Source organism: Phragmites australis, chromosome 10 (assembly GCF_958298935.1).
Source record: "Phragmites australis chromosome 10, lpPhrAust1.1, whole genome shotgun sequence".
NCBI lineage: Eukaryota > Viridiplantae > Streptophyta > Magnoliopsida > Poales > Poaceae > Phragmites > Phragmites australis.
The window spans coordinates 27,485,117-27,556,470 of record NC_084930.1 but is presented as its reverse complement, the minus strand read 5'-3'; the positions used below and the strand labels follow the sequence as shown (position 1 = coordinate 27,556,470).

The 71,354-nt window shown below is 43.7% G+C and overlaps 4 protein-coding genes and 1 long non-coding RNA gene across 6 annotated transcripts; 2 read left to right on the top strand and 3 right to left on the bottom strand.

Moving 5' to 3' along the window:
* The first annotated feature begins 37,206 nt into the window (after positions 1-37,206).
* LOC133930538 (TORTIFOLIA1-like protein 3) lies at positions 37,207-41,861 on the top strand. The gene is made up of 5 exons (XM_062377196.1): positions 37,207-38,575; positions 38,671-38,794; positions 39,153-39,700; positions 40,728-41,116; positions 41,481-41,861. Exons 1-5 carry the CDS (start codon positions 37,484-37,486, stop codon positions 41,488-41,490), a joined length of 2,163 nt encoding a protein of 720 aa, XP_062233180.1. The 5' UTR covers positions 37,207-37,483; the 3' UTR covers positions 41,491-41,861.
* A 1,953-nt stretch (positions 41,862-43,814) lies between these two features.
* On the bottom strand, positions 43,815-51,540 carry LOC133930537 (alpha-mannosidase 2-like). Its single transcript, XM_062377195.1, has 4 exons — positions 50,784-51,540; positions 50,556-50,705; positions 49,680-49,712; positions 43,815-46,990 (listed from the first exon to the last, which is right to left on the bottom strand). Exons 1-4 carry the CDS (start codon positions 51,384-51,386, stop codon positions 44,237-44,239), a joined length of 3,540 nt encoding a protein of 1,179 aa, XP_062233179.1. The 5' UTR covers positions 51,387-51,540; the 3' UTR covers positions 43,815-44,236.
* Positions 51,541-55,023: 3,483 nt separating this feature from the next.
* LOC133930535 (alanine--tRNA ligase, chloroplastic/mitochondrial) lies at positions 55,024-62,815 on the top strand. 2 transcript variants are annotated; one of them, XM_062377194.1, is made up of 13 exons: positions 55,024-55,235; positions 55,360-55,440; positions 55,559-55,758; positions 56,427-56,605; positions 57,034-57,112; positions 58,610-58,744; positions 58,862-59,011; positions 59,107-59,217; positions 59,305-60,225; positions 60,643-60,915; positions 61,275-61,484; positions 61,945-62,099; positions 62,238-62,815. In XM_062377194.1, the coding sequence occupies exons 1-13, from the start codon at positions 55,103-55,105 to the stop codon at positions 62,572-62,574; spliced, it is 2,964 nt and encodes a 987-aa protein (XP_062233178.1). In that variant the 5' UTR covers positions 55,024-55,102; the 3' UTR covers positions 62,575-62,815. The 2 variants fall into 2 exon arrangements, with proteins under 2 accessions (XP_062233178.1, XP_062233177.1); XM_062377193.1 differs by having other exon boundaries at positions 55,553-55,758.
* Positions 62,816-66,078: 3,263 nt separating this feature from the next.
* LOC133930533 (uncharacterized) lies at positions 66,079-67,841 on the bottom strand. The gene is made up of 3 exons (XM_062377192.1): positions 67,679-67,841; positions 67,486-67,574; positions 66,079-66,459 (listed from the first exon to the last, which is right to left on the bottom strand). The coding sequence occupies exons 1-3, from the start codon at positions 67,703-67,705 to the stop codon at positions 66,312-66,314; spliced, it is 264 nt and encodes an 87-aa protein (XP_062233176.1). The 5' UTR covers positions 67,706-67,841; the 3' UTR covers positions 66,079-66,311.
* On the bottom strand, positions 66,623-67,479 carry LOC133930534 (uncharacterized). Its single transcript, XR_009911771.1, has 2 exons — positions 67,198-67,479; positions 66,623-67,078 (listed from the first exon to the last, which is right to left on the bottom strand). It is a non-coding gene; the product is annotated as an uncharacterized LOC133930534 (long non-coding RNA).
* Positions 67,842-71,354: the final 3,513 nt, after the last annotated feature.

Here is a 71,354-nt window from a genome sequence, read left to right as displayed (position 1 = left end):
ATATTGTCGCAGGGCTCGAGGCATATCGCCTGCCGCTCTGCTATGTCAGGCTCGCTCTAACCAGGCGGGCACGGGGGGTTGCTCAGCGGCTGCCTGGTGGGCCCTCCCTGCTGCACCCGTAGAAAAGCGGGATGATGACGACAGGACTGGACGGGGGCACATTTTCAACCCCCCCCCCCCCCCCCCCCGTAACATCAAGCTGCAGCCCATGATGGTTGTTTTCCATTTATGGTGCCTTGAGACTCGCACCATCCTTTCTGGGCACACCAGGCCGCCCCGACGGGATATAAGAAGGGGAGGGTGCCCCGGAGAAGAAGGGGACGGACAAGCTTGGCAAGTCGGACACGTTCTGGAAGTCAACCAACTCTCACGAGTTGAAGAATACCGAGACAAGCTAACGAAGAACAAGACACACGAAGCTCTAGACTTAGATTGAAATCTTTGTAACGCAAGAGATCCTAAGAGAGGTATTTCCAGAGCATTTATAGCATACACACAGGAGTAGGATATTACGCTCCGTGCGGCCCGAACCTGTCTAAAATCCCCTGAGTATTTATTTCCACTAGCATCTGATCATCTATCCCACTTGCACCCCATTTACTCTCATTTAATTCACGTACGAGGTAGATTCAGAATCATCCCCCCGGCCGAATCTCAAAGGGGGTCCCTCTGGATCCCCGCTTGTGGAGTTCATCCTCCGACACCGACGGTCTCACGAATCCTCTGCTCAAGGCCACCTACCTCCTCGGATGCCACCAGAAACCACTCGACATGACCGGACATGGTGTTCCCAGGGGTCGGACGGACCTGGACGTCGGCGGACCGAAGCAACGAGTCAAAAGGGGTGAAGGCTCGGCTCAGTTGGTTGTAGAACAGCACTCGCTGCTCGTCGCTCTTCTTGGTTAGTCACTCGAGTTCCATTCGCACCGCATAGAAATCTTCCCGACAGCGGTGAAGGCGCTCGTAGAACTCCTCCCTCAGCTGGGCGCTTTCCCTGGTCTCCCTTTCCAGATCCCTCTTCGCCACGAGTAACTCCTCCCGGTAGGCTAGTAAAACAAACAGAGGGTAAGCCACACCGGCATCAGCCGGATGAACCCTACTGGTGTAACCTAGGACCATCACGCGGTTTGAGTGGTCGGTGAAACGCACCTTAAAAGGTCGCTCGAAGTATTCACCCGCTCGTCCACATGTCCTGCACATGTCTGGCCGCCACCTCCAAGGATTGTCGGTCGGAAGAGTGGTCGACGGATATGATCGAGGATTCAATGAGGGCTGGGGGGCCAATCGCGGATCGGTTCGGGCGGAAGGCTCGGACACAATCTTGTTAGGAAACCAAGGCGTGAGGGCTTCATTCAAAAAATGTTACATAACAAAGGTTACAATCGAGTTTTTTACCCCTCGGCGGCCTCCACCCAGAAGATGGACATCACGTAGTCCACCGCCCCCTAGCACTCCCGCTGAAGTCTCTCCTCTGCTTCTGGACCGGCAACCGCAGCCCCTTCTCGGACCAAGTCCAAGTTGAAGTTAGGGTCACGGTTGCGGTAGCACCAGAAGATGTACACTGCGGTTGACCTCACCGCCTGCGAAAGGTCCTCCACCCCCTCAATGCCAGGGTGGCAGGGAGCTCAGAGAAGTGCTCTGCAAGGACCCGGAGGGCATAGGCCCAGGCTTGGGCGATGCGGCCATCCTTCGGCTCGATCACCCCCGGCCCGAGGCTACCCAGTGGATCCGCTAGCGCTCCGAAGGATTCCCGGAGGATGTTGAGGGTAGTGCGCTCTTATTCCTTGAGCTGGGAGCACCCGGCGACCAGCGCGGCTTTCTCTTGAGAGAGCTCACCGCACCTCCTCCACATCTTGGTCAGCTGCTTCTCTAGCTCAGCGCATCTACTGGTCGTCGTCTCCTTCTCTTTGACTAGCTTGTGGATGGCGACCGGGAAATGCTCGACCCACGAGAGCAAGTTAGGAGTCGAAACAGACTCCTTGACCAAGCTCGTGGGACCTAGAGCCGCCGTCGATACGTCGAGGGGCAAAGCCAACGCTGGCAGGGGCGTCGGGGCATCAGGCCGGGCCACCGTCGGGGGGGGGGGGGGTTGGTCACAGTGGTCGCTGAGGGCCTACGACAAACCAGCAAAGTTGCCGAATCAAGAAGAAAAGAGCTGTTCAAAGTATCCACAACTGCCTAGAAAGGCTTACCTCTGCGACAGAGAACGAAGCACCAGCTTGGACCTCAGAAACCTACCAGATCGGTCGGTCGGAGAGGACAACCCCGCGAGTGGGCTGCCGGTGCTCGGGGTCTCGCAGGGATGTTTCGATGCCCCCGCATCAAACGATCCTTCCGTCGCCCTCTTCCCGTGCCGAGCAGACGCTAGGTCCCCAGCGCCAGGGTCAGACCACGCTTGGCCAGGACGGATCTGGTCGCAGGGCACCGGATCGGTCCCGGTCTGGTCGCTGTGCGCCGGGTCGGTTCTGGACCTATCGCGTGGCACCGGGTCAGACCCGGACTATCCGCAGGGCACCGGGTCGGTCCCGGTCGAGCCGCAGGATGTCGGGTCGGTCTTGGACCGGTAGAGAGGTGCCTGGTCGGCCTCCTGCTGACTAGCACCACTCACAGGGCCACCACCCTCGACCACCACCAAACCCTAGAGAGGTTGGCTGCCCCCCGGCCAAGTTGGGGTGCAAAGTGCAACCTGGACGAGGGACATCCGGGGCGGGGGTAGACGCTTTCCGGTCGATCTCTCGAAGGACCTCGTTGATTATTGACATCAGGGAAGCGACCTCGGAAAGATGCTGAAGATAGCGCAAAAAATAAAAATCAGGCCAAGAAGAAAAATTTGGAATAGTGAATTCAGGGAAAATATCAAACATACCAGCCTAAACCGCGCCCTATCCACCAGAGGGAGCTTGCATAGAGGGATGCACTGAGGGCCTCCTTTCCTGGCGGCGGCTGCCATCAACGATCTGACTCGCAGATCGATGACCTCGTTGGAAAGATCTGAAAACAATAATGGGAAAACACCACCCAATCGAACCTCCCAAGGCAAGGAGACGATTGTAACATTATCGGCGGAACTCTCCCCGATTTCATCGTTGCTCCTGGTATACAAGTAGGCCGGGTGCGCCCTTCGCTGTAAGGGGCAGAGCTGGCGCTTGATGAAATCGCGCATGACATCTGACCCCAACAGACCAGCTTTTGCTAGCCCCCTAACCCGATCGGCGAGGGATAGTAGCTCAGCGGTCGGTGTGAGAGAGCTAGCCCAACTCTCTGCAAGACGTGCTGACGCTTTGGGCACGCGAAGGTTGTCGAGGGAGTCGTCGGTCATAAGGTAGAACCACTCCTCCCTCCAGCCCGACCACGACGATTTTAGGTTCATCTCCAAGTAGGAGCTAGCGACACCGTCTCGGAGATGGAAACCGTAGCTCCCGGTGGCCGGCCCTGGCTAGAACCGGGCCACATAGAAAAATATGAAGAGATCGAGACATGGCTCGACACCTATGAAGTTCTCGCACATATGAGAAAAGATGCTCAACATGATGATGGAGTCAGGGTTTAGATGAAGATGGCAGATGTCGTAGAAGGAGATGACAGTGCAGAAGAACTCGGAGAAAGAGGGGACGAGACCGGCCAAGAAAAATGAAGCAAAAATTATGATCTCCCCCTGGCGGAGAGCAAGAACATCTCCCCCAGGGCGGTACCCAAAGAACAAACGGCGCGGAAGCAGACGATTCTCGTACATTTGCTTCACCTTCGCAGCGGTGCATTTGAACTTGGGAAAATCGGCCTCCTTTTCGGTGCACGGTGCCATGAGGACGCAGTGGTGGTTGTTTGAAAGACTCTGATGGGGGCTGGAGGCCAAGGTCTCTAGCACAAGAGCTCAGGTGGCGGAGAGATTTCTAGGGCCTTCCGTCCTCCCATTTATAGGACCGACTCGGTTCCCGCCCCGGCTCCCGAGGATCCATCTGGGGAACCAAAATTCCCTCGTAATCCAGCACCTATTATAATTTCTCTCTCCCACTATCCTTTTTCTATGGACGATTAACCTCCCCTCGGGATACGGTTTTCTGGGCTAACCACAAAAGTGGACCGTCTCGCTGACCACTCCCCAGGTGAACTCATGTTCACATTGGGTCTAAGTGGTTCGACTGGGTCCAGCCGTAACCATTTGACAAACTGCTCAGTCCACTGCATCCGCGAAGGAGCTTGGGGGCTACTGTTAGTGTAATTAATAGTGGGGTCCCCTCGCAAGCGGACCCGCGCCGTAATATATCAGCAGGTGCCGCATGCCATGTTTTGTCCAGAACCGTGGTCATCCCGCACGACCAATCAGCAACCGCGCCACCAGCCAGCGACCACGCAACCAAACTCTCCGATCGAGCTCTACGACCAGTCTCCAGGTCACAGGAGCAAACCCCGCGACCAGTCTCCTCTGGTCTTGGGGCAGGTATGTGTCCAAACAGTCTAATCATAATAAATGATTTTTCACTTGAGTAGTTCCCTTCCCCAGGTCCCCTTTTTCGGTCGTCCATGGCATGGTTGGCATAGAGCGATCGTGACCCGTCCCGTAGAATTAATCACTACGGGACGGTCTGACAGGCGTGACAGGAGTTCTTTTGCAGGTGCGCAGGCGGCGCGTCGGGACGGGACAGGACAGTCCGAGCAACTAGGATGACGCAGGCGGTGGAGCGATGGGATAGGCTCTGTGGTGCCGTAGAGCAAATGTGATACGTCTGCTCTTAGTAATGATGGGCCTAGATGAGAAGCTCTAGCTAGGCCTGAGTCTATGTCTTGACTCACGTGTAAGTCCTCTCTCCCTCTGATATATAAAGGGAGGAGTACCAGGCTTGTAGACGAGGGGTGTTTCGAGCCCAACAAGTAGAAGGCTGCGCAACAACATCATCTGTAACTGGCTTAGACCACAAGAAAAAGAATACACAGGATGTAGGACTATTACCCGGAGGGGGCCTAAACCTAGATAAACCCCGGTGTCTTGAGTTGCACATACACAGTCAGATCCAACATACGCATCCCGAGCAAAGATCACGCACCCACTGTCTAATATACACCAGAATCACTGTCAGGGATTACCCTCGAGAGCTATACCATGTTGCTATAAAATTTATTCCATCATATTTTATCATTGTTGCATAGGATCATTTTCAAGTTCGTGGAACAATTATCATGATTACCATCCCAAAGCAAGGCTAAGCATCATCTACCCTTCCACAACCCAAAACCATACTATGGCGACAAGGATGATAAGGGAAAACTAGGGTAAAACCTAATACTTGGGATTCCTAACATATTATTAGTATGCATGTTTGTAAAACAAACATTTGTAAAACTCGGATAAATATGTTCAAGAACACAACTTGCCTTCACTTGACTCAGTTGGGTCTTCAGCGAAGTATTGGTCTTGAAGTCCTTATAGCTCCTTTAGAATATTGGCGTCTACTCGCGAAAATAAGCGAAAAGACAACACATAAACACCAAGATCCAAAAAGAACCAATTATCACACAATAAACATCATCACAGACAAGATCATGCTTTTTCGGATAATCCGGCGAAAGAATGGGTCAAAATGGAGTTCCGGACAAGTTATGATTTTCTAAAGATCAAAACACGACTAAAAAGATTAACTACAGATGAAATTATGTTGTTAGAAATTTTCTAGTATTTTCCAAACCCATCTATAATTTTTTAGGAGTTTCTAGGGTTTATCTAAAATTCATTCGCATTTACTTTAATTATTAAGTTATACAAAAGCATTAAACATAAATAAATAACTTTATGAAAACATTATTAAACTTCACTAAAACTATTTCAGATTTTATCCTATTTATGAAATTATTTTTATTCTAGAATACATTATTTAAACCATAGAAAGAAAACATTAAGCAAAAACAAATATTTATTTGAATTATAAAACACTATAAACATCATGAAAACTATTTTACACAAGGTTATCCTAATTTTAGAATTATTTTTATTAAGGACAATATATGTTTGAATTATTCAACTAAGGAAACATTATATGTAGAATTATAAAACTATTAAACACAATTAATTAAACATATTAAACATTATTAGAAATTAATTTCCTAATTTATTATTATTTTAACACTGGAAAAACTATTTATTGCGCAATAAACATCAATTATGATGTCATCACAGTAAGAAAACAATTAAAAAGATAAACAACATTGACTGGGCTTGCTGACTAGGCATTCTTGCTGAGGTGGCATGACACATCAGCAGATTTGCTGATGTGGCAGAGTGAGGTGGCGTGATGACATGGCTTAGGTGCTAACTAGGATTATGTATGCCACGTGTCAATCTCTTATTGGTAGATGAAAGTGTATGATGGGTTTTAATCTAGGTCGTCGGCTACAGATCGGACGGATGGGGAAACTTTAGTGGCTAGCGGGGTTGTGCCCAGGGCGGAGCCGGGGTGGTGACGGTGGTGGACTCGTCGGAGCTCGACGAATACCTCATCGCCAGCATTGGTTCTCATCGGCAAGCAGCGGATTAGCATCAAGAGTAGATGGTGATCTCACCTCTGGCAACTACGGCGTCAGAGAGGTGGTGAGGCAGCCTGGCGACGGCGTACAACAGTGGCAACCTTCGAGTCTTTGTTGGCGATGGCGCTCCAGTGACCAAGAGGATAACGCGAGGGTGGAGGAAGCTTCACGGGGTCTTGGCGGCGCTCTAGGATGCTTCGGCGATGGCGATGCGTTAAGGGAACGGCGGGTCGGTGAGCTTGGCCAAGGAGCAATGGCGGCTCAACGTCGGCTAGGGTGCTACGGAGTTGCCCTCGTGTCAGCGAGTTAGGAAATGGTTTGTGGTGTTCTGGGGAGGGCATAGGGCTACCTATTTATACCTGGGATGCGGTGGAGTCCATGGTCGACACGGCTAGGGTTTCAAGGTGGCGGCGGCTAAATCCCGAGCTCAAACTCCATGTTTAAACTCGGATTGGATAGAGATAGGGTCAGCAAAGGTTCACGGGCTCATGGGAATTAGATTCGGCTACCTTCTAGAATGTCTCTCGTTCGGCTTAGGCGTGGGATTCCCGCGGCAGCGCTCGGCTCGATTCAGACTCTGATAGTGCAGAGGTCTCCAGGTTAGGGACGGATCCGACCAGCGGGGCCCGCACGTCAGCGGCTCGGGGAGAGCAGCAGCAAGGGTGCGGCAGCACTGGGCCAATGTGCGAGCGCGGTCCAGAGAGAGATAGCGTGATGGTCTGGCTCCGGCCATGACAGGGAGAGGATAAATAGAAGGCCGGCTCAGGCTGGCTTGATCGGGTGGGCCGGACAGTAGGGAGAGAAGAGAGAAAGAGATGGGCTTCGACCTCTTACTCTAAAAGCTTTTCTTTTTCCTTTTCTATTCTCTCATGTATATACACATGTATAGTGTATATATCACATATACTTATATTAGCTCACATAATCAATCAATCAAACAAATAATCAACCAATATATACGCGTATATATATAAATATTCTTTTATATGAAAATAGCCCTAAATGTATATATGTATTTATACATATCGCACACATACTCTCATATATGTGTAGATGCGCAAAGGTACACATACACACTTATGATTTTTATTTAGTTTTTGCAAACTATTTTATTCTCTTTGAGAAAATTTCTAATTTTTCGGGTTTTAAGAACTGGGCTGTTACATGAAGCGGTAGACCGGGTCAACCTAGTATCAAATCTAACATAAATATAACTCACTTGTACTAAGGTTTTGGATAAAGATGTAAAATGGTCGATTCCATCTCAAAGTACAAAAAATCTACCAAACCGTGACTCTTGTACCGACGAGGGTGTCCAGGCCTCGATCATGAACCGCGCTTCGTCGTACTGATCGGGCGAGGCACTGGTGGCTTCTAGTCTGACCGCTTCTCCGGCGAAGAGGGAGCCAAGGTCTTCAGAGAAGAAGTAGGATCCATGGATCTGAATTTCTTTTGGCAGTGGTGCGTGCTAGGGCGGAGAAAGCCAAGGGGCTTGCGCAAGAAGACCGGTGACAATGGTGAGGAATGGCTGCTACAAGTTCGGTTAATATGGGTAAATAATCAAAAATTTACTATCTCTTCAACCACTTCCATCTTTACAACGCTTCGAGCGGCATGAAAAGAGGTATATGACGACATGCGAATCTCTACACGCCCTTCTGCCCGCATTAAATACACATATACCTGTCGTTTTAAATTTTGAATGGTTTTTTTAACTCTACTCGGAGTCGGGTGTCGATCAGTTGAGTTATTTAATCTTTTTCTTTGAGTCTCGAGTGCAATTAGCAGCAAGGCGCTCGACCCGACTGAGCTTCCACTCTATACTCGAGGAAGGATCCGTCCATGCTCAATTCTTTCGAGTATAAGCCTGATCCACTTTACTCAACTAAGCTTAAACTTTGTGATGAGGACATCACTCCCTCGGATACATACAATGATCCTCCATTGAACTTTCAAGGTCCAATCACAAGAGCTCGCGCACGACAATTAAATTTAGAGGTGAGCTCGTTCCTAAGCAACTCTTTATATAATTTTGAGAATAGATTACTACCTAATGATTATGTGTTGTTTAGGAATCATGGAGAGGACAAGGAAACACATAGAGGAAGGCTTGGAGGCGTGGAGGAGCAGCTAGGACGTCCAACAACAGCAGGAGGTCCAGTCCAACTCGAGTCCGAATTAGCCTCGGCCTCCAAGACCAGCGAGCAATAAAACGGATACCCAGGACGCATCCGGACTCCGTTTTCGACGATTCACATATGGTTGGAAAGATAATTTCATAAGGAAACCAATGGCGTTGGTTTGAGGTCCAAATTCCTTCTGAGTCAACGGGAAACGTCGAAACAAGTCAGTGTCCAGAATCTGTCCTGGTGCTGCGTCACCGTTTTTGGTCCGTTGGGCCATGTATCGTGTTGGAGTCCATTAGGGACGCGTCTAGGGGTCCTTGGCCGACCCTAATCCTTTATATACAGTAGCCGCCGCCCTAATTAGGGTTAGGTTTTGCTTAGATTATTCTGTCAAGAACAGTTTCGCCGTTTCGTCGGTTTGTGAGACCCCAACTCGTGAGATTAATCATTCATCTGCAATTTGGTTGCATTCTTCCTTGTTCTTGCTTGTGTTCTTCGATTCGCAGGCAAGGATTTTAGCCTTCTTGGCGAGGTCAACCGTGCAACGCCGGTTGATAACCAGAGGAGACGTGGTGCTGCGATTGCGGGGTTTCGGATCGTGTTGTTCGGAAGCCGAATCGACTTGTGTCTCGTTTCCACCAAATCGAGAGTTACCAGAACCTTTCGGAAGATCGGGAACCCTTGTTCATATTACTTTGCGGCACTCAAGTGAGCGCTTATGGAAACCCCTTTTCTTGGGTGGAGTTAGGGGGCTACTGTCGAATATCTAACTATAGGGTATATGCGTATAAGGAGTATACTACACATAGGCAGGTTATGTACAACACATATTAGGCAGCTCCAGATATCACGGAACTGAATCAGTAATACCTGATACACCCGGAATCAAGAAAGTACATACTACAAAGGTCTAGATTGGTTACCCAACTCAGAGCGACTAGTATCCAAAACAGATCTATCTGCTTGGACGTCAAGGAAGACAACTCACTTTCAACTACGGCTGGATAGGAGTCAGTACATCACCCCTATATAAGGCGAAAAGGCTGGGAGGAGAGAACGGAACTCGACGCAAGCATCAAGACCCTAGCAAAGGAAATACTTGGCAACTTTAGCCCTAGGTTTGATTAGATCTGATCTACTACTTGTAATAGTTTTAGCTACATCGCTTATACTCGAGATCATCAACATACAGCAGCAACACCCCTACATGATGTAGGGTATTTACTCCAATCGGAGGCTCGAAACTGTATACATCGTGTGTCTCATTTCATGATCAATCCCTACACTCAAAGGTACCCAGTCAATTTACGAACATATTGTTGAGAACAAATCTTCGATATGACCTCGTCATAAGTGACGGGTGTAGTTATAACCCATCACTAATATGATAAGTAACGGGTAATATTATAACCCGTCACTGATGACCTGGTATCAGTGACGAGTCAAGATCCGATCCCGACTCGATGGTATATAAGTGATAGGTCGTATAATGACCCGTCACTAAATCGTATCTCCTTTATCTGTTTTTCACATAATGAGAGTTAAATTTTAAGAGACTCTTCTTCTTCCTCCTCTTTCTTTCTCTTTTTTCTCTCATCATTCCTTCTTCTCATCTTCTTTTTTTTTTTCTTTCTCTTTCTCTTTTATGTCCAAAATTATTAGGGGGCTTAGGGTAGGACCCCTTAATCCGTGCCTATGTATCGACACAAAAGAACAAATATAAGTCATGGTTCTCACCGAACCCTGGTGCAATACGAATAATGATTTGCCTAAAGCAAGTGACATGCATGAAAGTTAGCATATGCAGTGGACGATGGATAACATATACTAGATTCGTCATAAAAATTTTGATAACATAAGATTGATGATATTAGATTCGTCATAAAAATATTTTTGTAATATATAACTTTTCTATGTAAAATAATACGTTTTTATAGATATTGCTAGTCCAAGTAGACTTTCGCAAAATATATTATTTTAAATAGAAGGAATTATATATTGTGAAAGCATTTTTCATATTGAATAGTCTTATGTTGTCAATGTATATAATTTTTTAAGTTGTTGATGATCAAAACTAAAAAAACTTGACTTAGAACAAACCAGAATGGATTTATATTTAAGACCGGAGGTAGTATGATATAGTGTTATTCACAAACCAATGAGGACTAGGATAGTAGTATGATGTTATTAATGAATTTGTTATGAGAAATATTTCTATATCATCGTATTTCTACTAATTTTCATTATAAATTAATTATTAAAAATAGTAGTCAAATATGTATCTAAAAACTACATCGATATACTAAACAATAAATATAAATAAACAGAGATAGTAACATCTAATCAATACTCCAGTGTCAATGGTGTGAAAATATATACTACATTAGGATTCATCTCCATCTCAGCAAGGAACAACGCGGGGAGTTGTTATTGGAGAAGGAGAAGCAAGGAATCTGGATCTGCTTTGATTAGCCGCTGCATTTGGGTAGTGATTAGTGATCCCTCCTCTCGCTCGAGGCAATTAACGGCCGGAGGATACTTTTCTTTCACGCGCTACCTCACGTGATGAACCAACTACTCCGTACATCTGCACTGACTTTTATGCTTTTTCTATTTTTATACTCCATTTGTTTCGTAATATTATCATGCTCTGGTAAGAATTTATCTCAAATGCTATCGTAAGTATCTATTTTAAATTATTTGTTTATTATAGTAACTAAAGATATTTTATAATCTATTTTTTTCTACGCATTTAAGTGTATGTATGTATTTACTCAAACGATGATGAGTTACTTGCTCTTATTTTTATATTGATTAGGAATAATATGATTATCTTATTATATTTTTTCACTTGATTTTAATATTTTTTTAATATAAATATAATATTAGATATGAACAAACATTACAAAGGAAGGAAGTAGACATTTTTTATGGGGTTTGGTTCAGCCTTCACGCACTGCGGAGATGCTGTCAAACTAAAGACAAGTCTACCCGATCTCAGCCTGGTTTTCTGACTGGAGGTGACAACATTGTGGATAGGTCTGCTAAAAAGCTACCGCGTGCGTACGGCTTTCACGCGGACGAGCTTTGCCTGATGGCAATCCTTGATTGCCGGTTCTCGGTACTCTCTCCATTTCTTTTCAAAGTTTCCAATGTTCGAAATCAAGATCAAATTTTGAAAACTTTAATTACTAACAATTAGTCACATGATATGTATACTTTTCTGATACAAAAATAATGCAATTGGATTCATACTTGAATGCTCTTTTCTGTGATTATGATTTTATTGTTTTGAACATTGTATGATAAGAGAGATTAACGGTTAAAATTTAATTTAGAAGATTGTGCCAAATCAAACCGCACATTATATTTTGAAACCTTGAAACGGGGAGTACAGCTTAGATATAACTAAATGCATAAGGACAGCTCCAGTGTGTGCGCTAAGGAGGTGCAAAGAACAGAGAGAAAGAAGAGGGAGAGGTGCAATACATTGCAGCAAAGGTGCTAGCTTAGAATTATTAGGAACATGTGGCTTGTTTGAGCACCGGTGCAAGGAAGAGAGAGAAAGAAGTGGGAGAGGTGCAATATATTGGAGCAAAGGTGCTAGCTTAGAATTGCTAGGAACCTGTGGCTTGTTTGAGCACCGGTGCAAGGAAGAGAGAGAAAGAAGTGGGAGAGGTGCAATATATTGGAGCAAAGGTGCTAGCTTAGAATTGCTAGGAACCTGTGGATATTTCTATTCAGGCGGGGCCCACTTGGCATGGACTAAGAAGTTTATACGTTGCAGCTTGTTTAAGCAACGTAACACCTTGTGACGTGTTCAGACTTACACCTTACTAAAAAAAATATACACTAAAGTTGCCTTAAGTATGTTGGTAGCTCTATGGAAGTCAGTTCGTGTGCTTCTGTGAAGGAAGGACCGAACTGTCCTTCTCTTGAGGGTACAGTAGTACTGTATTCAGTTTTCCAGAGCCAAGAGAATTCATTGCACTTTACTGGTTGCACTGAAGGAAATGTCTCGTTGAAGACCGACAAGCAAAGGTGAGGCCTAAGCTAGAGAGGCCTATCTAGATTCACTCCATACAGTATAAGAAAGCTGGTGGACCCCACGCCATTCAATTTGCATTGATCCTGCCACCTGTCCCTGCACAGACCAGTTTTTTTAACGCTGCGCACAGACCATTTCTGACTCATTAAATTTCACAAAACTATACTATAATTATAAAAACTATTGCAAACCTACATTTTTCCAAAGCCTGAGGATTTCCCGGAATTTCCAAAGAGAGCTCAAAACATCACAACCTGATTTGGTTGAAGACTCTTTCATGTGGACCCATTCCATGCAATCGAAGATTTACAGACTATGATGAATGCAGCCCCAAGAAATCTAGGGATAGGACAAGAGACCAGCGACCCTCTTTTGAGTAAAATTGGAGGCTACCTGATGAGAATATATAATTAATATTATATATTCTATAAATATCGTATATCTATAAAAGATATATAAGGATCGCCGTATTCTACTCGATATGTGGCTAGTTATAGTAGTCATGGAGTAAGACATGAAGATAAAATACAAGAGAAACTAATCATACTAAATAGGGAAGTTATCTCCTAATTCGAGAAGGATTCCCAGATGTTCGAAATCTAGTAGTTCGGATAGATTGCGTTCGAAGGAGTTCGAGTAGGTCACATCTTAGTTTCTTCGACTATATAAGGTGGGGGAGAAAGGCATGCCCAAGACAATCAATTGAAACACATCGAATAGAAGTCAATCAAAAGCCTTACAACAAGCAACTCGCGTCTTCAGACTTCCGAAGTCATGAACCCCGAATAAAGTCTATTTGGATAGAAGATCAACACCAATTGTAGATCCACGGCATGAACAATTCCCATCCAATTAGATCTTCAGCAGTAGGAACACAGAAATCAGCCTAGTTCTTAGGATTAAATTCACACACAATCCCCTTTATACTCTGTAATCCTAAGTATAATCAAGACAAGACAGGACGTAGGGCTATTATCCAACTCGGAGGCATGCACCTATATAAATATATGTCTCTCTTTGCAACATTATTCAACGACTACGTAGGTATCCCTATTTTTCATATTATATAATAGACAGTCGTTTCATATTATATAATAGACAATCGTGTACAAATCCTAGACAAAAGTTATCTTGCATCAGCTAGTATGATGAGAAGGATGTCATCAATATACTTAATGATGGGATAATCACCACCAAAATTATCACCAAGAGGGTGTTTCAAGATATTTTTCTGAGCTCCTGGCGAAATCACGCCCTTGATTAGGGCCATTTGAATTTTGAACCCAGGATGAACGAAGATCGTTCAGATCGCCATGCGAGGAGGACACCGAACTATGAACATGAACAAGATCGTTCAGACCACCCGAAGGACCAGCATGACGATCACTCGAAGAATCAACATGATGTCACCAGTAGATTTACAAGCACCCAAAGGATCAACTAATGATAAATCCTAAGCATAATTCAAAGAGATAATTTGATGGATAAGAAATCCTCTTAAAAACTGCGCAACTCACCCCCCCCCCAAGGGCATTACCTGTTTCCTAGCTGCATCCTGAGGCAATATCAGGATTTGGCAGCCATCTTCTCCTGCAAATAAGGTAGTACACATCGAGATCACTCATAACATTCATGTCATAATCGCCATGTATTTCATGGTATCCATATTGTAGGGACCAAAGTCATGAGATATCCACATGTAAATAATCAAAACATACAATGGCGCAAGTCTACATCAAGAATAGAACTACAAATTACATAAGTCGATAATGGAACCATAAATTACATAAGTCAGTACGCTATCTCCCTACAATGGAACTCGCCTTTCAAAGAGTGAAGACTCCTCGATGTTGCCATCCGGTAAGTTGAATTCCTGCTGAATGAAAGTAGTTATGGAAAAAAGTATGCAATTAGCGTCAGCAAAATCATTTTATCATCAGATATTAGTAATGAATAAAAGCAGTTATGAAAAGACTATGCAATTATCTTACATCTGGGGATTTCATATCATTTGTTGCCATGATTAGCACCATGTGACACGCAACATAGAAACCGCAGGCGTTGCCCGGTGGTTGTTGGTGACACTAGAGAGGGAAAAACCAGTCATTTTGAAAGAAAAAAATTTAGTAGTAGAGTATTTACAAATATGTCTATTAGCACTTACTGTGAAGGTAGTCTTATGTGTGAAATGTACGTGATGTCTCTTAGAGGGGGGGTGAATAGGCGTATCCTGGAATTTAAAACTTCGCAACGAATTACTGAGTCCAGATACTCCGGGTCAATCCGGAAACTCCGGTTTATACAGAACAAGGATACTCCGGGCTTACCCGGATAATCCGGATGAAACAAGAAATCAAAACTTATGAACTTTTGAGCAAATCTAAATGAGTCTATAAGTTACCACAGGTTCTAAAAGATGCCTAAATACCTTATCACCACCAACATGCAGTCACACGCACACAAGCAAGAAGATCGGGAAAATCCCCAAAAATCAACTAGAACAAGTAAATGTGCAATAAAGTAAAGGAGACAAAGATTTGTTCCCGAAGTTTGGCCACCTCACAAACAAGTGCCTATGTCTCCGTTGACAAGCTCACAGAGCCGGGTCTCTCTCAACTTCTTTCTCACCCAAGCGACCACAAAGATCAAACTAGGATTCTTACTCAAATCAATGGGAAATATAAACTTCCCGGAGCACTCCACAAGCTTGGGTGTTCTCCGGGTGACGTCTTGTCGTCTAGGAACTTAAAGCTCCAAGAGTAAAGAATGCAAATTGAAAGCTTGGTGATGACCTCAAGTGCTCAAGAATGGATTTTAACTATCTAGCACTCAATCTCACTTCCCAAACTCTAATCTCCAAATCTTGCAAGAATCAAAGCTCTAAAGGAGTTAGAAGGGCTATTGAATGGCTTTGAATGAGTTTGTCCACAAGTTGGTTCAGCAGCTATTGAAGGAGGGGGTGAGTGATATTTATAGCCCACATAAAAAAAAACTAGCAGTTACTGTGCATTTTGTACTGACCTGGAGTATCTGGGTTCAGCCGAAGACTACGGGTAACACATGGGCACACAGGCAGAATCAATATTTGGAGACTCCCTGGAGGGTCCGGAAACACCAGAACCCGAGTATCCGGGCCAACCCGGAGACTCCGGGTTAAGCACTTAAAGCATACCTGAGACTCTGGCGTGGAGTCTCACTCGGAGACTTCGGCCACAAACCAGACTCCGGAGTTCCGGGCTAACCCGGAGACTCTGGGTTTAGCTTTCAAGCTCAAACTGAGACCCTCTGCAGGAGTCTCACCCAGAGACTCTGACCACATACTAGACTCTGGAGTATCCGGGCTAACCCGGAGACTCCGGGTTGAGCTTTCAAGCTCAAACCGAGACACTCTGTCGGAGTCTCACCCGGAGACTCCGACCACATACCAGACTCCAGAGTATTCGGGTTGAGCTTCTAAGCTTAAACCGAGACTCTCTACCGGAGTCTCACCCGGAGACTCCGACCTACTGATCAGAGTCCGGAATATCCGAGCTAACCCGGAGACTCCGGATTCAGACAACAAAAGTCTTTTTCCCGGTGTTCGTAGGTGATTGTGCCTCTCAACTTTCGGTTCTAAAATGATACTTTGAGCACTGAGACACCTTCAAGACTATCAACAAGAATCCCTCTTGATAGTACGGCTATTCTAAACTCAAATTCAAAATAAAATGAATTAAAGCCTATTGGGTAACTACATGACGCTTATCTTTTCTTTTTTAGGGATACCAACGTCTCTTAACTTATCCCATGGAACTTAAAACATGTTCATAACTTTAGCAAACCCATTAGTCACTTAATCGTTTATCATCAATTAGCCAAAACCCACATAGGAGGCCTAGATGCACTTTTAATCTCATCTTTTTTGTGATTGATGACAACACAATTAAAGCTTACAAGAGATAATCGAATTAAAAAATTTTGAATTCTAAGATATATGGTGAGCTCCCCTTAAATATGTGCATTGATTGAAATTGGAATTTGAGATGAATGCACATATTTAAAGAAATTTTGTGAGAGCTTCCCATATATCTTAGCATCCATGGGGTGCAAGTGAGTGAATATGATAGCACATGATGCATATGACAAGATATATCACAAAATATAAGAAAGAGAGAAACAAACACTACATATCAAACATCTCATGGCATCAGACAAACACAAATAATATCTTACAAATATAAATTCAATGACTAGCACACCACACATAGTTCATCACAAATAATTACATATGTCTTACATGTCCAACAGAAATGATAAAGATTCGAATAGATAAATAAGACAGGACAAAGCTCATAACCTGGAGACTGCGGATTAGAGCAGAAAGATAGACAGCAGGAGAAGATATGCATTCTCTCCCCCTTTGGCATCAAGCAACAAAAAGAAAGAGAAGCAACGAGGATGATCTAGTCGCTGCCTCCTTCAGAGTCCTGATCTCCATCATCATCGGAGCCGTCATCGTTGTCCGGAAAACTTTCCTCGGCTCCTCCCAAATTCTCTTCTTCGGTCTCCTCATCATCATCTTGGGCATGTGAAGTTCCCGCTACAACTGTTTGGGCTTCATCATGCCATGCCCATGGATTCTCGAACTCTTCTGGCTCGCTCACTTCTTCTTCGAAGGCAATTGGAGAGTAAGGAGGCTAAATCCTCAAATTAGCATAAATAGCCTTTTTCCACTCTTCTATTCTCCTCAACCTCAAATTTGTCTTATCTTTGTGCTCTTTGATCTTAATAGCATTGTGAGTGCACACCTTGAATATTGCTTTGAGAGCCTTTTTGATGAAAGACGGAGAGTCACGTGAGGAAGACATACGCTTTGGAGCTAGCCTATGAGCACTAGGAGCTGAAGGAGGAGGTGAAGGTGGAGGTGTAGATAATTTAGTGCTCACCAACCTCATTCTATACGGCTCATGCTTCATTTCCTTGAAAAAGCTTTTCTTTGTAACCCTCTCAATCATATACATGATGTAAGGGGTATATGGACAACTTCGGTTAGGAGTGTGTGATGCGACACGGATCTCTTCCCAAATGAAGTCTATCACACTAAAAGGTTGTCCCTCATTTGACATCCTAGCGAGAAGGTTTCTTGGTACTCCTTAAACTGTTGTGGCGTCTCCACTTTTAGGATCCAAAGTGAGATGAAATAAGAAGTTTAAGCACTTGTAGAATGGCCTCATCCTGGTAACCAAGCCATGGATTACCTTTCCATGATCTGAATACAAGAAATCCATATCTTCTGCCGAGAGTTGATTCTCATTGTGAATCTTTGTCTTTTGTGTATTGCGGATATCAAATCCAAACACATGAGCAAAAGCTCGATATGAAATCTCATATTTTTCTCCCTCAATTGTCCAAAACATAGATTGATTTTCCTCATGATCATACCAGAGTGTTGCATAAAATTGAGCAATCACCTCCTCACTCCAGTCATACTTAAAACCCAAGATGTATTTGATCCCCTTGTGCTCACAAGCTGAGATGACTTCATTTAATATGGGATCATCCTTGCTAGCCATGTAATCCCAATCAATCAATTTGTCGTATGTATCCTGAGAAGCCGGTGAAGCTTCAAAGGACCCAACATAGGACTTTCCTCTTTTTCACTCTCTTCTTGCCCTTGAGCCCAAGACCCAGAAGGCACAGCATTTCCTTTGCCTCTATCTTCTGCTACACCCCTTCCTCTTCCTCTCATTGCTCGCATCTTCGTTCTGCCACGAGGTGCATTTTTTGTTGGAATTATCTCATGAATGTGAATGCCTGCTGATGAAGCTGGCACCTTACAAACGATTGTGCGAGAGTGACCATGCCCACTGTTGGAGCAAGAGTTCATCATGTTCCAACAAGTACGGCGAGAGTTTCTTCTAAGGAGGAAACTCAAGCATGGAGACGAAGTTTGAGAGGAAGTAACACCATAAATGTATTGATAGTAAAAATATGGACCAGACTAGGGGGAGTATTATAGGAAGGCTTGTGATTGTGCTCCTCTGTGCTGAGTTGAGCATGCCTTTTTGCTCAGATGACCATGGCCCCTTATTTATAGGGTAGGGTGTAGCTTAGCGTACAAGTTACCGCTATGTACAAAATATCCAGAATCTGGCCGAGTTACATGGTCTTTTCCTGGATAACTACTTTTTACTCTCCATAGAAGATAAATATCTACCATGGTAACTATTGGGGTGTATGTACCCAAAGGGGTGAGCCGGTCGCCAATTGCGGCCCGACGCCGTGATGTCAGGGGTGTCAGGATAACCTCCATTGTACCGGGGTGTCAGGACGGCACCTACTAGCCTAGGTAATTAATGCCGGTCACATCCTTGCAGGCAAAGGATAATCGATGTTCCTCTCCTGTCAGATCTTTCTTGAGGCCTGATGGATTACCCCATAGCCTTCGGAAGCCTGCTCGAGCCCTGAAGACGGGGGCTCCAGGGGCATGGCTCTGGGACATAGAGGCTTCAAGAGGTATGGCTCTGGGAGATGGAGGCTTCGGGAGTCATGGCTTCGGGAGGTGGTTATTCCGAAGCATAGAAGTCAAAAAGCGGCCTTTGGGAAGCGTGGGCCCATGGCCATGGGCTAGTGAAGCCAAGGGACCATCGGGGGTCCTTAACAACAACCCCCAACACCCACTACCACTGCCATTGCTACTGCTATTGCCCTTTGTTTGCAGTGGAGGAGGTTGAGCTTGCAGATCAAACTTTGCTTTTGTTCTCCTTTGATAAGCATTACCCTTGTCTCGTCCCATCTCAACAAGTCCTGAGATACACAAGAAGGGGATATTTGAGATGCGGGAAGGATTGCACGAGAAGGAATTGATAAATAAAGCTGACTGGCAGAACTGGACAACCCGTAGTATCCAGGCCAACCCAGATACACTGGGTAGCCCTTCGGGGCAACATGTTAGGGTTTGAGAGATTCAACCATGGCATTGCAAAATCCTTGGAGTATGTGTTTCTAGAAAGGATATGGAACATATCTACCAAAGGAATCCGACTCAAGATCAAAGCATTAAGATATTGGGTGAATTGTTCTTGAGATACCTTTTTAGAGCAAACAATACACCGACAGTTGATTCGGAGGGAGGGCCGGAGGATCTGGCCTAGGGATGAAATTGACTTGTTGAAGAACTCCCAAAACCCTTGGTGAAAACTTGAGATCGCCGGAGGGACTTTTCCACGGTGAGAGGGTTGAGAGAGAAATTGGAGAGCTAGAATGAGAGGGGAACTACTCGGGGAGATAAATAAGCCTGGGTGACCCAGAGACTCCGGTCGGACCCGGAGACTCCGGGTTGGAGTTTGAAAGCAGACCAAGACTCTTTCCCGGAGGGTGACCCGGACCCTTCGGGTTGAGTGAGAGAGCCTGGAGTATCCGGGTGAACAAGGAGACTCTGGGTTCTGTCAACTCAACAGAACCAGTAGATCACATAGGGCGTCCAAAATTTGGACACTCCGGGTTAGACCGAAAACTCCGGGTACTTGAACTTGACAGAGATAGAATTTAGAGTTGAGATTCGAGGGGGAATTTTGGAAGAAGGATTGTTGGACATATAAGATCTTTTTACCACTTGTGATCTGCCAACAAACAACATTACATAACTATGATCACAAGTAGCAAGATATGATCAAAAGATCAGAGAATCAAATAATTTTGAAAATAGCAAATAAAGAGATTTTTGTAAAATTCTAGCTACCAAAACTATAAAACTAGAACAGTCAATTGCATGCAACATATCAAGCCATGTTGCGAGAATCGAGGATATTTAGCTTATTTCTCAACTCACAAAACCTTTTCTCATCTAGTGGCTTTTTGAGGATATCGGCTAGTTATTTTTCAGTTCTCACATAGTAAATATCGATATCCCCTTTGGTCGAGTGATCTCTCAGGAAATGATGATGGATATCTATGTGCTTGGTTCTTGAGTATTGCACGAGATTACTAGCTATTTTGATGGCACTCTCATTGTCACACAAAAGTAGAACTGTGGTCATGTTGTACCCATAATCTCTCAAGGTTTGTCTCAACCAAAGAAGTTGAGCACAACAAGCGTTCGCGGCAACATACTCGGCTTCGGCGGTGGATAGGGCTACAGAATTTTGTTTCTTTGAAGACCAAGACACCAAGGACCTACCCAAGAATTGGCAAGTCCCCGAGGTGCTCTTCCTATCCAGTTTGCAACCGGCATAATCGAAATCCGAATAGCCAAAAAGGTCAAAGGATGAACCTTTCGGATACCATAAGCCAAGGTGAGGGGTATGAACCAAATATCTAAGAATTCTCTTAACGGCCACTAAATGGCACTCGTTTAGAGCGACTTAAAATCTTGCACACATGCACACACTAAGCATAATATCAGACCTAGATGCACAAAGGTAAAGTAAAGAACCAATTATGAAGCGATATACCTTTTGATCCACAGCCTTGCCATCTTCATTAAGATTAAGATTAAGATGTCCAATAGCTTGCATAGGAGTCTTGATGGATTTGGCATTCTCCATATCAAACTTTTTAAGTATATCTTTGATATATTTGGTTTGACATATGAAAGTCCCTTCCTTGAGATGCCTAAATACCTTATCACCAATAACCTGCTGCCACAGGCACACAAGCAAGAAGATCGCGAAAATCCCCAAAAATCAACTAGAACAAGTGAATATGCAATAAAGTAAATGAGACAAAGATTTGTTCCCGAAGTTCAGCCACCTCACAAAGAAGTTCATACGTCTCCATTGAGAAGCTCACAAAGAGCCGGTTCTCTCTCAACTCTTTCCTCACCCAAGCGACCACAAAGATCAATCTAGGGTTCTTACCCAAATCAATGGGTAATACAAACTTTTTAGGGTACTCTACAAGCTTGGGTGCTCTCCGGTGACGCCTTGCCGTCTAGGAACTCAAAGCTCCAAGAGTAAAGAACGTGAATCGAAAGCTTGGCGATGACCTCAAGTGCTTAAGAATGGATTTTAGCTCTCTAGCACTCAATCTCACTTCCCAAACCCTAATCTCTAAATCTTGCAAGAATCAAAGCTTTAGAGGAGTTATGAGGGCTATTGAATAGCTTTGAATGAGTTTATCCACGAGTGGTTCAGCAGCAAATGAAGGAGGGGGTGAGGGGTATTTATAGCCCACTTCAAAAAATTAGCCGTTCCTATGCATTTTGTACTAACCCGGAGTATTCGGGTTCACGCGGGGACTCCGGGTAACATATGGGCATACAGGCAGAACCACTATCCAGAGCCTCCCCGGAGGGTCCAAAAACACCTGAACCTGGAGTATCCGAACCAACCTGGAGACTCCGGGTTAAGCACTTAATGCCTACCTGAGACTCTGGCTCCGAGTCTCACCCGGAGACTCCGGCCACATACCAGACTCCGGAGTATCCGGGCTAACCCAGAGACTTCGGGATGAGCTCTCAAGCTTAAACCGAGACTCTCTGCCGGAGTCTCACTCGGAGACTCCGACCTACTGATAAGAGTCCGGAGTATCCGGACTAACCTGGAGACTCCAAGCTCAGACAACAAAAGCCTTTTTTCCGGTGTTCGTGGGTGATTGTGTCTCTCAACTTTCGGTTATAAAAAGATACTTTGAGCACTGAGACACCTTCAAGACTATTAACACGCATCCCTCTTGATAGTGCGGCTATCCTAAACTCAAATTCAAAATAAAATGATTTAAGGCGTATTGAGTAACTACATGCTGCTTCTCTTTTCTTTTTGAGGGATGACAACATCTCTTAACTTATCCAAAGGGACTTAAAATATGTTCATAACTTCGTCAAACCCATCAATCCCTTAATAGTTTGTCATCAATTAGCCAAAACTCACATAGGAGGCCTAGATGCACTTTCAATATGTCAGTATGTGGGGCATTCAGATCGTACTTTGGATCATAGCGCATATACGTGTCAAAAGCCCTACATGCAAAGAGGGATCCATTAGTTAACATTTGGAAAAAGTTTGAAAATTTCAATATATAACATAAGTCATGAAGAACTTACTCATCGAGGATTTGTTTGACCAAAGTATAGTCACATTCTCCCCATTCGTCGTTACGTCCTACTACTGGTCTCGATGAATCGAGGTACCAGACCAAGTTTCACTTAAGGGCAATGACCAATGAGATCCAATGGCCACCCGTATTGTGAGTGGCGATCAGGTAGTCCTTCTTCGAAATATAGCTCATTTCCCCAGCCACATATCCCACAACAAATTCCCTTTTCTTGTTCCATCATAATAATCGTCATAATTTGGGGGTCAAGGAATCCGAAGGACTCCTTCTTCCTCGCTTCTTGCACCAAGTGTCTATAGATAAGAAGTTAGTTAGATTGAAGAATTAGTGATAATAATTAATATACGTCTAGTTTGAAAGGACTTACAATGTAAGCATCGCAATAACCCCATGTCCAAGCCATCGAGATTGAAGAGGTGGTATAAGTCGTTGAAGCCCACAATGGAGTAGCCATCCCCATTCAAGAAGTGATGATTTTGGTACTAGACGATAACGGAAGTCTTCTTCGCTCTATAGCCTTGCCAGTAGCAATTATGCAACTCGACACAATGTTGTTCCATCCTCCGAAGTGGATCTGCTGGTAGCAAGGGCTTCTCAAGCTGAAATTTTGGGTTAGCCTTAGTCTAAGCTGCTCCTATCTCGCGATTCTCGGTGCTTGAGTCCTTACCAGAGGACTTGGACTTCTTCGGTAGCTACTTCTTGGACCCTGGCTTGGATTTCTTTTTCTTCTCTGGGCTGCCCTCAGGTTTCCTACCTGGAGATGGTGGAGTAGGCAAAGGCGACATAGCTAGCTCATCTTGAGGCTAAGGTTAGGGTAGGGAACTAGGTGCACTTGAACGTCCAGGCGGATCGATCCTAGATGGTTCCTTGTGCACCAAGATGCCCCCTTCTTCCATTTGATCCTTTGAGCTTGATCCAGTTTTCAGATCTCATCATGGGGGGGGGGGGGCAAATATGTGTCCATAGCATTGGCGTGTACAAAATCCACAAAGATCACGGCAGAACCATGACGTATCGGGATCGTATATAACACCTAGACATCTTGATGCACATGGCCCTTTGCAACCTCAATTGGTAGCTACCATGTCTTATGACCAGTGAGTATGGCGTAAGCCCATCGAGAAGGTCTATAGTATTCGGCTCCATAGATAGAAAGAAGATCGGTTGTTCGACCTCCCTAGAAGCTTGACTACTCTTGAGTCCAGCAATGGAGCTATCACCCGCTGGTGCACTAGGAATTACTACTCCCTGTGCTGTAAACCTTTGCATGAGGTCTTGATAAATGCTCTCCGTGATTGACTGGGTCATTGCTTGCACAACGATTGCACTCGATATCTTCCTCTTCTTATACATCCCGATGAGTTCGGGGAAGCCTAACTTCCAACCCTGAGAACTGGACACACCACGTATGCGACCTAGGTGTTCAGGATTTCCAGCACAATGGAGAGCTCGTCATGTTCCCTGACCCCGATGAATGAACCTTCGAAGGATTGGGCTGCTATTTTTTTCACCTTTTTAGTGACTGCCTGGATTTCGCTAGATTTGAAGGTGATTTCTCCACTATCTTACAGCTTACCCCTCGCTCGCAAATATGATTGCGATCGTCCCAGGAATTGCAACAATGGATTCTCATGGCATTTTTCTATAAAAATATGATTAGGATTTTTCTATAAAAATATGATATATTTCTTATCTAAGGCGAAGGATCCTAGCTAATTTCTACATAGGCAAAGATAGGTCATAATCCCATTCAAGAATATGTGATCCAAGTAGGTTTCTATGCTCTTGTATGGTCCTAGAGAAAATTTCGGTAGCATCTCCCCACTGTTCTCCAAATATACGTCTCGACAACGAGCTAAGAGGGTGTGTATCCGGAGAATAACAGGGAGATGCCACCAAAATTCTCTCTAGAACCATACAAGAGCACAAAAACCTACTACTCGAACCATATATCCTCGAACTGTCTAAAATTTGTGGACAATTCGGGAGCATCTTCTTATAAATATGACAAGTTATCAAGTTATATTTATAACAAAAACTCCCAAACGGGAGATGCAGGTTACACAAACTAAATTCACTTTTACAAATTCAGCAAATAGGAGCACATTTTGCATTCCCTAGAGTCTAGCAAATAAGAGCAAGAGGAGGAGGAAAGGGGATGCAAACCTTCAAAAGCCAATGGGGGGACAATCCACATATATTAAGATTTGGGAGAGAAGGAAAAATTGTTTATTCCAACTCAAATCCTAGAATCCACCACATATGAGCAATAGGAGGAGGAAAGGGGAGGTAAACCTCCAAAGTCCAAGGGACAATCCCAACTTCAAATCACCAAAATTTGGTTGGTCCTTAACAGAATCGCCAAAAAATCACCCCTGTACCGAGCAGTCAGCGGACAGACATTGTCTGATCAAGCTGCTCTTCGAAAAAAATAACAATAAACATCACTCATTAATGACGAGTGATAAGGACACTCGTTACTAATAAGTGAGCCATTAATGACGGGTCTCATCACAACCTGTCACTAATGAGTGGCCCCGGCAGTGAACCGCCTGAGGCTACATTTAATGATGTGTGCCCTTCCTACTTATCACTAATGACTCTATCATTAGTGACAGGGTTTGAAGTGACCCATCACTATTATATTTAGTGATGGGTCGTTCCCTCGCCGTCACTAATAACTCCTCATTAGTGATGGATCTTGACTGGGTCTCAATCCGGATCACACATTAGTGACGGATCATCACTAGACAAGTCATTAATAGTCCATTAGTAACGCGTGCTAAACTGTCATCACTAATGACGTATCTTTTTTGTTGGTTTCTTATGTAGTCCGATTCGCTAAAACAAGTTTAGTTTTGCGATATGAAATGACAATGAAATTTAGTCATAAAAGTGTAGTTCCATGGTACAAAAGGATAAGAAAAATGTAGTTCTGAAAAATAGATTTCTAAAAGTATAGTTTTGCAATAATTTTTATAATCCTATTGTGGTTCCGGGAAATTTACTCTTTCTCAATTGTCCACATCTTAGCTCTGGGTCCAAACTCCGTACTATGCTAGCTTTTGGGTTGTTTGTGACCTGAGACATGTGAATTTTCCTCTTAATGATACAGTGCACAGTTCGTTCTAGACATGTGAATTTCATGGAATCACTATATATGGCAAATGTGCTGTTATTTAGGGGCTTTTTTTTTTTGGCTTTTCAAACGTGTCCTTACCGAACGTATAAGAGTTGCATAGCCAATACGCATGTACTTTTCATTTCGAGGCGAGCAATTGAGCGCGCTATCGTGCTATTTTCAAGTTAAGATGCATGAACTGCCGATCACTTGGTAAAGTCAGACAAACGAAGATGACAAGGATGGCAGCGCAGGTCATACCGCGGAAGAGAAGGCAACAAAACTCGCGGCGTGGGGAGAGAAAGGGATCGAAGCGATGTCTCGGTGCGTACGCTCGCGCGCGCTGCGCAAACGGCCGACGGGAAGAGGAATTCCGGGCACATGCGCGGCGAGGTGGTCACGTCGTATGAGAGAGGCAGCAGCACATGCAGCACCTGCCTGCAGGGCATGGACACGGACGTGCCACACTGCGGTTAGATGCAGGGAACGCATGCATGCACATGTAGTGTAGGACACGGGCATGCATACCTATCCACGCATGCATAGTTGCATACACTGATTCGGACATACACATGTTACGGGCCCATTAGAACGGAGGAGTCCCTAAAGAATTTCATAGCATACATAGGAACTGCACTACTTCCTGCGAAATTCCTGCATTCAAAACAAGTCCTAAGTGCATGCATATACTTCCGTTCGTCTCTACAAAATTATATGACACCGACTTACTCCCTCCGTCCGTCAATGTAATGCGTATTTTGATACCAAAGGCTTAAAAGGTAGATGTTGACATTTGATTGTTTATAATATATTATCAATTGCTACAAAATCAACATCATCTTTAAAAAAATATTTTGAATACAAATTTATTGATGCAACTTTGGTACACTAAACATGAATATATTTTAATTAATTGTTGATCAAAACTTGTAAAGTTTAACCTTTTCAAATTAAAATACGCCATACATCGATGGAGGGAGGGAGCATATTTGAAACTGGTTTGCGCGCTATTTAAGTTCATCTGCCAAGATGTTGTTGCAAATAGTATTAGTTAAAGAACAATACAAAATGCCGATCATATTACTGTGGCTCTTTTACTGTGCTACTGCGTTTCACGGAGAAAATCTCGAGCTCTTGACGATAGTTCTTGTGATACCCGTCACATGTGTACAGCGCTGCACTGCCGGCTTGTTGCCAACCGAATTAACGGCCCGGGGTCCTTGGCACACATGAAGATGTTCCGATTCCCAGAGCAAAGCGCTACACACCTGCAGTAAATCTGACAGTGGCCAATGTCGCCTAGCCTTCTACTATACGTACAGAACGCTACAGGAGAATTCGTGGCAAACGTAGCACACATCATGTGAAATAATTGAACGACATGTGTGCTAATACTCCAACATGTACGTATTGTCGCCTATCCAACACAATCATTTGCTGCATGCATGTGGTGTGTCATCGGGTACAGTACATGAGTTTGCTCTCTCTCTCCAGCCCCACTGGCAGATGTTGCATGCATTGTTGTCTTCCGTTAATAATTCCAGGGAGCTGGCGCTCTCGTGTTAGGTACGGAGGCTTTGGCATTGTTGCGAGAGAGATATATAATTGCGGAGGTGGTTTTTGCATCTAATCGGTCATATTTAGCTATGTTAATACTGAGAAAGTTGGGTTACTCGCTTGCTGGGAAAGAGTTATTCTTTCTATTCAGTAGATATCTCTTCGAGTGACCTTAGAGTCTGATTGTCTTTCAATCTGCTTGCATTACAATCTAGGGAATCATGAAGAGGACGTTTAGCTATATTGACGCAATAAGTTAAATTGCTCGCTAATGAGCTATGTGAGGTAGAGTTTAAGCATGTTCATAGAGATTAAAATGGGGTTGCTCATATACTAGCGAATGTACGTGTCAGGAGATATTGCCTGTTGTTTGGCTCCGACATCCTTCTTCTGTAACCATACACCTTGTTTGCACTTAACGTACCCCGTTTGGGAGGCTTGCCCAGGGGCAAAGCTCGAGCTGAAATGACACTGGTGCTATTTTACTATGCATAGGATAACATACACAAATTTATAAGATTGATTTGAGCAGGTTACTAGTAAATATTTTCTTCACCCTAGTGCTAGTATATCACCCAAGCTACATGTAGCTTCACATGCTTTAGCTCAAAGTTTATTAAAATAAACAAGTCAAGTTAAGCACTTTCAAGAAGCGTTCCCCAAAAAAAACAGTTTCAAGAAAATCCTAACACTAAATCTTGCGTCTCTTTTCATAACGGAACAAAAACATCCCGTATCACACGATATTCTCAATCAAAAAGAGTTGTACCGTACTTCCATAGCTTCAAGCGTAAAAAAATACTAGTAGGAGTAATACGTTGCCGACTGCCGAGGGTTGGTGACGTTGGTTCTGAACAGCTTCTTCCTCGGTCAACTCGGCTGTTTCATCGCCGAATCTACTGCTGACGAATGACGATGGAGATGCGTGAGATGTGCAAGTTCTTGATTTGGTCAACTGCACGGTCGATAGGATTGGATGAGATACTGTCGTTCGTTCACCTAGCAGTGGCGCTAGTAGCTCAAAAGTCCTCCGGATTCGCTTCGGCTCAAGCGCCATCTCACCAGCTTAAACAACTTTTGGAGCACGTAACAAAATGGAGTCCACGAGCTGCTTCTTTTTTAAACACCGATACAATTTATAGATATAAATACACATTTATATTACCACATATATTAACATAAATATTAGATATATAAAGTTTAAAAATTGATGAGAAATCACCGCAGCCGCTTGGAGACTGGAGTGGGGGCAAGGTTACAAATATTATCAGTAACCGCTCATTTATCACGGTTATCAGACGATTCGATCCGCACCGTTTTTATAAACCAAGCGGTTACCAACCAAACTTAAATTTAAAATTAAAAAAATAAAAATTTAATAAAATTCGATCGATTTCTATCGAATTTTACCGAATTATTATACGGTTAACTAAAACCTAAGTGGGGGACTACTTCTGTAGCATATGTCAAACATGCATGAACTGGTAGATTGGATGCCCCTTAGTCATATCGGTGCCGGAGAAAAGGCAACCCGACATGCATTGAGATGTTGATAGATCAGGACGGCAGCCTTTTTGCCACCTGACTTTGTTTACGAACAGACACTACACTGGCTTTAATTTCACTGTGATTTGGTTTTCCTTGCTTTGCTCTAATCTGTCTCTGGAACTGGAGGCATCGGCCATGCATGTACTTGCGCGTACGATATTTCTTGCAGCAGCTTTGCCAAAAAGGTGCCGAGTCTTTTAATAAAAGTTGCCGTGTGTGAAATGACGAAGAATCTGGAATTTTGTATGCTAGATACTAGTGTTTGTTAGTGCATAAACCATACCGTACATGACTGGTGCTCTTGGAGCAACCACGTATCAGAGTTGTGCGTTAGTAAATTATTGAGCCATTAGTTCACTACCTGTAGAAACCTGAGGTGCCCCAACTGATCCTCTCGTTCCCGGATAGAAGCAGAGCAGTCACGGGCTCGCAATCGGATTCCATAGAGTACGGAGAGTAGCTAGAGAATTAGCAGTGCCAACTATGAATAAAATATACGGAAAAAATGATTATACGCTGTAAGTGAATCAAGATAAGTTATGTTTTTATTTTTTAACTTCTAATTTATTTTAGATAATCACTTCTACAAATTCTACTTAAAAAGTTAAAAACTAAAAACTACTATTTAACAAAATTCTTCTGATTTCAATCGAGAAACTCCTCTGAGAACTCTGTTAAACAGATCCAACGATTCCAAAAGGCACCAAACCCTTTCGACTTTCGCCCACCTGGAATCCATTCCTCCACCAAACCAATCCAGTGCCTCCACAAGAGCACAGTCCGAAGGCGGCCGGCCGCCCTCGTCCTTGCCAGGATCCACGCTGTGAAAACACAATGCCCCTCCTCCCTCCCATGAATGTCGCTCTGGTTTTGCTTTCAGCTCCAGGGCTTCTGCCGAAAAGGCGTGCAGGTTGCAGCAGCCATCGCATGCGTGGCTGGTGTTGTTGTGCATCGGCAGCGTGCGCTCGTCCGGTCGTCCTCCCCTCCCGACACGCACTCCATCGCCCGGCAAGGCAGAAGCCTTTCTTGCTTGCTTGCCACTCCAAGGACACGGCCGCATCATCTTGTCCAGCTGCTCTGCACACCTGACCCCGTTGCAAGCTGCTGCTCCAGGCTCCAGGCTCCAGCTGCTACTGTAGAATGCGGTCTTTCTACCGACCCCGAAAGGTCTGTCGATCCCGTCTACTTGGCCTCTGACTACACTGACAGATCCGTTGGAGTTTGTTTCGTTTCGAAAGAAAACTTTCGTAAATCCAATGGACTTTGAAGGCGATTGCGTTGTCTGAACTACTACGATGAGCATGCTCGGTTTAAAGGTCGCAAGTGTGTAGGATGGCGAAAATGTACCTCGCTGCCGTGCCACGCATGTAAACCGTACATCAATAGTGCGAATCTGCCTGCAAACATCACGGGACTCAGTAGACTGTACCACGGCGTGCGTGCCCCGAAGCAAGCGAAAAGTATCCAGATCTGCCTGCATGCGTCAACGCGCAGCACTGTTTCAGGCCTAGACGAGGACGACTGTCACCGCTCCACTACGCCTTGGGACGACGGCGAATCTCCTTTTCAGCGTAACCGAAGCCGGCTCACACAAGCGAGAGGACACGATCGAATCGAGGCGCACCTTGTTTTGAGAAAAAAGACGCAGGGCGCACGGCCGTCCCGATCGCCCGCGCCGACTACGCTCACAGTCGCGGAGCGCCTTTTGTCCCATCCGCCCCGTCCGCATGCGCGTGACCGCGGTGGCCGGTGGGGGGCTTGGCGAGGTAAACGCGAGACGCGCTTCGCGGCGATTTTTTTTAATAATACTATTTTTAATAGAAAATTGTAAAAATAAAATTTAAAAATAAAAATTACAAAAATAAATGATAGTCGGCACTTCAAGTGTCTGATAGATAACTATCGGCATTTGGAATGCTAACCAGACTCTTATCAGCAGGCCAGGTTGACACTAGGGATGCTGTTGGCCATATAGAACCTGTCGGCACGCCTATTAGCCTACAGAGTAGGACTTATCAGCATCCCTATTGGCCTACAGAATGGGATCTATCAGCACCCGTATTAGCATGTGGAGCAGGATCTATCGGCACACAAAGTTTGTGGAGTGGGCTTATTTTTTAATTTCATTTTTTAAACTTTATTTTTATAATATTTCATTAAAATATTATTATTAAAAAGTCCTTTGTGGCCTCCGCCAAACCTGTCGCGGATGTGAGGAGGTCAGTGACCCACTGACCCCTGGTCCTGGTTTCTCATGGAGAGGCCGCACGCACGAGAGGGACTCAGCACGTCGTCTCGGCTAGCTGTGGCCCCTTGGCCCTTTTGTACATTTCCGATCATCTGCCTACAGGGCCGACCCTAAGGGAGGCGAGCAGGTAGGGGTGGCAACAGGTCTGTCCCTATCGGGTTTAGCCTGACCATACTTGATTCGGAATCCACGATCTCAAACCCAACCTGGCCCCGAAATAGCTACCGGGTGCAAAACTCCCCTCGGTCCCGAACCCAGCGAGGACTCGACGACGTACTGCAGAGGCAATAGAGGAGCAGGAGGGCGGCAGAGGGCTCGGGTGAGGGGACCCGGCGGGGGACCCATCGGTATACTGCAATGAAGCGGAAGGGTGACGGAGGGCTCGGGCGAGGCAGGCAGATGGCGCAGCAGCGGAGCCGCTGAGGGCTCGGGTGAGGCGGTGGCCATGGAGTCACGCAAGCGAGGCGTAGGACGGACAGGCGAGGCGGAGCGGCGGCGGTGGATGGGCACGGGTGAGGTGGTGGCCGCAGAACTGCGCAAGCGAGGTGGCATGGCGATGGAGGGCGCGCGAGCGAAGCGGAGCAACGACGGCGGAGGATGAGTGGGCGAGGCGGCGCCGGCGAACAGGCTAGCAAGGCGGAGCAGTGGAGGTCAAAGCGGCATGGCGGTGAAGCGCGTGTGGGCGAGACGGCGTGAACGGGTGGAGGGAGTATGGGTGAGGCGGAGTAGACTGGCGGTGCTGCGGGGCGGCGGGGGGTGAGCGGCCGGGCGGGCGAGTTGGGCCGTGCGGGGGGAGTTGGGCTGTCGGGGAGAGGTGTTTGGTTGGGTCATTTTTGTACAGCCTTCGAGGCCTATGGGGAACCCACGGATGTAATATCTACCCTAACCCTGAATCTGACTCCTCGAACCCAAACCCAAACCTGGCCCAACGAGACTATTTTACCACCTAAACCTAGCCCTGTCGCGTTTGAAACCTACGGAGACCCGATCCAGCGGGACAAATTGCCATCCCTACGAGCGGGGCGACTGCCTGGCCTCTAAAACTGAGGGATCTCTCACCATGTACATGTGTATATTAATGACCCCACACCATGTACCCAAAATATGCACGACAACAGATAAAATTGTGCTCAAAGTAGCAGCTAGGCCTAGCAGCCTGTACGGTTGGACGTAGGTGGTCTGGTTCCTCTGGTTCATAAAAAATCAAGCGACCTGCCCATTTGCCTAATCTAGTTGGTTGTTTGCTTGTCTCGTGTTTTCTTCCGTCTATACAGTCCAATTTCCTGTGTTTCGCGAGATCACGACTCCAAGGCGTTCCGCATGCCCGCACCTTCGATCGAGGACATGCGTCAGTCATTGCTACAGGACTTTTGATTGTTGGTTTTTCTCATCTATAGTTTCTACTCTACCTCAAATGAATCTCACCCTTGCTGAGATCGCATGTTTGAAATATAGAAAGGTCCCCGCTCTCTCCGGCGATCGATGGGTCCGGCTCCGTTGCACGGTACAAGAGCCCCCCCCCCCTGCGTGCGTCTAATCATCTCTGTCACAAAACCCGACCATGCACGTCACCAATCACAGAAGCACACAACTGGTCGATCACTAGCAGTTGAACCCAACCGTTTAACAATAAGCAGCTAGCTGCCAGCGTGGTGTTTGTGATGTGGTGCTGTTACCTAGGAGCAAATAGCTCTAAAGTCATACTATAGCTGTAAGCTACCTGCTGTATGTACCGATGAGTAACTAGAGCTGCACGTAACAAGTTATACATAGACATACAGATATAACTGATCGAGTGAGTATCTCTACCTAGCTAGCATGCATTAATGCAATCATACTTACGTTTACTCTGATCCCTCGTAATTTTGTTCCCACTAGAATTTACGATAATTTTATTTCCGCAAGTATTTACGATAAGTTAGAATAATCTAAAATACGTTTGATCAGACGTATTCTAGGTTGTTCTAGCTTACCGTAACGAACGTATTTCAGGTTATTTCAGCTTATAGTAAATATTCATAGACTCTATCAAAATATTATCTTTATAATTGGTATATAAATATTTCGTTTTCTATAAATCCTTATTTTTATTTTCGTCCTAAGCCACTAAAATCTAAGGGCCGTCCCTGTCTGAGTGTCCGGCCACGCAGGTGGTGGCTAGCTACACTCTAACTTAGTGAGCTCACGGTCAGCTACGCCTAGCCGCGGCGCGCATGCTCTTGACGGCGGGTCGGCGGTTGGCCTGGGAAGGGGCGTGATGGTTGACGAGCCCAAGCTCGTGATTGCCTAGTGGAGTACATCCCCCCCCCCCCCCCCAACCACCAAATAAAAAGCTGATATTGCAAGTGCTACCTGATTCAGCAAACTTTGGTCATGCAAGCAAGTGCACACAATCCTGTATCCAAAATGATGCGCAACTAGGCACCCTCTGCTGGTAAACCATGAAATCAAGCACAACTTAAATGCTACAGTGCACAAACCATACCGCGCACGGCATAGATAGAGGTACACAAGGTCGTCTGGCTCCATTGCACACGAAGCCGCGTATGCAATTTAAATATAATCTCTTCTGAGTTAAATTGAACATATACAGTTAATTAAACAGACCTTATTATATGTATTTCTCAATCTGATTAAACTTAACCTGAGCCAGGCTAAACTATGCTGGCAATGAAACGGACCCTAAGTGGTTTCACCTCTTCACGTGAAGAGGCCGCGCGCGCACGAGAGGCAGGACCTGGGCACGTCTGGGCTGACTAGCTCGCCAGGCGGCAACGAGCGGCTGGTCGGAGGGTGCAAAAAAGATGGCCTTTTTGTACGTTTCCGGCCGTCTGCATGCCCACGCGCCGCAGCGCAGGTTACTGGAGACAGCTCGCGGCCGCCCATATGAGTTAACGACGGTGGATCAGAGCAAAATAAGTGAAACCATTTGTTAGCGGTGGCAAAAAAACAACAAAAAATCAATGGGCTCCGCGCGCACATGCTTGACGGCGGTTGGTCGGGAAGGGGCGTGCGTGATGGTTGATGAATAACATTTCGCCAACTCGTGATTGCTGATGTGGTTCCGTTTCCCATGGATGTAGCTTTGACAGAATCCTGCAAGTTCGTGACTCTGACAAATTAGCTTACCTGTCTCGGCAACAGGCTTTAGCCATGCAAGCAATTGCACGCACGGACACAGTCCTCTGTTCAAAATGGTGGTACACTGGTACTGCTGGTATTTGTGGCTGCGAACCAAGCACATCTTCAGCTAAAAAAAAATTTCAAATACATCCTTTTCTCTCCCATTTGAGGGCAATAGCAAGAGAACTGCTATATATATTTCACCGAAAGAGAAAGATAAAAAGTATTAATTTTATGCATAATTGTTCCAATGACACATAAATACTATTTTTTTAATAAATAAATTTTTTATTAACTCCCATCAGAATATTATAGAAGAACAAATCTCCCTTAACACAGATTAATCAGCAGTAATGTGCATAAGGGGCCATCCCCTTAAGACTAGAAAATCATTTTGCCTTTAAATACATGCTACGTAGCATCATTTAGTTGGTGTTGATGAGTTGCTAAATCGTTCTCACTGAAGTTTGTTTTGCACCAATTTTCTGGTTTACTTCACACATTTTAATTCATAATGCGACAGCTCATTTCCCACAGATTGATAAGCCATCTACCCTTGGTAAAGAAAAAGAAATGTTTTCTGGACGATTTAGCAGCATTTTTCAAAACCATGTGAAATTTGACAGTGACATATATCCAGATATGGACGAACACACCCCTTCATCTTTTGGTAGGAAGCTGATTATCATCGCCTGGAAGCCTCGTCTTAGCTGGTGTTGATTTCAAGAATCGATCAAAGAATATTATGACAAATGTGTCTAAGCTGCTTAGTTGCGATGTCTAGATCAATCATTATTCGGTAGGGATGTTGTAGCTACAAAGTGGTTGGCATTTTCTTTTCCACAATACCTATTATTTTCCTTTTTTGTTTTTCTCCAACTGGACTTTTGTAAGGTTGTATATGCATCATAATTCTCCGGCTCGAACTCACATGAATACCTGATTAGTATACGTGCTAGCTTAATCATCAGTCACTAGTCTCATCTGTCCTGTGCTCTGTACTGCTAATTGCTAGCTAATCGTAGTGCCAATCAATGAAGTTTGTAGAATCATGTGGCCTACTAATTCTGGACTGGGCCATATATCGCAGTAATCGATACATATTGACGTCTGGTGTTCTACTGTTTTTAGTCCCAGGCACACACTTCCTGTAGTTTCGAAAGTGATGTTTTAGATATTTCGAAAATAATTTTGACCGCCAATTTACTGTAATATATATTATATTTTTGGTACCATGTAGCAAAATTATAGAATAGTAAATTGCACTTTGGACAAGGTAAAGTTGTCCCATTTTTGACACTTCGCATAATCAAATTATGCCTTATGCCATATTTCACTCCACACCATGGATCAATAGTTATGTTGCAATACTAAGGTTTGTCTGTCATAACTCGAACTCCAAAAATTTGGTTTAAGTCATATTATTTTTATTTTAAGTTAAAAATATATTTTTAAAATTATATTATTTTATGCTATAATCTTCAAATCCTACAAAAACTCGGAGCAGATTCAAGACTGCTCTGACACATGTACATTGATCGTATCAAATGACAATAAGCTGAAAGCTGGTACTGCACTGTGCCTGAGCACTGACAGCACACCACACAGCATCTCCAAACAATTTTTTTTAAAAGTAACTCCATCTTTTTTTTGAGGAAAAAAATCTTCCATCTACAAAAACCGAGAGAGCTTGATGATGTAAAGCGATGTCAGCCACGTAGTTTCCCTTGGAGCAGTTAGTTTTTTTTCTGGTGGAAGCCAACGGCAACGGTCAGTAAATAAACAAACGGATCATCCTGTGGAGGAAGCATGTGAAACGAAGGTTGTCACATGGCGTTTCATGTGCACATCTGCCAAATACACATGAAACCTTTATTTCACTTGCTGGATTGGCACTGGGAAGAGGAATAGAAAAGGAGTGACAAGATTTGGAGCTATATATAGCCCATGGAATTACAGGTTTCCCGTTGGCAGTGACGATGCAGAGCGGCCAGGCAAGGAGGCGTATCTATCCTTTCTGTTCTTTTTTTTTTCACTCCTTCCTCTTTTTCTCTCTTTTCTTCTTGCTTTTTCTCGCTCAGAAAAAAATTGTTAGAGGGATTTTATTCTCTTTTCTTTTTCCTTCCTTCACTTAGGGAAAAAATTGTTAGGGGAATTTCATTCTCTTTTCTTCTTGGTCTCCCTCACCCAGAGAAAAAGCTCCATTGCCTGCAAAGAAAACTTTACTGTATGGTAAAAGATACAGATTCGCCAGGGTTATGTAAGATAACAAACTGATTTGCCAGATTGGCTGATCAGAAGCAGCTTAGGGGACAGGATTTATTAGGGTTGTGGATAAAGTTTGGAATTTCTAGTCACGTGCTCTTCGATCTCGATGCACCGTTACATCAGCAATGGCATGCAGTGATGCAGCGAGCTTTTTATACGGAAGATATTCATCCATTGGACGGTGGTATTTTATTTTATTTTTCTTCCTTTTTACTCACTGTTAAGTTGCTTACACAATCTGTTGAGAATCGTGTTGAAATAATCATAATGATGAAAGGTACTCCATCTAATCCTAAATATAAGTCTATTATGATATTGATACCATCTCTAATATGATACTTCGACTAATAATATCTAAAAATATATATTATTTTAAATAGAAAGAGTTATATATTATGATATTACTTTTTTCATGATAAATCTAGGAACATCAATTGTTTTATCAATTTATATAATTTTTTTATTGTTGATCAAAACTAAAAAACTTGATTTAGGATAAATCTAAATGGACTTATATTTAGAATCAAATGTAGCAATTTTTTTGCCTTACTTACTAGGAAAGGTTTCTCCCATTTTTTAGCGGTCCTAGAAAATAAACTTTATTAGCTGGTTGTGTGTTTGACACTAACCTAACAGTTGTCACATTTTCTATTTACCATTATTTCCTCTAAAACGTGAAATCACCAAACTAAAGAGGCATAAACCTGAGCTTGTCTGATACTCTCAATTTTCACCACTCACCACACCAAACACCAACTGGTATACCTACCACTCCAAGCAAAGCCGATAAATTCTCCGGCACATCTCCAAAAATGTGTATGCTAGCGTGTACTCACGTTGATATATGTAGATGTAATTATGGTGTGCGTCTGATTTGTACTTAAAATTGAGTACCAATGATGCATATAAAGATACCAAAAAAGCATCACAATTTCGGAAATGGCGACGACATACGCCTAAAAAGGACAATTAATAAATGCGCACGCAGTCCACTCCAAGATCTCATCTCCGCCCGCCTCCCTCTCCCACCCGCCACCTCCTCGCTATTAGTACCCGCCACGCCACCGCCCCGCCCCGCCCCGCCTCGGCGCCTGCCCTGCCTCCGGACTCCTCGCCCGCCACCTTCCCCCACCTGCACGGCTACACCGAACCCACGACGGCTCGGGCGCTGCTGCTTCTCGCCGAGTGGTGAAGCTACAGAGGGAGCCATGGGCCCCGCGCCGAGGGAGCACATGAAGCAGCGGGTGAACCGCTGCCTGCTGCGGCTGTCGGACAGGGACACGGAGGCGATGGCGGCCGCCGAGCTGGACGCGATCGCGCGCGGGCTGGACGCCGACGAGCTGCCGGGGTTCGTGGCCGCGGTCTCCGACGCGCGGCCCACCGACCGGACGCCGCTGCGGCGGCACACGCTCCGGCTGCTCGCGCTCGTGGCCGGCGAGCACCCGAGGGACGCCGTCGCGCCGCTCGTGCCCCGGCTCGTGGCCGCCGTGCTGCGGCGAGTGCGGGACCCGGACTCCTCCGTGCGCGCCGCGCTCGTCGACGCGGCGCGCGCCGCGGCGGGGGCCGCAGCGTCGCCCCCCGCAGCGCTGGGGCCGCTCGCGGACGCGCTGCTCCACGAGCAGGAGCAATGCGCACAGTTGGCCGCCGCGCTCGCTGCGACGGCGGCCGTCGAGGCCTTGGCGCCCACCGACGACCTCGCTGCCTACCTCCGCGCCCTCCTCCCGCGCCTCCTCAAGCTCCTCCGCAGCGCCGCGTTCAAGGCCAAGCCCGCCCTCATCTCCCTCATCGGCGCTGCCTCGGCCGCCTCCGGCGGCGGAGCTGCGTCCACCGCGGTGCCTTGCCTCCGCGACGCGCTTGCCGGCGATAACTGGGCCGCGAGGAAGTCTGCCGCCGAGGCGCTCGCGCTGTTAGCACAAGAGCACGGGGATGATCTCATCTCCCACAAACCATCCTGCATTGCCGTCTTCGAGGCGAAAAGATTTGATAAGGTCGGCCCCTTGTAGCGTAGTTGGAATCTTGGCCATGGTATCCTCGTGGATCTGCAGCTGGTTGACATTTTTTACACTTCCATGGCACAATGCAGGTGAAAATTGTGCGCGAGTCCATGAACCGGATGATCGAGGCGTGGAGGGAGATCCCTGACGTGGATGAGGAAGTCTGCTCCTCCGACGTGCCGCCATCGTCGCAGGCGAGATCTTCCCTTACAGGTGATGTGGTTGTTCTTGAGGTTCTAGTCACTGTTCTTTTTTATTTGGTTTTTTCTTCTTCTGATATTTGGGTTAATTTAATGTCTATGCTTGCTTTAGAGTTTGTACTACACAGTACACTAAAAAATGAACATATTTGGTAAAAGGCTGAAATAGTCTGTGTTTAGTAAAACATACTATCAAGAATTGTTTTCTGAAGAAAATATGACACCTTTCTAAATCGCTTCTTTTATATATGTACGGCATTTTTCTCTGACAATGTACACAGTATTACATTTGTTGGGTTTAGTGATCTGGATTATAGGTGGCAAGACCATCGATGTGCTTTTCTAACACTATGGATTTTGTAATTAAACAGAGACTGCGAGTGATAGCCGATACCCGACTGATTCTTTGGGCTCCAACTCTGTCCCGTCAGTTACAAGAAGGAACTCATGGCCGACTAGCAGGTCGCCCCCACGGGATGCATTGCACAATGCCAGCAACAGAAGAGTCAGCCCTTCTTCCATCACGAACAAGAAGAATTCGCCTCCGTCACGCCGCAACGTAGACCAAGCCAAGAACTATGAGCACAAGGTCGATGTTACTGTCGCTTTGGATGCGACGCCGATCAAAATGGTGACCGAGGAGAAACTCATGAAAGAAGGCAATGTTAGAGAAAGGCTTGAGGCGCGGAGGATGCTGTTCCAGAAGACTGGTGAGAAGGGGTACGAGAAGTTGGCTGGTACCAAGTCAGGATCAAGAGTTGTTCCATGCAATGGGGATGGTGACATTGAAGAGACTGCTGAGACTGAGGATGCGCCTGAGGAGTTTCAATCAGGTCACAAAGATGAGGACCTTTCAAAGATCAGGATGCAGCTGGTTCAGATTGAGAATCAGCAGGCCAGCTTACTTAATCTTCTTCAGGTAATTATCCCTTGTTAAATATCATACTAATTCTTCATATTAAATTGATTTTTTTCTTCTTCTCTTTCCTTTTTTGCTTAAGAATCTCCCGTGTGCACGAGTACATGAGATGTCCCCAATGTCTAATACTCTCCAGCAAAAAATACATGAAGTTTTTTTTTACTTTTTACGGTATTCGTGCAATTTGATCACTATTTTCTATTAAAATATAATTCTAATATCTAATGAAAATATAATATTATGAAAATATTTTTCAAGACATATCTACACGTAAGATTTATATATTTTCAAACTAAATATTTTAGAAGCTATTGACGGTCAAAGTTTTCAAAATTTGACCGGATTTTGGTCAAATAGTTCAAGTATTTATGACAAGGGAGTATGAGATAGAAGCTATCATGCAATAAAGAAAATAAAAATCTTGTCGCTTGGAATTTTTTTACAAAGAGTAAATTTTGGTGCAAGCTCACGCATTCCCTACTGGACGTTATTTTGTACATTGTGGACTGATTTGTGCATTGAAGGGAGGTCTTATCCTGTTCGTGCATCAGGATATTTAATAAGAGGGTATTATTTGGTCTCAGTGTGCAGCATTGACCGTTTGGAATGAATCATACATTTAATTTCAATGTGTCCTGATAGCACTAGTCAGATCAATGTGCATTTAGGCATGAGCAGTGACATGGTACGGGGAAAACCTGGACCGCAATTTGGCAATGTCTTAATCAACAACTTTGTCAAAGCATATCTTATGTTACACACAACCCTGCGAAGGAATCATGAATATTACTGTTTTTCCCTGCATTTGAAAGCGTCGGCCAACGTTCCAATCACATATCTCATAGGCAATATGTTTTGCATGTGTATTGTATCTTCTGCTGCCAATGTAAAGTCACTTTTTTGGTAATTGTACATGAAACAATAACTCATGTAAGACGTCCTGAAACATGCTTGGCATTGATCTATTCTTTGTTACTCATTTGAAACTGAAAACACATCTGACACTTCAATTACTTCTGCTCGTCAGAAATTTATGGGGAGCTCTCAGAACGGGATACGTTCCTTGGAGGCGAGGGTGAATGGGCTGGAGATGGTATTGGATGAGATCTCCCGTGATTTGGCTGCCTCTTCAGGAAGGACTCCAAACAGTGAGCCTGACACGAACGCGTGCTGCATTCTGAGCCCGAAGTTCTGGAGAAGACATGATGGCGGTAGATACAGTTCCAGGTACTCTGGCTCCGACATCCCAAACTACTCTGAGGAGAGCAGAACTTCTTACAAGTGGGAGAGGCAGAAGCTTGGAGTTCAGGGCGGGTTCGTCACCAATCCATTAGCCGAGCCAAACACTTCATCTGTAGGGTTCACAACGGTTACTCAGGAAGGGAGGAGACGAGACTCATCTCAATACAAGTCAAGGTAAGGCAGCATATCTGCATATGCCAAATCAGTTAGCTCTGTTGTCCATGCGATTAGATTTGGTAGGTAGGCCGATGAAATGTGCTTAGGACACATTAACAACTGACAGTAACATAGCAACATAAAAGTAGTTCCTTTCTTGTATAGCACATAAGAATGATTTTATTTTTGGCGCCAACCCTAGGTTATATAATGCATCTTTTGGCTTTTTGCTGATACTGCCTTCCTATTATGATGGGGCTTTCTTCTCAGTTTGCGCCAAGCTACATTTCTTATAAAATTTTCATGAGCTTGTTGTAGCATCATTTCTTCCTGATCCGGCCACTTGTGAATTAATTTGTTGCTCCTTTCCATTTTTCTTCAGGAGGTGTTAGATGCGACAAAAACTGGTTCATGTGAAGTGGCAGCTACTTGCTTTAGCAAGACACACGGATCGTGAAGATCTCATTTGCAGTGCATTTTCGGAGGCTTTTCTTCTTTTCTCCAAGCTGAGATCTGAGATGATACGACTAAGAGGTTATTCATGAGTTGCTCAGGATTAAGACCCCTGATGTACAGCCCAAACTCTAAAGCAAGACCCTCACTGCGAGCTGGATACTCTGTATCATAGTTTAGCAATGAAAGATTGAGAATCGACTCTTACGTTCAGTTTCCTTCGGAGAAGCTTCTTGCAAGGCTATGTAGTCATGGATGTATCTTGTACTACTGCATGTAAATAGTTTGGATACAATGATTCCTGTGCTCGCGAGGTGTTGTCACACAAGTTTTTCTTCGGTACGTCGAGATCATGAAAGGAAAAGGTGGTGGTGCCTCGAACTTTGGCCCAAAAAAGAGGCTAGCAAGGTAGAGCTTCCTACCAAATAGTCCTAGAACATCTTGTATTTGTCACAGGCGGTGAACCTTTTCTCCTACGCCGTTGGAGCCACAAGATCCCAAACACTCGCGAGGACAGGAATCTTTAGTGCCCAAGGATTGTGCGGCGACTTGGTCAAGGGAATGAGCCGTAGCGAATACGAGTCTTACAGTGATTTGAACCAAACGATAGGACCAGAATGTCAAGAGGCCGACAAAATGTGTTAACCAAACACAGAATCACGGCGCACCAGCACCAGCACCTTAGCTTTAGTAAAATAAAAATGTACTCGATCGTATTTATTAAAATAGATAATATATCATTGTATTTATAAATTTAACATGTGTATTTAGCATCTTACTTACCGAAAATAATTTTTAGCAAACCGTACTCTGAAAACACGTCGGCTCTGCTCTTTTTCGGCACCTCAAATACCAAATATGATAATATTCATCATATTCGGTACTGAAGTGTTGAATATAGTGAACAGTGCTATATTCGGCAGCTAAGGTAGATGCCGAATATAGCCAAACTCTCAGTCAACTCCCGTTTGCATGAACAATACTTAGCTAAGTTAAATTTCACTTCTACTCTTCTTTAAAACGGTGGTCTTTTGTTACTTAAAAATCTTATAAATTTTTGTACGTGTTTCATAATCCATGTGCAATCTATTTTAATTGGATTTACCAAAAAATCCTTTGTATACTTTAAATTAAAAATCTCAAAAAAATGCTACTTTTATAACTTCTAATAATTATTAGTGACTCAAATAAATTCCCAAAAATCTAAAAACAATCACTAATATTCTTCTTATGTGATTGACTAATTTCTAAAATTATTTCAACCCTAGATTATATGGTGAAAAAATAAGTTCCTTTGTAAATGCTCCATTTATATGCATTTTTATCATTTTATATGATATTCTCTTTTTAATCCAATTTGTATAAAAATAAATTTAAACATGCACAAAACCTACAATCAAGAGGTAAGTTAAAAAAAATCATCATAACCAACTCAACATCTTTCTGACATACTCCGCGACAGATATATTGACTTTTTGTGTTTGAATAGGTCTGTTGTTAAATTTAAAATTAATTTGTCATAGAAAACCAATATGTCAATAGGTACGTTAGAAAGATGTTGAGTTAGTTATGACATTTTTTTAGTGAATTTACTCCTTGATAGTAGGTTTTGTACATGTTTAAATTTATGTTTGTTCAAATTGAATTAAAAAGAAAATATCACATGAAATGATAAAAATACATATAAATAGAGCGTTTACAATATAAGGTTATAAATAATTTTAGAAATTAGTTCATCGTATAAGAAAAATATTAGTGTTTTTTATTTTTGAGAATTTATTTAGGACACTAACAATTATTAGAAGTTATAAAAATAACTTTTTTGAAGAATTTTAATTTAAAGTATACAAAGGATTTTTAGGTGAATCTAATTAAAATAGGTTGTACACGATATAAAAAAGTTACAAGATTTTTAAAGTAACAGAAAATCACCATTTCGAAGAAGAGTGGAAACAAAATATAACTCAACCGAGTACTATATTCAGCATCCGTCGAATGTCACTGTTTATCATATTTAGCACCTAATGTGCCAAAAAAAGAGAGACCGTCATGTTGAGTTCGATGTATTAAAAATTTATTTTCTGTAAATAAGATACCAAATACGTATACTAAATTTATAAATACAATAATATGTTATTTATTTCGACAAATACGGCCGAATATGTTATCTGCTTTTAGATTTAGCCCTTTAGTAATGAATAAAAACAGTGGAAATATACAAAACTTTGCCAGCAGGCTTACCACACTAAAAAACACAGATGCAAAATGGAAATATACAAAACTTGCTCTGATATTTGTTCCTGTTACGATAGCATTAGCCCGAGAGTAGTGAGCACATACAAATGGATGCTACTTCAATTAACTTGCTTCAACACACCTCAATCTTTCGATCCGTTGAGCATGATAACCAAGAAAAAAGAAGTATATGCACCTTTGTAGATCATAAGGTTGCAACCCAATACCTCAGCTGCAGTTCTAGTCAGGGTAACTTCCAGAGGTCCCATAAAAGTCCATCATCTCTACATTTAGGGAAATCTCGACGGTCACCTTCAATTCATCGACTGTATACCAACAGATCTGTAATATGTTACAGCACCAATCGTGATGCAGCTATCAACCATTCCAGGTAGAATCATCTTCGGTTAGCAGCACAACAGCATCAAATCCACATACTGATCTGACAAACTACTCTTCCTGCAATGATGGTGGCTGTAGGTCTAACTTGTATGCCTGAATCTCCATTGGTGAGATAAGAACATTTCCCTCCTGAGCTACATCACCGATTTGCTCAAGATATCCTAGCATTTCAGGGTCATCATGTAAGAGGTTTAGCGAAGTTGCCTTCACATTCACAGCCGACAGGTCTTTGAACATGTAGAACAGATTTACAGGCTCTTCCCCAATTGTTGTACACTGTAATCCACCCCTTTTGCAGTACGAAGCATCCCACCCTCTCCTCTGCAACAGAATCGCAAATCTTGGCTCGACTGCTTCGGCATGAGGAAATCTTAGAGGCTGAGGGACCTTCAGGTTCACAATATGTACATCACAGGGCAAAGAAGCAGCTAAAGGAGCCAATGACTGTTGAGGCAGCTTGAAGGATTTTTCATGGGGTTTTTTGCTCACAAAAGCATGCATTGGGTAGATCAGGTGTGCTCCCACAAGGTGGGAGAGGAGAGATGGTTGAAGAGTAAGCAAACTGTGTGTTTTAGGCAAAGCAGAGACATTAGATTCCCGAAGGAGATGGAATATTACATTCATAGGCCGGTTGTCTAGCACTCCCTGCCCCAGACCACGGCCATCATCCTGAAGCAGTCTACGATCCAACATAATCTCTAGCCATCCATTTTTCAAGCTTGCTGCCCCTAATGACTGCTTGGAGTGTACAGAGAACCGATTACCTAGTGAATCCTGCAAGAATGCAAGTGATGGCATTGGGTAATAATTTCCCTGTAAAGGGATCTTCTCATATGTCTGTCTCCTGCTCATCTGAAAACCATTTAGATCAGAATAGAAGACCCTCTGGTTGTCAATATCTGTCTTGTATCTGACAATCAGTTCCTTGTCATTAAATATATGACCAACAAGTTCAACATGGTATTCCTTCTCAATCAGCATATCCTGTATAGAGTCTCCGCAGTTGTAAATGCGTGTACTATGTGAGAGAGGCGACTTATGCCACTCCGTCTTTGGAAGGGAATGGGCTTCTTGAACCAATGGCCCTTCACTAAGGATGAAATATCCTCCTTCCTCGACAATTGAGCGAGCTTGCCCTATTGGTTTAAACAAGTATGCCCCGCTTCCACGGCTACTGTACATACCAATTTCTTCACCTATCTCAGTTTTTTCTCCATCCTTGCGATGAGTTACTGTCTGCAGCAGGCCGTGTCTTACATCAAAAGAAAGCGTGTAATAAGAGTTCTTCATCTCCACTGTTTTGCCTTCCACCTTTGAGCAATCGTAGGGTTCAGGGCAAGGAAATTTGTGTGAAGCTGTGAATGCTTTTACCAAGGCAGGAGTAGCTTTTTCACAATCCTGCCCAGTAACCACATAGTAGGTCTCCAAACCCAGTGCAGGCACAGAAGCTCTCCAATAAAGACGGTGCTGGCCAGTAGAAATCTTTTCGCCGCTGACATACTGCCACTCAGGGGAAATTTGACTTTTCAAACAAGACCCATTTGAATTGAGAACAGAAACATCAGGAGTACTTACAACAACCATAACAATCTCGTCTCTTGTTTGCTCTAATGGGTTAAAAAAGACAACCGACTGTGCCTTCCCTTCATGAGGGTCAAGAACCCTATGCACAGGCTGAACATCATACTTTGACCGTTCCTGCACTGGCTCAAAATGTGATAATAATGTAGGATCAGATCTATCATGGACATCCCCTAGAAGCACTTCGACTGCCCTGGACATAAATAGCTGCAGGTCTTGTAAAGAAGTGTACATTCGAGTTCCATAGTCCACTACAACATGATCCTTAGCTGTGCCAGTTACCCCATCATGATGCTGAAAAAGTGCCAAGTTCCTCCTTGCTGCTGTCAGTTTGTGAGAGAAGCTGATGGGGAGCTTCGAACACTGAAGCCTCTGACAATATCCAAGAACAAATGAACCCAGAATCTCTGAAGCACGGAGTGTTTGTTCTAGTACACGGTCAACAGCTTTGAAGAATGGCCTTGATACATAGTAACCACTCCAGTAATCCTGATTTCTATCAGCATATGTAAAGAAATCCCCTGAAAGTGTTGGAAAACCTTGCAGCTCAGCAGAACCCAATTCACCAGGGCGTGAATAGTTTATCTTTTCAGCTTCATCTCTCAACGTTGAGAAGTAGTCCTCCAGGGTACCAAATTTAACTTCAGCATTAAGATGGGGATTGGAATTTATGTAATCGAAAAGCTTTTCATAATTGCGGAATTGTACTTCTGCTTCCTCCGTACTAACATATCGGAAATCATCACCCAAAGGGATGAGAAGTGTATTTGTTCTGTACAGGGTTGACTTTTTCCTGTACTGATCCAGAAGTTTTGTTGCTCTCTCTTTCACATTGTCAGGATTTGTTTCCACAGGATCAAATCTCCATGGGCAGGATTCATAGCTGAAACCTCGCATTCGAGCAAAGTCAAACTGGCAGCAGATAGCTGGTTCTGGTCCACAGGTGTGTGGAATGTCGTAAGAATAGAAGGGCATCATATGAACAAATATGTCAGTTGTTTCCTCTATATCCCAGTTCTGCCTCCATAAATATTCAAGATTCTTTTTCATTGCCAGCTCCTTTTTCAGCTCATAGTGTGTTCGCTGGATTAACATATTATGGAAACCCATTCTCCTCAGCAGATAAGCCATTGTAGATGAATAACCAAACGGATCGATTGACCAAGAGTTTTTAGGAACAACTCCAATGGTATCATTGAGCCACATGTTCCCTTCCATCATCTACAGAAAGAAAATTAGAAAGATCAGTTAGCTAAATAGTGTAGGTTGATGCAGATCAATTTGGCCTTTATATATTGCAGATTGATGCAAATTAGCGTAACTGTTATAGGAATGAAAATAAGAAGCCAAACTTGCACCCATGGCTCCTAAACAGAATCAGAGCACTATAGGGCAAAATTTAAACACCAGTTTTACATAAAAAATAACATGTAGCCTAATTTCAACAAAAAGTAGTGTATCCGCTCCCTTGGTTAGATTGGTCAACTTTTGCTTTGACTCCCAAGTTCAAGCACCACTGTGGTACTTATAAGGAAAGTTGACAGTAAGTAACACTGTATGAACTGTAAAGTTGGTCTCTCGAAGTTATTTTCCTTTGAAATAAGAACTTTAATAATACATTTTACATTGAGTAAATTTCACAAACCCACCACAATTTTAGGCTAATAGTCACAAAACTACAACCTTATGTATCCATTTCACAAACCCACCGCTATTTTAGGCATCCTTCTCAAAAAACTACAACTGTTACGCTTCCGGCAGTTCTGCCGTTTGAAATTCACTCTTCACCGACATTGTTCGTTGGTACTGTTCACGGGCGCAGTGGTCTTCTGTTTCTCCAAAAATCCTAGATTTTTTTGTACGTGTTCCATAATCCACATACAACCCATTTTAATTGGATTCAACCAAAAAAGCGTATGTAAAATTTAAATTAAAATTCTCCAAAAAAGACTACTTTTATAACTTCTAACAATTGTTTGAGCCTCGAAAAAATCCCAAAAATATGAAAAAATCACTAATATTTTTTTATGTGATGGACTAACTTCTAAAAAGGTAAATTTCACAAAACTACAACTATAAGCAACTAACTATCACAAAACTACAACTTCTGGAACGAAGTTTCACAAAACTATAAGTCCCCTAGTAACACAAAACTACATTTTTTTTTATTTGAGGCCCATGGAGCATTACAAAAACTCACTTTTTCACCGTATAACCTAGGGCTGTAAATAATTTTAGAAATTAGTCCATTGCACAAGAAGAATATTAGTGAATTTTTCCAGATTTTTGGAATTTTATTTTAGGCACTAACAATTGTTAGAAGTTATAAAAATAGCCTTTTTTGGAGAATTTTAATTTAAATTCTACACAGGCTTTTTGGATGAACCCAGTTAAAATAGATTGCACATGGATTATGGAACACGTACAAAAAGTTCTAGGATTTTTGGAGAAACAAAAAACCATTGATTCTTTAAGAAACAGAAGACCGCAGCGTTGGTGAACAGTGAGTTTCGACGCCAGAACTGACGGAAGCGTAACAGTTGTAGTTTTGTGAGAAGGAAGCCTAAAATAGTGGTGGGTTTGTGAAATGGACACAAAAGGTTGTATTTCTGTGACTATTAGGGCCTGTTTGTTTCAGGCCGCTTCTAGTTTCTGCTTCTGTTAGAAGCCCAGAAGCCCAAACAAACGGGTTTACTGAAAAGTGGCTTCTGGAGAAATCAGAAGCCTACTTCTGAGGAAATGAACTAGAAGTTGAAAAGCTAGCTGAGAGTAGCTTTTCTGAGAAGTAGTGTGCTAAGAAGGCAAAAAAATGTTGTAAAATCCAAAAGCAGCTTTTCAGAGAAACCAGAAGCAGAAGCCCAAACAAACAGGCCCTTAGCCCAAAATTGGGTTGGGTTTGTGAAATTTACTCGTTTACATTTCCTATAAAAAGATAGTTATGTAGAACATATGTAAATACTAACAATACCACCAGTTATGTTCTCAGTGGTGAAGAGATGGAGGTAACATGCAATTTGGGATTAAAAAATGGATGTGTTCTCTTCCATTGAAACAACATAGAAGGGGCAGAAAAAATAAGGATTGGTTCCCCCACAAAAACCAGGGGAAAACCAAAGAGAAAATTTCGGCTGCCTAGGTGCAAAGTATAAAGTGACATAAGGCTCCAAGCCTCGATGGTACAGAGAATTTTTTATAGGTGGGGTGACCTTTAAGGAGTCTGTGTTTGTCTTTTAACCCAATACTGGCACATATAATTAACAGGTTTTTTTTCTTCCAAAAGCTTTCCAAGTTGACAAGTTCATGCAATAAAGGTGTATTGTCCAACCAGCCTATGCTAAAATTAGGTTAGGTATCCTCAAAGATAAGCAAACCTGTATCACTCATAGGTACTATAATACAGGGAGCTGCACAGTGAAACACACTGAAAAAATGCATAGCATGTTCACCTATGACATAGTTTGTCCCCATATATTCTTCCCATTGGTATCTCAAACCTAGAGTACGATGTCATCATCTAAACTATCACAACCTAATGTAATGGAGAACAGAAGGTACATTCATCCATTTCCATACTAGTGAATGTTATCGTTTTTGTTAAACTAACTATGATGTAGTGTGCAACATGCTCTTGCACTTGCTCGTGCTTGAGATATACAAAAGAAAACTCAAATCCAGCTTAAAAACACGAGCAAAAGTAGAATACTAAAAAATAGCATCAAACCACAGAGTCTATGTCACATTCTCTTAACAAGTTTTTTTTTCGATATGTACAGTTCTATGTGTTTTTTTAACACAGTGGATACAAAATAAGAAAGGAACAAAGAATGCACTTTGTTTATACATAAGTACATAACAAATTTAGCAAAGAGAATATAAAAAACACAAACATTTATTATTTGTATGTACTTGCCTGCTCTATGATGGCAAAATAATGGGAGTTCGCCTGCATTGAGAAACAAACAAAATTAAATGTAGCTGCCTTTTAAAAAGAATAAATAACGAGGAAATTAGTAGCCGGAAGAGATTAAACCAACAGACAGGACACAGCGGTTTTAAAACATGGTAATTAACATATCTCAAAGGAGATGGTCATCTATATCAAACAATAGAGCTGATTATATCTGTAACATATTACTGAGCAATGAATGACCGATAACTAGCTACTTTACAACAGTAGCTAAAATACTATAGGAAAAATACATTAAACATGTCAGTGCAGTTTGTCATCAATAGACATGGTCTAGACTATTGAATCTACTTAAGCCTTAGCATGTGTACAAACAGCATAGAACTAAACAATACTAAGCAAATTCTAGAGCAAAAGTATGGCATGGATAGTTCATGCAGCATGGAATGCATGCTCAGTTGCCCATAGAATCAGTAAGTTTCCAAAGCGTGAAGTGGGCAGGCCAGCAATAGCACAAAATAGCCACATCCCACACGTACTCAGTACTCTACACAACATACTAGGCCCAAATTGACTCCTAAGCATATAAACTACAAGTCTACAAGCCAACGAGATACAAAACCCCAAGAAGTTAGTTCCACTCAACGCATACAGAATCCATAAGACTCCAAATCACAAAGTGGGCAGGGAGAAACAGTAAAAAAAGTCACTGATAACTGATATACACAACATCCTACAAGCACAGCACCCCCAACCTGATTCATCATCACAAGCAAAATGGAAACGATGCATGAAAGAGATGAACACAAGCAAAGAAACAGAAACTATGGTCTACTCCTAAAACCCCATCTAAACCACAAAATTTTGCTTCCCTCTTACCTCATCGTTCATGACCCAGCCACCGCTTACGATCTCGATTTGCCCATCATGGACGAGCTTGGCGAACGCCTCCTGCTTCTTCCGCGGCGCGTCACGCCACCACCTCTCCAGGTACGACATCTCCTCCCATATGAACTTCCTGCGCGAATCCTACACCACGGACGAACTCTTCATCGTCAGCAAGGGGAGGGCACCGAACCCAGCATCAAATCTCGAGTGAACGACGACCTTGGAGAGGGATTCTACGATGGTGTCGAGGATGTGGCGCGACTGGCGCTCGTAGTACTCCTCGACGGTGCGGATCCACCCGGGGTCGTTGTGCGAGTGGGGCGCGACGAAGACCTTGAGCTTCTCGGCGTCCCACTCGTCGCCCCTGTAGCTGACCTCCCACCCCTGCTTCCACGCGCCGCCGTCGACGTCGAGGAACTGGATCCGGTCGTAGAGGTCCCTGGTGGTGATGTCGACGGGCGCCTCGCGGCCGATCCGCGCGGCCACGGCGGCCGCGGCGGCCTCGGCCGAGGCCGAGTCGCGGCGGAAGGCCGGCCTGCGGGTGGGTCGCGCGCGGGGGCGAGCCTGGGACGACGGCGCGGTGGAGCGCGAGGAGGGAAAGCTGAGGCGGAGGAAGGCGATGATGAAGAGGGCAACGAAGGCGACGGCCGCGAGGGAGAGGACGCGGCGGGAGTAGGGGGAGGACGCGGAGTGGGGGCCCCCGCGGCGGCGGGAGGAGGCCGGGGTGGAGAGGGACTTGGAGCGGAGGTGGTGGTGCGCCTTCGGCTTGGAGGTGGTGGGCAGGAGCGCGCCGGAGCGGCCCCCGCCGGAGAAGAAGTGCATCGCCGCCGGCGAGCGGGCGTCGGAGTTGGGGGTGGGCCGGTGCGGGGAGAGTGACCTGACCTCGCGGGGTCGTCTCGAGTGGTTGCGCCTTTTGGACTGTCCCGGCCCGGCACCGGCGATATTTTGAGCGCCTCGTTTGATTCGTGAGTCGGGTGAGGTACTGGGGTGAGCTCGGGGACGAATAATATCACTGACATGTAGGGCCAGTTCTGGTGGTCAGATATGTAAGTGGGATGGGATGGTGGCGCGGTGAACTTTTGGTTGGTGGGTTTGGGGTGTATTCGTTTCTCTAAGTTTGCAGGGTTGTATTGTACAATTTTACTGAGTGGATCAGTTGAATCAAATTATATTTATTAAAAAAATATCTGTTTATTTATATATGTCTGAATAGGTTGAGCTGAATTTTTATTTAGTTGATCGAATTTAAAATCGTATGAGCAGATATAAGAGTTGAGATTATGATTGATTGCTCATATAAAGATAATTTTATGATACTGATAAACGGTTCTACTTGCATGTGGATACATAAACCTGTATTCATCGGTACAAAGTGAAGACGTATATTTATATCCATTAGATTAAGCTAGAATAACGAATATGAGCAACTAAACACGTTTTTTCTTAAAATTATATGTAGCTAAGGTAGATTCGTGAAACCAAACACACCTTGGTTCGTGGGTTTTATGGGTGAAGCTACAGGGTAGGTCGGACTATCATGTATTTTTTGCCATGTTTTTGTTAGTAGTTCGTATTTTTCAGCAGCTTAGCCCTACAACAACAAGAAAAAGCCTAGCTTGAGCTCGACAGACCGCAAACGGGCAACGGTAGATCCATACATCCATGCAAGACGTCTTCTCATCGGTCTCGATCTGATCCCCATCCCTAAATCTCCATATACGTCGACGTGCCAACAGACATCCCATCCTGCGATCCTAGAACACCGCTGCTCGCTAACCTGTTAGGCCATGACGGATAAGGCGATGACCAATTGAGTCGCCAAGCCGTCGTGCCGAGTTAATGATCCGACGCCGCTACACTGAGTCACCAACCCACCTCTCCCAAATAAAAAGATAATATTTATTCAAGAATGCAAGCAAATTGGATGTGAATAGGATAATCAAAGTAGGGTCACTAGAGTGGGAAATTAACTCAAGGCACGTGGAAAACTTGTGCAATAATTGGAATTCCATTTTTGTTTTATAAGTTATTCAGCGTGGAAATCATGTGACGGTTCAGTTGAAAACGCAATGACTGAAAACAAGCTACCACCATTCAGGTAACACAGCACCGTTATAAATTAAAATGTCAATGCTTTCATTTTTTATAAGGCGTTTGCAAACTTAAAACAATTACGCATCGAGAGTTAAGACAATAAGAAATTAGAAACACAACAAATCATTAAAAACGGCTAAACTATTTACTACCTGCTTGCATAATTTGACAAATTTCTTGTTCTTGGCAGGAGTGCAGTGAATTAGCATGTTTTGATTCGGCACGAGACAGTGGTGGATCTAAGATTTTTTCGTATGATAGGCATCTAAATTTTTTATACTGTAAATTCGATAAAAGAGTATAAAATTTAACAAAATATAATACAAATTTGGTAATTCAGTATAATATCGTAAATTCAACAATAAATCTCAAATTTATAAAACCGCAATATAAATAGTCTAAATATGACATAAGGTCATATGAATTATCTCGATTAATAAATAAGTATCAGTATTTTCACCCCATGAGTATTATTTTTCTGTGAAAGTGCAAAACTGGTCACATAATTAGAAATTAAGGATTATGCAGCCAAAGATTTGAAATCTTCCCTGCATTATCTATTCCATTGTCTGAAGGATTAGAACTTCAGTCAGTTGGCTGCTAGAGTTTACCATCTGTTATCATTTGACAATCTTCAGTCATGAGATGGCATGTATTACACGGGCATTCATTAGGATTTTCGTCAGTTATTTAAGCAGGCTTGTGGAACTTTTTATGTATAAGATTTTTTCAGGCAATAAAGGGTGCAAGATGCAAGAGCTAATTAATCAATTGAATGAGCAGTTTAGTAGTTGATCCAGTATGTTAATTAATATGTAATCGAGATGTTTTTTACCCCAAATGTACTCAAAGAAGGTCATAATTATCTGTTATAACATTTACAGTTGGCTTTTACCTCTATATCAGAATTTGCAATGTGTGCAGTACTAAATATTATTAATCAACATGCAATCGAGATGGTTTTTTACCCAAATGTACTCAAGAAGAGAAGAAGTTCGGTTGTAACATTTATTTGCCCATGATCTCTAGCAAAATTTACAATTTGTGCAGTACTACATACTAATAATATACAGTAACTGTGTGGAACGATGTACCTTGGTTTTCCTCTTCAGTTCTGCCCATTTGATTGCTCTAGTGCAGAGCTGCTCCACCCTCTTGTGCAATGCATTTGATTTCCATGCATCAGACACAAGCAAAAATATTTCTAACTCAGCTTCAAGCCTTCAGGTACATGTATGTGCTAGAATTGAGAAAGCTATCAACTGCTACATTGCAAACAAATCAGACCAAGAGGAATGAGCAGCGGCTTGCCTATCCTCGGGTCCCGGCCGGCAAACACGATCGGCTCCATCCCGCCGTCAAGCTCCGGGAGCGCGACCTGCAGCGCCACCTGAATTGGGTAAGCCCTAAGGTGCTGTTCAGTCACTCCTCCGTCGTGCGTCGTCTGGAACACGAGCGGGAGCACGACGATGTATGGCATGTCAAGCTTCTGTAGAGCAGCAATCGCTTTGGGGTGGTCCTACTTCGCCGGAGATTTGCGAACCTGATGTGAAAGATGCAGGCTTTGGAGCCAAAAATTCGAGGAGATTTGCGAACCTGTGCTCTTCCTCGGTCCACGGGATGCCCTTGCGCCGCTCCTGCTCGGCGCCTTGAACGCCCTGTGTAGCGCCTTGTGCAGCCTGGCACGCCAGCCCTTGAACGGCTCCTCGAGCTCCAGCGCCGCGCACTCTAGCGCGGCAGCGCCGCCACTTGCGCTTCCTGGGGCGGCGACCAGTGCGAGCACGTGAGGAATCGAGGAGGCGAGGAGTCGAGCGCGACGAGTGGGCTTTTCGGGTTTTTTTTTACAACTAAGCTAATTACTAATCAGACTTTGAGCTAAATAGGGTAGTCTAGGCCTATCAGGACTACCTGTGAATCCGATCCTGGCACGAATATTTTTAATGTTTACTTTTAGTAAATTTTATAATTATATATTAGATTCGAATATTTTTATCGGATATACAAGTGATTAAATTCTAGCTCCGCCACTTATGAGTTTTTGTGTTTACTGTGGCAGAATTTTCAAGCCATCCCCAGGCCTCCAGGATGCACTGCGAAATGTTTCGTTCGTGGGGCGACTCTTGCGTGCTGAACCATACAGTAGAGGCGGCGGGCGGCGCTCGTATGCTCTGATGAGGGTGGCGGCGGAGACCCGGCGGTGGTGGATAGCGGTGAGTCGGAACTCGGAAGGCGAAAAATTCACATCCGACCTCGGTGAAAAATTGGTGGGGCAGCTTGTGTCAGAAGCAACGCCCGCTCGCGGGTCGGGTGGGCGAAACAAGTCGCCAGTCGCCAGTCGCCAGTCGCCACCCCACCCCATCGCGATAACCCCCGACCCCGAGCGCGGGCGAGCCAAAACCACACACACCGGAAGCGCGCAGAGAGGCGGAGCTCTCGTCTCAGCCATGGAGGTTGCCGCTCTCTCCTCCACCTCTCGCCCGCTTCCCCTCCTCTCCACCGCGCCCGCCCACCGCCTCCGCCTCCTCCCTCCCCGCTCCATCTCCGGCCGCCGCCTCCGCCCCTCCACTCGACCCCGAGGTACCTATTTCCTCACTCCCCACCCGTCTCACGAGACGCCTACCCGTTCGAACTTATCCATTCGTAGTACCGATTTCTGAGGTGGTCGGATGTCATACGTGGGGGGCGTATGGTGCTGTTTCAGGGTTCGGCTGCGTGGGAGATGGTGTCGGCAGAAGGCATTCTGCTCGTAACAACAGATTCTTCATAAGAAGCAGCTCGTCAGGTTCAGATATTCTGTGCTATAATACTTCTGCTGTTTCATTGATTGGTAATTGGTATGCAATTGGTGTTAGAGTTCGATGATGTAATGCTTTTTTTTTTTCTGTATTCTGCGGCATCAGTAGAACCCGCAACTCAGGAAGTGGGCGCAGAGGGTTCGTCGGGGGAGTGGAGCGGGGATGCCATTCGCCGGCGGTTCCTTGATTTTTATGCTGCCCGTGGCCACAAGATCCTCCCCAGCTCGTCGCTTGTGCCTGATGACCCGACTGTGTTCCTCACCATTGCGGGGATGCTGCAGTTCAAGCCTATATTTCTTGGAAAGGTGCGTCTTATGGATTGCATATCGTGTTTTTCTTTTGAGGTAATTGCATATCGTGTTCAGTAAAGGCTTGTATGTTTGTGAAATGTGGTACTGCATTAGAACAAACACTTTTGTTTTTATGAATATCTGCTATCCTGCTTTCTTCATTTAATGTTCTGAATGTGGTCAACAAAATGGGAAATGTTGCACAAAATGGTAGTATCAATGTAGCGTTACCTATATTTAGGGGGTTTTAAGTGAGGGGACTTGTTTGGGAATTTCTGGGATGAACTAAATCCTTAAAATTGAAAAAGTTGTTCCACGTCTTTTTTCTAGAAAATTGTTAGGTGGTAAACAATCTGTTTTTGTCTTTGTTTTAATGCATACAAGTTTTATGCAAATGATAGTTATATGTGAACAACTAAGAGGTTAAACTTTACGATTGCAAGGACATTTTGTAAGTATTTATTCATAATTAGTTACTAGAATCGATAGAATAAGCTATTATCTTATGCTAATTGTGAGCATGATCCTACATTTTTTTTCTAGAACTGTAACAGCAAAAAGATTTTATCTAGGATAATAGAATCTTGACTTTAAGACTCGGATGAAGATTCTGACAACCTTGGCTGCAGCATGCAACTGTTTCGTTTTACTTCATTCACAAGTCCTTTTGTTGCTACTTACAGGAACCTAGGCGTGTGCCATGTGCCACTACCTCCCAGAAATGCATACGAACAAATGACATTGAAAACGTGGGACGCACTGCTCGACATCAGACCTTCTTTGAGATGCTTGGGAACTTCAGTTTTGGCGATTACTTCAAGAAGGAAGCAACCGCATGGGCATGGGAGCTGGCAACCAAGGAGTATGAACAATTCTTTTATTCTCCACAGAGCATGATCTCCATATTGTTGAAATTTAAGCTGTTGATCTGAAAAGTTTACCATGTGTCTGCTTATTGCCATAGAGATGCCATTCACACTCATATGCCTCTAGAATCTCATTGTTGTCCTAATGCACTATTATGTCAGGCATCAATTAATCTTAAAGTGCTCGTCTTTTAAGTTTTACCTGGAAGATAATACTTGCATTTTAACCATCAATGCTATTACAAGTTTAGAGCATGGCAGGGTGGTCAATATTACTGTAGTTCTGTATGATTTGTGTCAGTGCTACTGAATGGCATGTTGAGCTTTATATTTAAAGCCATTGTAGCTCTTTCTTACACATAAATTTTTAATAGATTTGATTTTGTAAGTTTTTGAGCCTGTAGTTTTCATTCTTTTTATTTAGATATGGATTACCCGCAGAAAGGCTGTGGATTAGTGTTTTTGAAGATGATGATGAAGCATTCTCCATTTGGCACAATGAGGTCGGCTATCTAAAACTTTCATATTTCTGCAGTCTTGTATTGCATTTTTTCCTTAGCCTGTTATAACTATAAAACCTATAATATGTTTTAGTTTTAACCACATCTCACTGCCAATCCTAAGAGTACTAGAGCATCGTGCACGGTTAAGCACTTATTAAAATATTTCATGGTATAGGCTCTTAGCTTTATATTTTCGTTGTCTTGTTGACAATTGTAAACCATAGTTAAAGGAAGATTAAAGACTCATGGTTACAATTCACTAGCATAGTTGTTACGGCGGCGTGGTGAGGCGCGGCGACCCACCACCTTCACAACTTTACAGCGCCTGTGGTGCGCGGTGTGGCGAATACACACATTATAGTCTAGGATAATAGGAAATTATTATTAGAAATTACCTTCATCAACTTGGTCCCATACACACATCATAGACTATTGGACAATTATATTAGAAATTACCTTTAGGAAGGGTTCCTTTAAAAAAATATTTATATGGATCTTTATAGTCACAAATGTGACTGAGATATAAGTGAAATCTCAAGTGACTTAGAAGTAGCAAAATTGAAAAGAAAGAAAACGTGATAGAACGCCCAAAAAGAAAAGAAAAGGTGAAAGAGCCTAACATCACATATGTGATGTGCTCAATGTGCAGAACCATATTGTGATAATTGCTAACATATGCCTATTGCCTAACATCACATATGTGCCTACTGCCTAATGGCCTAACATCACAACGTAGTGAGAACAGAGAGAAGAGAGAGGCAAAGAGCATACCTTCTGCTGGGCGCTGGCCTGCGAGAGCAGAGGTGCTAGGCTACTCTCTTGCCGCTAGGGAGACGACGAGGGTGAGGGCGGGGGCTGCCGGCTCGGGACACGGGCACACGTCGACGACGGGGGTGGTGGACTTCCAGGCGGGGGCAGCGGATACGGCGAGTGCGGCGGCGGTGGCCGGAGGCGGGCAGGCCGTTGGATTTGAGGGCGGCGGTGCATCGGCTAGATCTGAGGACAGCCAACGACGAGGAGCGGTCTCGATGGTGGCGGCAGGGATCGATGAGGACCAGTCGCTAGGTCAGGGAAAAGGTGAGGTGCTCCTCTCTCGGTCTGTGACCCACTCGATCTCTCCTCCCCCTTCTAATCCCCTCGACCGAACCGGTATGGCTCCCGCCACACGAAAACGGACGCCACACAACGCCTTATCGGTGCCGCGGCGACGACATGCCGATCTAGCGGACGCCATAGGCGTTGGCACCATGGTGAGGCCCAAACCACCGCCACGCCACCATATCGTCGTTATGGCGACAATATGGCAACGCCATGACAACTATGTTCACTGTTCATGTTTCGTTGTCAAAACATGTATATTCTGTTCAAGAGGTTTAAAGGGATTGTATTTGGTAACATGGCGGATGGTGCGTGACCTCCAAAAGATATTTTGTTCCTTACTAATTAGTAAGCCTTGCAATATGAGTGATGGATTCTATTTCTGTTCATTCTATGAAGGTTGGTGTACCAAAGGAGCGGATAAAGAGGATGGGTGCAGATGATAACTTTTGGACTAGTGGTACAACTGGACCCTGTGGACCATGCTCTGAAATTTATTACGATTTCTATCCAGAGAGAGGATCATCAGATGCGGTGTGTAAAGATTCTGTGGCATTAGTGGTTAAAAAATTTACAGTATTTTCTTGTTGTTTTGTCTGCAAGAGATTCTCCAATAACTGAAACTAGTGATATCCATATAGTTGTATGCAGGATTTGGGCGATGATAGTCGATTCATTGAATTCTATAATCTTGTCTTTATGCAATACAACAAAAATGATGATGGATCTCTAGAACCATTGAAACAAAAGAACATCGATACAGGAATGGGCCTTGAGCGTATGGCACGCATTCTTCAAAAGGTATTACCTGCCGTTTTGTTTATCAGAAAAGGATTCATATCATCCTTTTGCTCTTAAGCTATAATCTAACTCAAAATTGTTGTCCTATATGATAGGTTCCAAACAACTATGAGACAGACTTAATTTTCCCAATTATAGAAAAGGCAGCTAGCATGGCGATGGTATCCTACCCTAAAGCTGACGACACCACGAAGACAAACCTTAAAGTATGTTATTCAGGATATAGTATTTGCTTAATGACAAATAAGGGGGATACATATAACCTTCGATTTTTTTTTTCTGTTTTTTCCCAGATAATTGGAGATCACATGAGAGCAGTTGTTTATCTCATATCCGATGGGGTCATTCCCTCGAATATTGGGAGAGGATATGTTGTTCGAAGGCTTATAAGAAGAGTTGTTCGGATGGGTAGACTGATAGGTATAAGGGGTGATGGGCATGGAAATTCTGAAGGTGCATTTTTACCTTCACTAGCTGAGGTAGTGATCAGCCTTAGCACTGAGATAGATCCCGATGCTGAAGCACGACGGAAAACTATTCTTGGAGAACTTAAAAGGGAAGAGCTGCGATTTGTCCAGACTTTGGAAAGAGGTGAAAAGTTGTTAGATGAACTTCTAGATGAGGCGTTATTGAGTGCTGGTAATAATGGAAATAAGCCCTCCCTATCTGGAAAAGATGTTTTCCTTTTGTATGATACCTATGGTTTTCCAGTAGAGATTACAGCTGAAATAGCCGGTGAACGAGGTGTTACTGTTGATATGAAGGGATTTAATATTGAAATGGAAAACCAAAGGAAACAATCTCAGGCTGCTCATAACGTAGTCAAACTTTCTGTAGGAAATGAGACCGAGATAGTCAAGAGCATCCCCGATACTGAATTTTTGGGATATGACTCTCTCTCTGCCACTGCTGTTGTTAAAGGTCTCTTAGTTAATGGAGATCCAGTGAATGAAGTTTCAGAAGGCTCTGAAGTAGAAATATTATTAGATCGGACACCATTCTATGCTGAATCAGGTGGTCAAGTTGGAGATAATGGTTTCTTATATGCGAATGGAGGGGAAGATGGAAAACAAAAGGCAGTCGTAGAAATCAGTGACGTCCAAAAATCTCTGGGAAATATATTTGTGCACAAGGGCACAATTAAGCAGGGGTCAGTAGAGGTTGGCAAGGAAATCGATGCTTCTGTTGATGCAAAATTGAGGCAGGGGGCTAAGGTATGAAATTGGTGGCAGTGCATTTGCTTCTTATGGTTGACCTCATTATTTCAGTACTTATTTGTTTGTTTTTTGGAATTGCATTAACTAGAGTTGTGTTTTGATTACACAAGCTTTCATCGGTCTTTAAACAGGAAAAACAGGAATATTTTCTGTAGATAGTTAATTTCATCTGTTTCATGCCTTCTGATAGCATTGCTTGTAACTTTTCTGATTATATGCAAATCTGTATAGTACTATAATCGATAACTTCTGTTTCGTGACTGCTAACAACTTAGCTAGTACCACATGTAACATGTCTAGTTATAAGCAAATATGTTGTTGGAGCTCGAGCCATGAACTCTTTATGGCCTCTGTCATCAGTTCACACATGCTATTCTTTTTATTTAACTTCTTTCTGTTTCCCATACTGTGTAGGCCCATCATACTGCAACGCATCTACTACAGTCTGCTCTTAAAAGTGTTGTTGGTTCAGAAACTTCACAGGCTGGTTCCCTTGTGGCGTTTGACCGTCTCCGGTTTGACTTCAATTTCCATCGCCCTCTTTCTGAAGAGGAATTAATGACAATTGAATCACTTGTAAACCAATGGATTAGCACTGCAACACAACTTGAGACAAATGTCATGGCTTTGCAAGATGCAAAAAATGCTGGTGCCATTGCAATGTTTGGAGAAAAATATGGCGAACAGGTTGGTATTTCTTTTAAAAACAATTATTCCAGTGGTTATATTACATTGATGTGACTGCAAAGTCATTAAAGTTCGTGCATGTTGCATCTGAATTTAAATGAGCATAGAATCCTAGCAGACTTATGAGCAGTGCTTTTTTCGCTCTCCAAAAAACTGAATTGCACAAGTCCTAAAGCAGCATTGTTAGTAATGGAGTAGTGTGTGTTTGCAAATCTGGCCCTTAATTATCTCTAAAATTCATGTTTTTCGTTTTTCTTTTTTTTTTTTAGCATGGAAGCATTATTCAAACGTTATACAATAATACCACTGCCAATACTTGGCCCTACAGTTAGATAACTTTTGTTCTTTTGTTCTGATAGGTCAGAGTTGTCGAGGTCCCTGGGGTCTCAATGGAACTTTGCGGTGGAACTCATGTTAGTAATACTGCTGAGATTCGTGGTTTCAAGATAATCTCAGAACAGGGAATAGCTTCTGGAATCAGAAGGATTGAGGCAGTTGCAGGTGATGCATTTGTTGAGTATGTTTGTGCTCGTGACAACTATATGCGTCGCTTATGCTCATCCCTTAAGGTATGATGATACTCTTTGTTACAAAATCTGCTCTTTCCCTTCTGATTTATCATGTTTGTGTTGGTGAGTTGGGCAGCTATACTTTGTGAAAATCGGCCCTTTCCCTTTGAATTTATCATGTTGTGTTAGTGAGCTAGGTAGCTATACTTTGGTCAACTCCTATTCGAATGGATCTCAGCATTTGCCTTTTCAAGTATTTCGAAACCGTTGAAACTAAACTTGCATACCTCACTGCTGATGATAGGCACATGTGTTAAGAGACACCATGTTGGTTACACATTTATTCACAGATAATTTTATTAGAAACATCATGTTGGTTACTAACAATAGCCTAGAACCTATTACCTTGTCCCACGTGGGTAGAGTGATCGAAAGTGCAGCAGAAAGCTTTGCGGAAATGTCACACTATTTACAGTTTTCACTTTTCAATATATGTTTTAACTATGTGACTCATTTCCAGGTTAAGGCTGAAAATGTGAACAGCAGAGTAGAAACAATTCTTGAAGAATTAAGAACAACAAGAAATGAAGTATCATCTCTATGCAGCAAAATTGCAGTGCTCAAAGCAGAATCTCTTGCAAGTAAATCTATAACTGTTGAACCCCATAATGTCAGGTACTTTCTTCAGCTATTGCCATTTTCATACTCATATTACCGTAATGCCCAGTCTTTAAAAGTGTCATGTGCTACTAAAAGGTAAACATCACTTGACAGTTGGCAAAGGCGATCTAACCTAGAATATGTTTTCTGCAGGATTGTGGTTGAGAACATGGGCGATGTGGATGCTGATGGGTTGAAAAGCGCCGCCGAGTATCTTGTACATACCCTGCAAGACCCTGCTGCGGTCATTTTAGGATCCAGTCCAGGGGATGGTAAAGTTAGCTTGGCTGCTGCCTTCAGCCCTGGAGTCGTCAAAATGGGGGTGCAGGCAGGGAAGTTCGTGGGTGGCATAGCCAAACTCTGCGGTGGAGGTGGCGGCGGTAAACCTAATTTTGCGCAAGCTGGAGGGCGGAAGCCAGAGAACTTATCAGACGCCCTTGAGAGGGCCCGAGCTGAAATTATCGCAGCAGTGTCGTCCAATTCGAGCTGATTCTCCACTCCATTCTTGACAGCATTATACAGATAGGAAATGCAACAGACGATCGCCATTGGCAAAGCAAAGGAAAACGTTTTTGGATCCTCCCTTGTAGTGTGCGTTTTTGTGCAGATGAACATTTTTTGTTGGTTGTATATAGGTGGCAAAACAAGAGAAAGATTCAATTTTTCATACAGAGAAAGGACACTTCATGGTTTATGTTATCATTAAATCGTGAGTGGTGCTTTTATGTTAACCGGAGGATGAGAAACACCTTTTCTTTTTAAAAAGGGGCTAAAATGACTTTCAAGCATTTGTACACTACCATGGTCAATTTTCAACCATTTGTAATCTTCACTAGTCAAGTATTGACCCTTATATCCTCTCCGCTTGAGGATATCATTGATGTTAGACAGGCAAAACCCATCTAAAATCACGAGTTCTCTCCATTCCTCCTAAAGGTTGTTATGCAAAGTTCTAAACTAAATTTGATAATCAGACCCAAAGACGTCAGCCACAGTTATCTGTTGATCTATAGCTATATCAAATAATTCAAGGAACTGAAATCTAAGGGAACAATCTCCTGCCCTACAGTCATACCAGAATCTAGTGCTTTTACCGTTACCCAACTGAAAACTACAAAAGCCATGCATTTCTTTGATAGCATCAATCACACCTATCCATAATTGAGAATCTCCTCTTCTGTGATGAATATGAAAAATGTTCACATCTTTTGGTTTCACATATTTGTTCTGCAAAACCTCTGCCCACATGTCCTGTTCTGCATCATTTTGCATTTTAAACCCCTATTTACCTAATAGAGCATCACTGAAAGCTTCTAGATCCTTCACACCTAAACCTCCATATTCGATGGGTATATTTACTAGCTCCCAGTTAAGTACATGATCCCAGTTTATCAAAAAAAAAAAAAAAAAAAAGAGTACATGATCCCTCTTGTATTCTGGTGTGTTATACCAAATAAATCTAGCACACTTTCTTTCAGTTTTCTTCAACCATTATTTGCTTTGTAAAAAACCATCATATACAAAGGATGGCGGTACAAAACCACCTTCAACATATAACCCTACCTCCAATGGATATCCCACTCCCTCACCAAATATCTAGTTTAGCATCAAATTTATTCAAAACTGGTTCGCAATCATCGACGCTAATTGTCTTATCCCAAAGGAATACCTAAAGGGGAAGAGTCTTTTTTGGTACTGAAGACAATCCCTAACAAGAGGGCATTTGGTACTGATCTTACGAACATTGACAATAAACGGGGCAAGATGGACTCCGCAACAGAGACCAAATGCAAGAACTTGCAGGGTGGTGGCAACATAGTGAAGGCTTTTGAGAGGCAGCTGGGGCAAGAGAGCAGGAGTGACTTTGTTTATGGGCCCTTCCATCCTGCTGGTGCAAGGAAACAGGAAACTGATGATCACACAGTTAGGGAGAAGGAGAGGAAGACCATTCAAGACTGGGAGAACCTTGCTGTGTCCTTCCGTCCGCAATACCAAAATCATGGCTAGCTTAACATTTCCCCTAACTGTTTATTTTTATACAGCCATTTTAAAAAAAAAAATTGCAACGTGGATGGCTTGTTTAAAGATGCCAATTTGCATGTCCCCTTGCAAGCTCTTGTTATGTTCTCTTTTAGTTTCTTGAGATTAACTTGCCAAACACTTTCGGTCGCTGTATAATCCTGTGTGATATGCTTGTACGTGTTCTGGTGTCTGATCATGATCAAGAAGAAACTGGAATATAGAAACATGAGTAACTGTGAAATGTTTACTTTTTTTAGCACCGGATCCCCTTCCCCAGGGTCTTCATTGGAGGCCTTTTTTTAATGGGGTGCGAGACCGGGGGTTCGAACCCCCGATCGGCTCCCTCCACCCCGATCGGCTTGTTTAAAGATGCCAATTTGCATGTCCCCTTGCAAGCTCTTGTTATGTTCTCTTTTAGTTTCTTGAGATTAACTTGCCAAGCACTTTCGGTCGCTGTATAATCCTGTGTGATATGCTTGTACGTGTTCTGGTGTCTGATCATGATCAAGAAGAAACTGGAATATAGAAACATGAGTAACTGTGAAATATTTACTTTTTTTAGCACCGGATCCCCTTCCCCAGGGTCTTCATTGGAGGCCTTTTTTTTAATGGGGTGCGAGACCGGGGGTTCGAACCCCCGATCGGCTCCCTCCACCCTTGAGGTTTGCCACCGGGCTAGAAGCCCGTCCGCCTGTGAAATGTTTACTTGAAAAAAAATATTGTGAAATGTTTACTGCTCAAGCTTTAAAGGCTTGCTAAATTTACATAGGCTCATAGTATTGTCATAGATGTGAAACTTTAGCTTCTCCGACTTTTGGTTGATACACAGTTTATGTAAACACATTCAGTACTATTTATCCTATTAGTTATTGGCTATTATGGGTTGTATTTGAATGTCCAAAAACCAATTTCAACATCAAAGTCCAGTGTATTGTGAAACCACATAGACATTTGTGACTCAAATCCAAAATCATGTGATGCAATTTTAATGGCTGCCACCGCCCTGGTTCAAGGAAACAGGAAATCGATGTCACACTTCAGAAACTAGGAAAGATGTAACGCTTTCATGTTATTACCAACATTGAATTTTCCCGATTTATGGGACTATGCCCAAAGGTTTTGTATTGTTCGACAGCCATGTTGCAGGTCCCCTTTCGTTGGTTCTGTTAAATCTGCTATTTGAGACCTGATATTGTTGAAGAGGTGCTCGGATTAAACTTACACAATTTCTTCTGCATTTTCTTATAGCAGCATTGAACGATCTTTTTGGTCATTATGTGGAAGCATGGAAATCATGGTACTTGGATCTTACACGGGAAAAAGCATCATGAAATAAATTTTAGGCAGGTCTGTGTTGTAAACCACTTCTTATAAGCAGATCAACTATCAACTCAGTTGTTGATGCATGCTTAGGAATTTTACTTGTACAAGATGTCATATTAGACAATGGCGCTATTGGCCATTGATTGATTGTATTTACTCAAATGCAAGAAACTACAGGCCATTTCGTCAAAAAGAAAAACAGAAAAGAGACCAGTTTGTTAGTTTGTTTCCACTCTTTCATTGTCCTACAGCTTAGGCTGCTGTTTTGGTACGAGATAGGAGCACCAGGCCTCAGCTGGAAAACAGCTGAATTGCGGAAGTATGTTGGGTTGTGGGTTCAGAGTAACGCCTACAAATCAGTTATTTGAATTTGTATTTTCCACATTGCTCGGTCAGTTCTGAGCTTCTGGTGAGTGTCTTTTCCGACATCTCACTGTTAAATTGACCATGTATTCCAGTTGTACAAATTGCCGGTGCCTTGCTCCACTAATTCTGTAGGACAGAAGATATAAATGGACGCTGACGGACACAAACGAGCGTATGCTAGTCACTGACTACAGTTTTAGTTTACCCTGACCACAGTCCAACTACACTACCAACAGGGAAATCAAAACCAAACAAACGTTGGCTGACAGTTTCATCACCGAGATACATCAAATCCACATGACGAATATAAGTATGAACATTTAATCCAACGGGATGATACAAGCTTATTGACCATCAGACATATAGCAAACCATTGACCATCACACATATGGTACTTTGAATAAGAGGTATCTGATGTCCACCAGTTTATGGAGGACACAACATATGGAATGCCTGCAATGGGTACAATCTACAGTAGCGAATAATAGCAGAGCAATCAGTAGCCAACCAACATGTTCACTTAGGCTCAGTGAAGAACTTGTTGATGGATGGCATGATCTCGGGGGTCTTGTCGTGCACAAAGCTTCTGAGGCTGTGCATTGCGTAACGCTTCCCTTCCTCGTGGTTCTCGAGAACACCAGCTGCCCTCCCTGCCTTGTTCACCCTGTAAATTGGAACAACTTAGATTTTTCCTATCAACTAGCATGTATATGATTCAGGAATCAGGATTGCACTTCGTTCTTTAACAAAAATAATATGAAATAACATGAGTTCGAATGATTCATACAATACAAGTGATGTTACAATTACATCAAAGTAAGTTGTAGTTAAAGGAAATCTCTTAACATTTTATTTGCATCATACAAGTTACACCGTACACGTCATAAAGACGCAGTTCATTAACCATCAGAACTCAAGAAGAATTAACACGATTACAAAAGATACAAGTTGAATTGTCTAGGAAACTGATAAGATTACAAATTGTAAGACATGAACTGCAAGAGTGACAAGAGACTAGTATACACATAAACAGGGGTGCATGCACAAGCACACAGCTCACAGTTGCGCCTTCTCATATTATCTACTCGCAATCATCCTCAGATGATGTAAACTACATGCATAATCAACATCATGTTTTCTCTCAAAAGAAATCATTACCACCATGCAACTACACTAACCAATAATTGACATTACCTCCAGAAAACAAAGCGACATTCATGCATTTTAGCCGCAAATTGACATTTCCCAACCTTATGCTTCGGTGCTCCCCCTAACTGCAAGTTCTGAATTCGATTCCCACCAAAAAAAAAAATCAATTCATCACGGAACAATTCTTCTGCAGGTATTTAGACCCTTTGTGTCAGACCAAATTACTCCTACGAAAGGTCAAGTAGTTGCCAACCTTGCGAACCAAAAGGGGCCAATTCTCCACCCGAGAAAACTACGACCACAAACTTTCACCTCATGGATACAACCACATCAACCATAGACTGGCAAGTCAACGCCAAGCCATCGGTCCAAACAACGAAGAAATGAAGGGTCCTGGTCCTGAACTCGAACTGCATAGAGTCACAGAGACCACTCCATGAACGAACTCGAACCCAGCAGATCTACTCTGCTCCAGCACGCACAGCACATCTCTTGCATGAATCAGGCGGGTACGTAAATGGGTTAGAGTCCAGATGCGGACCTGACTTCCGGGTTGCCGGTGATGTTCCGGTAGAGCTGCATCCCGCAGATGCCGACGGCCACGCCCATCGCTGCGAACAGCGGGTACACCTGCCACGGCCGCAATATCCAGTAAGCAAAACATGTACCGTCAACGGAGAGAGAGAGAGAGAGAGAGAGAGAGAGAGAGAGAGAGAGAGGCCGTCGCAGCTCACCTCGGGTCGGACCCAGCGGCTGGCCATCGGAGTCGGAAGCTCTTCGGACCGGGAGGCGACCGCGACGGCGGAGAAAGAAAGGGAAAGTTGAGAGGTGACGGCGGCGGAGAGTTAGTGGGTGGAGTTGGTGGAGCGGGTTTATCGGCGTGTGGTCGCTTGGAGCTTCTCCTCAGAAATGACGGTTCTGCCCTCACGTTTCTTGTTTGTTTCTTTCCGGTCGCCAAGCGACCACATGCCGATGGGTGTGTGGTAGGTGATGCACTCTCCCGTACGCTCATCGATGAGGATGGCAACGGGTAAGTTGGAAATTGGAATCGAACAAGTGAGAATGTATCTCACTTAAAATTTGACACCTTAAATCTAAATTTATTATCAAATGTAAAACAACTTCTAACTTCAGTTCTGATAGAGACTCGAAACCTGCGCTCCTTCTCCTTTTCCTATCCCCATCCCAAGCAAGCATATCTCGCTGCCCTCTCGTCAAGTCCAACCTAGAGGCCACCGTCGAGCTCTGGTTCCTGTGGTGTCAGGTACGATGTCAACAAATCCGCCTCTCCCGCTGCACTAGTCCCGAGCTAGGTGTGCGTTGGGGTACGATGTCAATGAACCAAGCGCGCAGGACCATCCCAAGCCAGGCACGACGGAGCTCATCGACTCGGTCCATCAGCATGACGCCAGTCCCGAACAAGGTAGGTGAAGATGGGAGGGGATGGGGCAAGAGACGGGAGAAGGGAGCTAGAGCGGGTTGCGGGCATTGGCGATTGGTGGCGCACTGGCTCCGATGATGGCGCCAGCGGTCGGAGGGCAGGGCGAGTGGGGGTCATGGCTTTGGGGGTAGCCGAGAAGGAGACGATTAGACATGATGAAAGAGAGATAGATGGTGACATCTAGTGGCATGTGGAATGGGCCACGTGGCGTGTACACCACGGGAGATAGGGAGAGTTGTGCTGCAAAACGAGCCACGTGGCGTGTGGGTTATTAATGGGTCTCAGGATTTCAAGACCCGTGAGGTACTCATAAGTGCAAAATACAATCCGAACTTAAACCCGACTCAGGTCTAGCCCTAACCCAATAGCCTCGCGAGACGATTTCTACATCCAAATCTGTCCCCATCAGGTTTAAAATCCACGGGTCCCTGACCTGACCTGACTCACTGCCATCTTAAATATGACATATCTCGTCTACCTATTTCTACTCTATAATATTTATCTATCCGTTAATTCTCTCACCAAACTATAATTTCTTTTCACATACTCCTATAACATGAATCTCGATACAAACTAACTGTCTTGATAAGGCATGCGTGGTAAGTACTAGCGAAAAATTCCTATTAGCCGATGGGGCGAAGAAACGAATAGATTTCGAAAGAGAATTGTTGCCAAGTGTTGTGTTATTTCGATGCTGGGGTGTCCGTGTAATCTGGTTAAAGCGTGACGTGGCTACCGGAGTGACAATTTATTAAGCGATGTTTTAGTAAAAGAAAAAAATACTCTTATGTGAAACGCATAGATAATGTACATTTCAAATGCTGCAATTTTATATTCTACGAGAATCATGCTGGTCCTTGTAAAATCCTTATGAAATATTCCGTTCCAAAACTTGACTTGGATCATCATTATTCGCCCGTCATTTAAATACGAGCTCTACCCAAGTTTTGTTGACAACTAGACTTAGGCTTTACATTTCAGATGAAACGATAAAACAGATTGGCAATAGTAACGATTTTACTACCACGTCGGAGTTGGAACTAGGAATAAATTGGCAGTTCAAAATTTTATCTCGAGACAGAAATAAAATTGAAACTAATAATGTCATACTGTGCTTCAACTTCCTCATAAGTCACAAGTACTTAGGTCTGTTTGGTTCTTAGCCATAAAAAACCTTACCAAATTTTGAGCTTGCCAACGACATTTGGCTAGTGTTTGGTTGGCTTCCAAAATTGGCTTTGCCAATGAAATTTTGGCACTCCAAACCACATACGTTTTGGCTGGGGCAGCTATAGTACTGATGCCTCGGTGGCAGCACCCCATTAGCTGCACACAACTCAATAACAGACTTCAAATCAGTATATTTTCTAAAATGGTGCATCCAAATCGTGAGTGCTTTGTACCATTGTATTCCGTGCAAATAAATCTATAAAACAAGATTTCATTTGAATATATTTTGACATTTAATAAAACTAATGACATGTAGGCTATGCGTGTCATACTCATATGTTTTCAAGATTTGAAATGGCTACAATCCAAACACTATTTTACTTCTACATGATTTGGCATTGTCCATGACAGATCTTACAGGGGACACGGGCTCGAGCCCCCTATAGAGCTGGCACACTTGAGCACCCTCTAAGCGATAAAAATCGGTCTACAATCGATTCCTTATCCGGCTCCCTTTATTTGAGAAGCTATCAAATCTCCTCCCTCACCCCCTATATCTAGAGGCCCCTCACCCACGTCGTTGCACCTGCGCCGCCGCACTGCCCCGCATCTGCCCGCCCACGCTGCGCCGTCGCCCCCTCACCCGCCCGCCCGTGCCGTGGAGGCATGGAGAGAGGGAGCTCGAGGAGAGGGAGGTCGGGGAGAGAGAAAGAGCGGGGGGAGAGAGAGGGAGCTCTGGCCGGCGTCGGGAGAGAGGCTCTGGAGAGAGAGGGAGAGAGGGGAGAGAGAGTTAAATTTGATGGGTCGGTTGGAACGCGCTGAGAAATAGAGGATGAAATCTAGATGAGGAACCCTAAACAAGATGAATAAAAAATCAAATATAAGTAGTTGGTTGAAGAAGATCGGTCATCCGTGTCCGACTGAACACTTGCTACCAGAGGAAGAAGAGTGCGGCAGATGGCCATGGGCCAACTCCCAAGAGTTGAACCGTGAACCCCCTTGGGCCTTGGCCTTACTCCCAACTCCCAAGTGGCCAAGTCAGCAGCCCATGGGCCACGGAAACCCAAGTGTCCAACGCCCCCCACCCGACCTACCTCATAGTGTCTCATCCCAAATCCCAATTATTCGCAGCCTCGCACACAACACACTCAGGCTCGGGTGGTGAGCTGAACCCACCCGGGCTCGAAGCCTGGGTGACGCACGGGGGTTCCAATTTATTTCGATTTTTTTCAGTTTCTTCGGGGTGGCGTTATAGAAGGGATTACGACGTGCTCGTCATCTACGGGATTCTCGATGGGTCTTGGTGATCTTCGGATGGATGCTTTCTTCAAACTGCGTGTAGTTGTAGGGCTAGCATGTGCGTACGTTAGGTGTGTGTGGAGTGGGTTCGTATGTGTGAGGTGAGTGTCCGCGTTCATATTCAGATACTACAGCTGTATTCAGTGGTGAAGAGTAAAAAAAACACACACACACTCAAATCCCTCGATCCCTAAATCTCGACCGGCGAGCAGGGTGTACAAATTTGTTTTATAGTCAAAAACCATGAACCATCGAATTTTTGAAATTCAAAAATATCAGAAAAATCACTCAAAATTCAGTGAGAGTTCAGCTAAATTTATAAAATTTGATGACAATTCGACCAAATTGATCTATTTGGTAACCGCTCGAATTTAACTGAAAACCGATCGAATTACACTAAAAACTGACCGCATTTTCCGAATTTTCCGCATTAAACGCATTTCAAATGAATTCTTTGAAAACCGTTCAGTTTTTTAGATTTACCGAGTGCATTTCCCAAA

Coding starts and splice junctions, on each gene's coding strand:
- LOC133930533 (XM_062377192.1), bottom strand. CDS start 67,705: ATGGCCAGCCGCTGGGTCCGACCCGAG. Junction 67,575..67,678: donor GCCGCTGGGTCCGACCCGAG/GTGAGCTGCGAC, acceptor CGGCCGTGGCAG/GTGTACCCGCTGTTCGCAGC. Junction 66,460..67,485: donor ACCGGCAACCCGGAAGTCAG/GTCCGCATCTGG, acceptor TCCAATTTACAG/GGTGAACAAGGCAGGGAGGG.
- LOC133930537 (XM_062377195.1), bottom strand. CDS start 51,386: ATGCACTTCTTCTCCGGCGGGGGCCGCTCCGGCGCGCTCCTGCCCACC. Junction 50,706..50,783: donor TCGTAGAATCCCTCTCCAAG/GTCGTCGTTCAC, acceptor TCCGTGGTGTAG/GATTCGCGCAGGAAGTTCAT. Junction 49,713..50,555: donor GCTGGGTCATGAACGATGAG/GTAAGAGGGAAG, acceptor TTCTCAATGCAG/GCGAACTCCCATTATTTTGC.
- LOC133930535 (XM_062377193.1), top strand. CDS start 55,103: ATGGAGGTTGCCGCTCTCTCCTCCACCTCTCGCCCGCTTCCCCTCCTC. Junction 55,759..56,426: donor AGCCTATATTTCTTGGAAAG/GTGCGTCTTATG, acceptor TGCTACTTACAG/GAACCTAGGCGTGTGCCATG. Junction 61,485..61,944: donor GCTTATGCTCATCCCTTAAG/GTATGATGATAC, acceptor ACTCATTTCCAG/GTTAAGGCTGAAAATGTGAA.
- LOC133930538 (XM_062377196.1), top strand. CDS start 37,484: ATGATGCATATAAAGATACCAAAAAAGCATCACAATTTCGGAAATGGC. Junction 38,795..39,152: donor GGCGAGATCTTCCCTTACAG/GTGATGTGGTTG, acceptor GTAATTAAACAG/AGACTGCGAGTGATAGCCGA. Junction 39,701..40,727: donor GCTTACTTAATCTTCTTCAG/GTAATTATCCCT, acceptor TCTGCTCGTCAG/AAATTTATGGGGAGCTCTCA.